This window comes from Eumetopias jubatus, unplaced genomic scaffold (genome assembly GCF_037043125.1).
Source record: "Eumetopias jubatus isolate StellerSeaLion01/CBP00866 unplaced genomic scaffold, mEumJub1_p1.0 scaffold_13, whole genome shotgun sequence".
Lineage (NCBI taxonomy): Eukaryota > Metazoa > Chordata > Mammalia > Carnivora > Otariidae > Eumetopias > Eumetopias jubatus.
In genome coordinates this window covers 12,240,202-12,312,290 of record NW_028274819.1, presented here as the reverse complement: position 1 = coordinate 12,312,290, position 72,089 = coordinate 12,240,202, and the positions used below count along the sequence as shown (strand labels likewise).

The following is a 72,089-nucleotide window of genomic DNA, read 5'->3' as shown; positions in this document are numbered from 1 at the left end:
ATCCCAGGCTCAGTCCACGCCCCACCCTGTCTCACGGCATCTGGGCCATCCTTATTCCAGCGGAGCTCTCCAGGGGACACACATACAATTGCCCCTGCAGATAAGCAGAGGAAGTAGTCCAAATATTTAATGCAGTGCACATTGCAGTCCCAGCCAATCAGAATCCACACTGGCTGGAAATGGCCTTCCTGAGGTTACTAGCTAAATATTGGCCCGCCTGGGGAGGTCTCATTTCATACCTTATCTGTCTCTCAACGCATAGTTAGGAAGGGAAGGAGGGAGAGATGAAGGAAGGAAAGAAGATGCAAAATGGTCTTAAATAAAACCACAGAGGAAGAAAAAAAATGCTTTCAACAGAATCACAATGTTATTAACAGTAGCATTATCTATTATTTTTTAAAATAAGGACAGAGGCAAGGGAAGCAAAAGTAAAAATGAACTATTGGAACTTCATCAAGATAAAAAGCTTTTGCACAGCAAAGGAAACAGTCGACAAAACCAAAAGACAACCGACAGAATGGGAGAAGATATTCACAAATGACATAACTGATAACAGGCTATAATCCAAAATCCATAAAGAACTTATCAAACTCAACACCCAACAAACAAAAAATCCAGTCAAAAAATGGGCAGAAGACATGAACAGACATTTCTCCAAAGAAGACATACTAATGGCCAACAGACACATGAAAAAATGCTCCACATCACTCAGTATCAGGGAAATACACAACAAAAGCACAATGAGATACCACCTCACACCAGTCAGAATGGCTAAAATTAACAGTGCAGGAAACAACATATGTTGGTGAGGATGCTGAGAAAGGGGAACCCTCTTACACAGTTGGTGGGAATGAAAACTGGTGCAGGCACTCTGGAAAACAGTATGGAGGTTCCTCAAGAAGTTAAAAATAGAGCTACCCAATGACCCAGCAATTGCACTTCTAGGTATTTACCCAAAAGATACCAACACTGCACCCCAATGCTTATAGCAGCAATGTCAACAATAGCCAAAACATGGAGAGTCCAGATGTCCCTCAACAGATGAATGGATAAAGAAGATGTGGTGTATATGTACAATGGAAGATTACTCAGCCATCAAAACATGAAATCAGATGGGGATGTAACCAGACAATATTATGCTAAGCAAAATGAATCAATCAGAGAAAGACAATTATGATATGATTTCACTCATTTGTGGAATTTGAGAAACAAAACAGGATCCTAGGGGAAGGGGGGAAAAATAAAATAAGACTAAATCAGAGAGGGAGACAAACCATAAGAGACTCTTAACTATAGGAAACAAATTGAGGGTTGCTGGAGGGGAGCAGGGTGGGGGATGGGGTAAATGGGTGATGGGCATTAAGGAGGGCACGTGATATAATGAGCACTGGGTGTTATAGGCACCTGATGAATCACTGAACTGTACCCCTGAAACTAATATAATATAATATAAACTAGTATAAATAAATAAATAAACTAATATAATACACTATATGTTAATTTATTGAATTGAAACAAAATAAAGTTTAAAAAAATAAGGACAAGGAAATCGTGCTGCTTAAGAGAGGGGAAGATACAACAATGAAAAATGAAATAAATAGGAAGAATTTGGCTGAACTGGATTTGGGGTACAGCTTTGCACTCAGTGGCTCTGTGACCTTGGACTTAATCTTGAACTTCCTTTCTGTAGATGTCTGTGAACGTGAAGAGGGAGGGGAGGAACAAAGAGGAATTGAACCAAGATAACACCAGTTAAAGACTTGAGGGGTCTGGGACACTTTTAGTCTGATGGCCTAGATTCCAGATGGGCGTCTTAAGGTCTTTCTCACCCTGAGTCCAAGCTGATGGGGATTCTGGATTAAACCTCTAAATAAGTTTCATTCTTCGAAGTCGTATGGTTTATTTGGTAGAGGCTGGGGTACCTGTTGAGAGGATATGGAGGTGTAGTTTATAGGGGCAAGTATAAGGGGAAAACGTGAAGGATGGGGTGGCTTTCAACCTCCTCTGTTTATGGAGCAGCCTTTTAACTGAGTTTTTACCCCCCAGCAGCATACTTTCTGCCTGCTTTAAAAGCCATGAGTGACCGTAAAATAAAAGGCTCATGGAGTAGGGAATTTGATTTTACTCTAGAAGCCGAGCGCTCCTCCCTGCATCAGCTTCCCTGACCAGCAGAGGGCAGTGCAGACAGCGACATCACTGGTTTGTGGTTTGTGCCCTGAAGGGACTTTACAATTTTTTTTTAATCCCAATTATGGTAAAAAACAAACAAAAAACAAAACAAAAAATACACACGTAACATAAAATTTACCATTGTAACCATTTCTAATTGTATAGTTCATTAGTGTTAAGTCTATTCACATTGTTGTGCAAACAACCTCCAGAACTTTTTTAACTTAACAGAACCGAAGCTGCATACCCCTTAAGCCACTACTCCCCATTCTCTCCTCTCCACAGCTCCTGGCAAACCACCATTCTCCTTCCTGTCTCTGGGAATTTGACCGCTCTAGGTACCTCGGATAAGTGGCATCATCCAGTGCCTGTCTTGTTGACCGGCTCATTTCACTTAGGATAATATCTTCAAGGTTCATCAACAGTGTGGTGAGTGTTGGGCTTTCCTTCCTTTTTGAAATGATTATTTTTGCCTTTTGCACAGTATGCAAATGTCACAAATCTCCTCTTGCTTGATTTGAACTCTTCCTGGTATGTCACGTATCAGTGTCCCCCTTCAAGTCCTGCCTGTGCCAGCCACGTATGCATGTTCACTGGACAGCTTGGTGCTCCCTGTGTGGGGTTGACTGGAGGAGGGGAAGCCTGGTGCTCCGTGTGTGGGACTGAGTGGAGGAGGAGGTAGGAGCGGGACACCAGTACATTCACTCAGTGAGCTGTCCCTGCAAAGGGCATCTTGGCTGTGTGTATAAGACAGGATATTTCTGCACACTCCCCTTTAACGCGGGGTTTCCACGTCTGGGGATCCATTTGAAAGAAATGATTCAAATAGAAAGACAAATTCACATTCAGTACATTTAGAAAGTCATCCGTGGTGGTGCACAGCTCACAGCTCCCTGCAAGAGGGAGTCTGCTGTGAGGCCTCCAGTTGCTGCCCATTTGGGGTCTGCTCCACATTTGGGCCAAGTGTACACTCTTCTAGGGCATGGGAGGAGATGTCTCTTAGGAAGTGGGCTTTAAGCTAAACCCTGAAGGACACATAGGACTTACTCAGACCAAGAATGGATAGAAGAGTATTTAGCAGAAAAGTTATTTATAGGTCAGGCAATCACAGAATTTCACCCCTCCATCTTGGTTGCCAAGGTCTGTGCTCCCACTGGACCCATCTTGTTCCCACAAATGGCCCCAAACATGCCCTCACCTTGAATCTGCAAATGCTACTTCTAGTTAATGATGCTTAGCCAGCGAGGGACCTCTTGTAAATCCCCTAGGTGTTTAAAGATTTATTTATTTAAGAGAGAGAGAGAGGAAGCGGTGGTGGGGGCAGAGAGAGAATCTCAAACAGACTCCCTGAGCACAGAGTCTGACATGGGGCTCAATCTCACGACCCCGAAATCATGACCCGAGCTGAAATCAAGAGTCAGACACTCAACGGACTGAGCCACCCAGGTGCCCAAATCCCCTGGATGTTTAAAATAGACTTGCTAAGTGTTGGTGTAGTGATCAAGGTCATATGTCATCTCCCAGATGGGTTAGAAAAAGAAACAGAAATAGAATGGACTTGGGAACACTGGGGGAATCTATGCAAACACAAAACGTGTTCTTTTTAGCTCCGGCATAAATATCATAGAGAAATGAGCTCAGTTTCCAATAAAAGAACAGTCACTCCTACCTGCTCTTGTGGGCAGAGGATGACTGTGTTAAACCTAGGCCACCTGTCCACCAGCACCTGAAGCTCAAATGAGTCCCTCAGGTTTACATGGAAGATTGTACCATAAACTTGTAGCAGCCCAAACAAGAGGGAGAGTCAGACATGGGGAGCATCCCATGCCTGTGAATAAAGCTTGAAATAAATTCACACACAGGCTTCTAGGGTTGGAGTCTGTGTACAGCATGTTCACCACTGGAGACCCTTTCCACTTAGGCAAGGCTAGCAAACTGCCTTGGGAGTTCAGCTTCTGGTGTGTCCCCTTGGAGGAGTAGGCTGGGAAGGCTGGAGGGGAGCTATGGTATATAATCTTAACATAGGGACTTGGCTTGTTTACCGCAGGACTTGTCTTTCTCAGGCCTAAATTGCCTGGAATAGGAGCTGCAGGCTTGTAAAACCTGCAAACAGGTGATGCACCTAAACCTTCCTGCCCTTCAAAGACACCCCACGGAGGCAGGAGGAGTGAGGGTGGCTCAGGGCTGCCACACTCCAGAGCATTCACCTTTGACTGTATCAAAGTACAGGAAACCGCCAGGACGTTGGAAGTGGGATGGGATAAATAAAAGAAGAGCTGCATGCCTGGCCCCAGTCCATGCTCAGAGACATACATGCTTCAGGGCTGAGACAGAAGGCGAATTCCATGTGGTTTCCTATCACGGGCAGGCTGGGAGCCTGTCGCTCCACCCTGAGTCACCCCTCCTAGTCAGTGGCATTGTAGTCTGTCAGCCTTAGCCTGAAATCCGGCCACTGGACAAGCACTGGGCAGCTTGAGTTGTTAGTAAAAGGGTTGAAAGCATCTCCTTCCCAACTGATCAAATGTGCTATGGGCAGGGAGTGGGGGAGTGTGTGCTCACGCCCCTGAGCTTCTGGAATGGGGGTTCTTTGATAACACATTTTGAAGTAGGCTGGGAACTTTGGTGTAAGACATCTGCTTTCAGACACAGTGGGGGTGCTAGGAGGAGCCTCTCTCCCTCTCTTTCTCCCTTGTTTGAAACCATTTTTTATAATGTGAACTCTCTGCTGTTTACACTTCCTTATACTCATATTCATATTCTGCCAACCATTCTAGAGACCAACCGCAAACAGGGCTAAAAACCAAGAGAACACAAGAGAATAGTTATGCCAAGTGAGGGCAGGTGTAAAACCAGAAATTGCTGTAAAATAGAGAAGAATAAATTAAAACGATGATATTAAAACAAAAGCTGTAAGCATCCTAAAATAAGAAGAGAAAAAATTTTTCAGGAGTGCAAAATTTTTTTAAAAAGATTTATTTGTTTGTTTCAGAGAGAGAGAGCAAGCGAGAGAGTGAGAGCACAAGCAGGAGGGGCAGAGGGAGAGAGAGAGTCCCAAGCAGATTCTGTGCTGAGCGTGGAACCCGATGCGGGGCTGGATCCCATGACCCTGAGATCATGATCTGAGCAGAAACCAAGAGTCAGTCGCTTAACCGACTGCACCACTCAGGTGCCCCATGAGAGCAAAATTTAAATAAAATTCATCAATAATAAGATTGAAAAAAAGGGAAATCAGGAAAATAATATTTATTCATGACAATAACTATAATTAGCTAAAAATGTCTCAGTCGTTATACATGAGGTACTGTCTGAGCACTCCACGGGTCTCACACACTTCTCACAAGGACTCTGAGTGAATACAAGCAGTTATTCCCACAGAAAGGTTAATGACCTGGAGGCCTGACAGATCAAACAGCTGTTTCAGGGCCAGCTAAGCTAGTGAGTGTCAAAAATGGGATTCCAACCCAGGACGTCTGATTCCAAAGCCTACACTCAAAATTGGATAAAAAGCTTCAGCCGTTTTTATTCACATTACTTCTGACATCAAATGAGAGTGTTTTCCTTTTCCTCCAACACCAACTACGTGGTAGCTTTTCAAATGTCACTTCTCCAACCCTCTGAGGCCAACTAGATGCCCAACAATTAAGTTCCATTCTGACACTGGCAATGAATACAGACCGACAGGTTAGAGGCTCAGTTCCACAGGACGGTCCCATGTCGGTCGTAAGTCCGGGGCACCTGTACTTCTGACAGATTGGCTATAAATCAGAGGATCCCCTGACCCCCTCCTCAGCCTCCATAATTTGCCAGAATGGCTCACAGAGCTCAGGAAAGCACTTTATTTATGTTTACTGATTTCTTATAAAGGATACAAATGAACAGCCAGATGAAAACGCACATAGGGAGCGGCCAGAAGCATCCTGAGCGCACAATCTCCTGTCCCTGAGGCATTGGGGTGAGCCACCCTTTGGGCATGTGGATATGTCAAAGAGGAAATTCTCCAAGTCCTATCACTTAGGGGTTTTTATGGAGGTTCCATTACATAGGCACAATTGATTAAATCATTGAGCATTGGTAACTAAACTCAATCTCCAGTTCCTTTCCCCTCCCCAGAGGTGCAAGAGTGAGGCTGAAAGTTCTGGCCTGCTAATCACATTGCTGGTTCCTCTGGCAACCAGCTACCTTCCCCCTCCTGAAGCTATCTAGGGACCCACCTAGAGTCACCTTATTAGCATAGACTCAGGTATGTTTGAAAGGGGGTTGTTGTGGATAACAATAGATTCTTCTGTTACCCCATTGCTTAAGAAATTCCAAGGGTTTTAGGAGCTCAGTGCCAGGAACTGGGGGGCTCAGTTGGTTAAGCGACTCAGGTCAGGATGGAGTCCCGCATTGGGCTCCTTGCTAAGCAGGGAGTCTGCTTCTCCCTCTGACCTCCCCCTTGCTCATGCTCTCTCTCTCAAATAAATAAAAATAAAATCTTAAAAAAAAAAGCTGAGCAAAATTAAAAGAAGTATTGTGTCTTTGATTTGAACTTCCCTGACGGCTAACGATGATGAACATTTTTTCATGTGTCTGTTAGCCATTTGTATGTCTTCTTTGGAGAAGTGTCTGTTCATGTCTTCTGCCCGTTTTTTGACTTGATCATTTGTTTTTTGGATGTTGAGTTTGAGAAATTCCTTATAGATCTTGAATATCAGCCCTTTGTCTGTAGTGTCATTTGCGAATACCTTCTCCCATTCTGTAGGTTGCCTCTTTGTTTTGTTGACTGTTTTCTTTGCTCTGCAGAAGGTGTTTATCTTGATGAAGTCCCAAAAATTCATTTTTGCTTTTGTTTCACTAGTCTTTGGAGATGTATCTTGAAAGAAGTTGCTGTGGCCAATGTCGAAGAGGTTACTGCCTATGTTCTCCTCTAGGATTTTGATGGATTCCTATCTCACATTGGGTCTTTCAGCCATTTTGGGTTTATCTTTGTGTATGGTGTTAGAGAATGGTCGAGTTTCATTCTTCTGCATGTGGCTGTCCGATCTTCCCAGCACCATTTATTGAAGAGACTGTTTTTTACCCATTGCATATTTTTTCCTGCTTTGTCAAAGATTATTTGATCACAGAGTTGAGGGTCTATATCTGGGCTCTCTATTCTGTTCCACTGGTCTATATGTCTGTTTTTGTGCCAGTACCATGCTGTCTTGGTGATCACTGCTCTGTAATACAGCTTGAAATCAGGCAATGTGATGCCCCCGGCTTTTTTTTTTTCTTTTTCAATATTTCTTTGGCAATTCGGGGTCTTTTCTGATTCCATACAAATTTTAGGATTCTTTGTTCTGGCACTTTGAAAAATGTCATTGGAATTTTGATCAGGATGGCATTGAAGGTATAGATTGCTCTGGGCAGCATAGACATTTTAACAATGTTTATTCTTCCCATCCATGAGCATGGAATGTTTTTCCATCATTTTGTGTCTTCTTCAAATTCTTTTGTGAGTGTTCTGTAGTTCCTAGAGTATAAATCCTTTACCTCTTTGGTTAGGTTTATTCCGAGGTATCTTATGGTTTTTGGTGCTATTGTAAATGGAATCGTTTCTCTAATTTCTCTTTCTACAGTTACATTGTTAGTTTATAAGAAAGCAACTGATTTCTGTGCATTGATTTTGTATCTTGCCACATTACTGAATTGCTGTACGAGTTCTAGTAATTTGGGGGTGGAGTCTTTTGGGTTTTCCACATAAAGTATCATGTCATCTGCAAAGAAAGAGAGTTTGACTTCTTTGCCAATTTGAATACCTTTTATTTCTTTTTGTTGTCTGATTGCTGTTGCTAGGACTTCTAGTACCATGTTGAACAATAGTGGTGAGAGTGGGCATCATTGACATGTTCCTGATCTTAAGGGAAAGGCTCTCCGCTTTTCCCCATTGATGATGATATTCGCTGTGGGTTTTTCATAGATGGATTTTATGAACTTGAGGAATGTTCCCTCTATCCCTACACTCTGAAGAGTTTTAATCAGGAAAGGATGCTGTATTTTGTCAAATGCTTTTTCTGCATCAATTGGGAGGACCATATGGTTCTTCTCTCTCCTCTTCTTAATGTGTTCTATCACATTGATTGATTTGTGAATGTTGACCCACCCTTGCATCCTAGGGATAAATCCCAGTTGGTCGTGGTGGATGATCCTTTTAATGTACTGTTGGATCCTATTAGCTAGGATTTTGTTGAGAATTTTGGAATCCATATTCATCAGGGATATTGGTCTGAAATTCTCTTTTTTGATGGGGTCTTTGCCTGGTTTGGGGACCTTACACTAGTAGAATGGCAAAAATTGACAAGGCAAGAAACAACGAATGTTGGAGAGGATGTGGAGAAAGGGGAACCCTCTTACACTGTTGGTGGGAATGCAAGGTGGTACAGCCACTTTGGAAAACAGTGTGGAAGTTCCTCAGAAAATTAAAAATAGAGCTACCCTATGACCTAGCAATTACACTAATGGGTATTTACCCCAAAGACACAGATGTGGTGAAAAGAAGGGCAATATGCATCACAGTGTTCATAGCAGCAGTGTCTGCAATGGTCAAACTGTGGGAAGAGCCATGATACCCTTCAACAGATGAATGGATAAAGAAGATGTGGTCCATATAGACAATGGAATATTACTCAGCCATCAGAAAGGATGAATACCCAACTTTTACATCAACATGGATGGGACTGGAGGAGATTATGCTGAGTGAAATAAGTCAAGCAGAGAAAGTCAATTATCATACGGTTTCACTTATTTATGGAACATAAGAAATAGCATGGAGGACATTAGGAGAAGGAAGGTGAAAGTGAAGGGGGGAAAATTGGAGGGGGAGACGAATCATGAGAGACTATGGACTCCAAGAAACAAACTGAGGGTTTTAGAGGGGAGGGGGTGGGGGGAAGGGTTAGCCCTGTGATGGGTATTAAGGAGGGCATGTACTGCATGGAGCACTGGGTGTTATACGAAAACAATGAATCATGGATCACTACATCAAAAATTAATGATGTATTGTATGGTGACTAACATAATTGAATTTTAAAAAAGCAATGAACTAACTAAAAAAAAAAACCAATTCCCTTCACAGTACCATCAAAAATAATAAATCACTTAGTAATAAATTTAACCAAGGTGGTGAAAGATCTGTACATCAAAAATAATAAATCACTTAGTAATACATTTAACCAAGGTAGTGAAAGATCTGTACACTGAAAACTACAAGACTTGGATGAAAGAAATTAAAGATACAACCATGTCATTTTCGTCCTTAAATTTCCTTAATTCACCCTGTTTTTTCCGGCCTTATGCTTTGCAATTGCTATTTTCTCTGCTTTGAATTCCATCCTACCCTGCCACCATATAAAAAAATCTTATTTCAACATGCAGCTTTGGTAAAATTTCCACTGGGAAGCATCTCTGAATCTCTCCCTGAAACCTCCAGCACATATAATTTTTTTCTGCCTTGTTTTATTGACCTTATTAATGACAGTAGGTTTCAATAACATGCAGCATCTTAATGGGACGGCAGTATCACAATGAGAAGTTGTGAGTTAATGTGAATGAGTTGGTATGGTTTACAAAAATACTAATTTAAAGGGATACATGCACCCCGATGTTTATAGCAGCATTATCTACAATAGCCAAATTATGGAAACAGCCCAAATGTCCATCGACTTGAGTGGATAAAGAAGTTGTGGTATACACACACACACACACACACACACACACACAATGTGATATTACTCAGCCATAAAAAAGAATCAAAATTGGTGTTTTTAAAGGTAGGAAATATATTTTTCCCTTAGGTTAGGAGTTAAAAATTATTGATTTATTACAATTTGGAAGTATAGCCTGGTATATTAATTATATTAATATTATTATAGCCTGGCATATTAATTATACTAATTTCCTTTAATATCTTTAAAAAAAAGATCAGCCTCTTACCTATGCCATCAACATAATCTTAAGTTAGCACATCCTTCCATTGGTTGCCTCTATTCCCACAAACCAGACGCAAGAAATGACAAAGTGTGTTTGGTCTTTAGCATCAGCAGGATGCTGTTTGGGGGCCTGTTTTGAAAACAAAACAATGAATGAATATGGAAGTGTACCATATGGTTTTAATTAACTTTCTACCTGTGCTGTTTCTTTATCTTGTTCATTCTTCTGTTTCTGCACATTTCATGCCATGTTGTAATTTGTGGACTTATCTATATTCTCCTCTAGGCTGTGGATTTTTTGGGGGATAAGGACTTGTTCACTATCACTATGATTCATTTCTATATCCCTAGAATCGATCACATTGTTAGGCACATGATAGGCACATAGAAAATATGAACACAGAAGCATATTCATTCCACATCTGGCACCTTACCTGCTTCTGAGGGCAAATAACTACTGTGTTAAAATCAGACCTCTTGTCCACTAGGGCCTTTAGCTTGAATGGGTTTCTCTGGTTGCCGCATTCCAAGAAAGGGCGAGAATCAGCTTGTTAGGAAGGGATGGTAAAGTGCCTTGTCTGATCAGGACAAGGATTATTTCCATGAAAGAGTGAAGTTTTATGATTGGAAGTTACCTAATGAGCATTTATGCCAAACAGTTTTTAGGTTCTACTTTTTTGCCTCATAAATATATCTTTTAAAGACTTTTTAAAAATTATTTTAGAGAGAGAGATTGCAAGCAGGGGGAGGAGCAGGGAGAGGGACAAGCAGAGCCTGACATGGGACTTGATATCACAACCCTGAGATCGTGACCTGAGCTGATCAAGAGTCAGATGCTTAACTGACTGAGCCACCCAGGGGCCCCAGTAAATATATCTTTTAAAAAATATTCATATGGTAAAATTTTCAGACCTTATAATTTGTGAATAAAAATCATGAACTCTCCCATTGTAAAATTTAATAAGATCTTTAATGGATTTCCTTCTATTCATGTACAAACATAATACCTAATGAAAATTGAAGTGAAAATTTTCAGATAACATTTGATTTTGAAATGTTTTCCTCTCATTGAATAAATATATTATAGCCATATTTCTTTTACAAAAAATAAAAATGATTTTTAATGACTGCATAGCATTTTATAATATGGATGAACCAACATTAATTTTTTTAAACTTTTTATTCATTCACATGAAGTAGCAAAGATAGTACAAAGAGGTCCCATCTACTCTCACCCAATATTCCCCAATAGTAAATCTTAAGTCACTGTAGTACAATGTCAGAACTAGGAAAATGTCAATTTTGGCACATTGGCACAATGTGTGTGTATGGCATTTTATCCAGTAGATTCATATAAACACCACCACAGTCAGGATACAGAATTACCACCACTCCTAGAGCTACCCCTTCATAGTCAAACCCACCCTCACTTCTCTCAACATTGACATCCTTTTACCCTCCTCCAATTATAGTAGATTCTATATATTACATAATCTTAAATATTCCTTCTACATACACTGATAACCACATCAGTCAGTGTTACAATTTTTATGTCAACAGTTAAATATAATATAGAAAACTCGAGGAAAAGTCTTTTGTATTTATCTATATTTATAATTTCCATTCTATTTTTCTTATGTTCCAAGATTTCTTATTTTGTTGTTTCCTTTCTATTTAGAGAATTTATTTTAGCCATTCTTTTAGGATAGGTCTGCTGGCAACAAATTCTCTTAGTTTTCCTTGATTTTCTCTTTATTCTTGATGGATATTTTTGCTGGGTATAGAATTGGTTGGTTGACAGTTTTTCAGCCCTTGAAATATCTATGACATTTTCTTCTAGCCTCCATGTTTTTTGATGAGACATCTGCTGTCATTCAAATTGGGTTTTTTCCCCTAGAAGTAAGGTATCGTTTCCCTCTTGCTGCTTTAAGCATTTTTTCTTTTGTCTTTAGTTTTCAGAAGTTTGACTATATGTGTTGGCATGGATTTCTTTGGGCTTATCATGTTTGGGTTACACTAAGCTTCTTGAGTCTGTAGGTTCATGTATTTTGCCAACTTTGGGGAGTTTTCAGCCATTACTTTTTCAAATACTTTTTCAGTTCCACTCTGTCTCCTCTGTTTTGGGGGCTATAATACTGCAAGTGTTAGACCTTTCAATATAGTCCTATAGGTCTCTGAAACTCTCTTCTCTTTACTCCCCAGTTTTTCATTTATTGCCGTTGTTTTTGTAATTGTAACATTTAATGATGGATGCTTTAAAATCCTTGTCAGTTAATTCTAAGATCTGTGTATTTTATTGTTAGTATCTGTTGATTTTCTTTTTTCAGTCAAGTTGTGGTTTTTCCTGTTTTTTAAATGATAAGTGATTTTTAAATAGAATCCTGGACATAGTGTTGGACAGTATGCTATGAGACTCTGGCTATTATTTAAATTTTCTGTTTTGGTTGGCTTTCTCTGACACTGCTCTGGCAGGGGAAGAAGTAGGAAGGGGAGGGATATTCCTTACTGCAAGCTGGAGGTAGAAGTCCAGGTTCCCCTTTCAGCCTTCAGTGACACCATAGCGGGATAGAGTCCACCTATTATTATGGTAATGGGAGTTCCAGTTCCTACCAGACCTCCACTGATACCCTGGCTTAGAGGGACCGGGTACTGTTTTACTGCTTTCCATGTACTCTACACTGATGCCATCATAGGAGTGTATGGGTTCTTTATTGCCTGGTGGTAACCAGAGTTCTTGTTTCCTTAAGAATGACCCATTCTCCCCTTTAAGGACTCAGGAAGGTTCTTCCTCAAGGATTTTTCTAGCATCTGAGCATCTGTGAACCCTGCAAGTGGAGCATGTTAATAAGTAATAAGTCTGGAGAGAGGACCAAGAAACAACCAGGAATGGAAAATTATGAATCAATAGTGACTAGACCCACATACCTCTACCTGGACCATAGAAAGTAAGAGGTGAGATAAATTTTCCCACTTCTAAAATAACTGCCTTAGGAGGGGGAAAGAAAGTATAGTCACTCTAGATCTCTAGACTTACTGTGATAGAAATTTGGGGTGGCATAATGAAAATTTTGAGAGGATGACCTCATAGAAGACACCAGGAACACAGGAGAGTAGCAGGTTCTACGCTAATGGGCAAGCTCAGGACCTTCTTCAGTGCTCTTTATTGGTGTCACTCTCATTTAAGTACTCACCACCTCCAAGGGAGGATGAGACTGGCAAAAGCACAGGGTCTCTTTTTGATAATTTACATTTCACTTTCTTACACTACCCTCAATGTCAATCATTAAAGACACATTTATTTTAACAAACACATTCTTTAAATACACAAGTGCATCTTTTGGAATTGAGTTGCTGTCTGTGATTATCTACTGTCACCACTAACAAGCTACGTAATCTTCAAAAGGTTACTTAACTGGGTTCCTGGGTGTCGCCATCAAGTGTCTGCCGTCAGCTCAGGTCATAATCCCGGGGTCCTGGAATCGAATCCCACATCAGGGTCCCTGCTCCACGGGAAATCTGCTTCTCTCTCTGCCTCTCTTTGTCTGTCTCTGTCTCTCTCTGTCTCTCATAAATAAATCAAAAAAACTTTTTTAAAAAAGGGTTACTTAACCAATTTGTACCTTGGTTTCTTCATTAATAAATTCTACTGTAAACAGATCCTAACTCAGAAAATTGTTGTAAGGAGTAAATGAGTTAGTGCACATGATGTGTATAGAAGGGTTTCTAGCATATATTAACTCAAAATGTTATTTTTAATATTGTTATTATTAATATTATCAGTGACAGTTAACTACACAACAGTTTGAATAATCCATTGGATTGTGTTTCTGTGTTGAAGGCATGGAAGGTAACTTTAACTTAGACCACAATGGGAATGCATTGGTGCAAATAGTGCCCTTGGAAAAATACTAGTACATATATATCATAGCGATGGTATGATGATCAAATGGGGTAATCCATGCCCTGGCACCAAGGAAATGAAAAAGTGCATGTAAAACTCTCAGCAGAATGCCTGGCATAAAATAGTATTAATATGCATTTGTTATTATCATTCCATGGAGGAAGCAGGAAAAAGATGGTTTTATGTACTTAGTCCTTTAGTGCTGAAGCACTTTGGCTTCCCAGATCTGTAGCTAGCACATTCTTGTCTTTCTTCTTTTTAGAAACACATGTCCTTTGGGATGATCAGTTAAGATACAGACTTGTAGAGATAAGATTAGTGTTGTTTACTTTCAGTGGGAAAATGTTTCTGCTTCCAAAGATCTCATTAGCTTTTTAGAACCTGCTGCATGAACAGGTTTGAGATTGCTTAAAGGAGTTAATATTCTCGACCTTTCCATGTCCATGTGCCCTATCCCTCAACCCCATTTGCTCCTCATTCCTTTGGGGATACCAACAGGCCATTTCCCCTTCTAAATCTACTTATTTGTTTGAGGAAAGGAGAGTCTTTGTCAGCATCTTTATAGCTGTGGTTGTATCTTTTTAAAGAAACTTTACTGCTGAAAAACTTAAAGAGGTGTGGTTAAATGCATAAGTGTACAGCTCTACAGGTTTGACACATGTATATGCCCATGAAACCATCATCACACTTAAGATCTATAACATTTCCTTCATCCCTAATGTCCCTGAATTTCCCTTTGTAGTTGGTTGCTCCCCCCTGTTAGCCAACTCAAGAATTGATCAGCTTTATTTTTTCTTAATAACATTCTTTTTCTCTAGCTTACTTTATTCTAAGAATACAGTATATTATACATATATAAATTATAGGTGAATTGTTTATGTTATTGGTAAGACTTCCAGCCAACAGTAGGCTATTAGTAGTTAAGTTTTGGGGAGTCAGAAGTTATATGTGGATTTTTGACTATGTGGGGGGGGGGGTCAGTGCCCTTAACCCCTGTGTTGTTCAAGGATCAACTGTACTTCTCTCTCCTGCTTAACATTTATCCAAGGAACAAGCTGCCACCTTTAGAATGTTTCCTAAAGGAGTAAATAGAATATTGCCCTTGTAGTATCCTTATACTACAAGTGTGAAATAAATGTTACTTGGATAAGCATCCTTCCTTACAAATGTTATTACCTCTCCATTCACTCACTGCCTTTCCAAAATCCTTCCATACCATTTATCTTTTCAGACAGGAAACCTGACTTTGTCCTTCCAAGAATATTTTCCACAGTATATCTGCTGGGTACATTGTAGGTACAGATGCATTATTTTTCAAATTGAATAGATTGCCTTTCCTCTGGTGTAAATGTCAGTAAAGAGGGGCGCCTGGCATCAGGGAAATCCAAATCAAAACCTCAATTAGATATCACCTCACACCAGTCAGAATGGCTAAAATTGACAAGTCAGGAGACAACAGATGTTGGCAGGAATGCGGAGAGAGGGGAACCCTCCTACACTGTTGGTGGGAATGCAAGTTGGTGCAGCCACTCTGGAAAACAGTATGGAGGTTCCTCAAAAAGTTGAAAATAGACCTACCCTATGACCCAGCAATTGTACTACTGGGTATTTACCCCAAAGATATGAATGTTGGGATCTGAAGGGGTATGTGCACCCTGATGTTTATAGCAGCAATGTCCACAATAGCCAAACTGTGGAAAGAGCCAAGATGTCCATCGACAGATGAATGGATAAAGAAGAAGTGGTAGATATACACAATGGAATATTATGCAGCCATCAAAAGGAATGAGATCTTACCATTTGCAATGACGTCGATGGAACTGGAGGGTGTTATGCTGAGCGAAATAAGTCAATCAGAGAAAGACATGTATCATATGACCTCATGGATACGAGGAATTTTTAATCTCAGGAAACAAACTGAGGGTTGCTGGAGTGGTGGGGGGTGGGAGGGATGGGGTGGCTGGGTGATAGACACTGCAGATGGTATGTGCTATGGTGAGCGCTGTGAATTGTGCAAGACTGTTGAATCACAGATCTGTACCTCTGAAACAAATAATACAATATAGGTTAAAAAAAAAAAGAAGATACAGGAGGGGCAGAATGAAGGGGGGGAAATCAGAGAGGGAGTTGAAGCATGAGAGACTATGGACTCTGAAAAACAAACTGAGGGTTCTAGAGGGGAGGGGGTTGGGAGGATGGGTTAGCCTCGTGATGGGTAATAAAGACGGCACATTCTGCATGGAGCACTGGGTGTTATACACAAAAAATGAATCATGGAACACTACATCAAAAACTAATGGTGTAATGTATGGTGATTAAAATAACAATAAAAAATTTTAATAAAAGAGGGGTGCTTGGGTGGCTCAGTCATTAAGTATCTGCCTTCGGCTCAGGTCATGGTCCCAGGGTCCTGGGATCGAGCCGTGTATCAGGCTCCCCGTTCAGCGGGAAGCCTGCTTCTCCCTCTCCCACTCCTCCCTGCTTGTGTTCCCTCTCTCGCTATGTCTCTCTCTGTCAAATAAATAAATAAAATCTTAAAAAAAAAAAAAAAAGAAACTCAGCACTTCCTATCCAAAACCAACAAGAGCATTTGCTTTTCCCCACCTTGTTGTAGGAGAATAGGAAGGAGGAGGCATCACAAAGCAGTGATTCTCTCCAGTGAGATGAACACTCACCTGAAAAATTGTCTCCACACAGAGAGGTCCCCAGGAACAAAAGAGAAGCAGCAAGCTTTTCCAGAATATGAAATTCCCTTTGTCCTGGCATGTACAGCTAGGACCTGTAAAATGTGTTTTTTTAATTTAAATTCAATTAGCCAATATATAACACATTGTTAGTTTTAGATGTAGAGTTCAATAATTTATCAGTTGTGTATCACACCCAGTGCTCATCATATCACGTGCCCTCCTTAATGCCCATCACCCAATTAACCCATCCCCCTACCCACATCCCCTCCAGCAACCCTCAGTTTGTTTCCTATAGTTAAGAATCTCTCATGGTTTTTCTCCCTGTCTGATGACTTCCCACTCAGTTTTCCCTCCCTTCCCCTATGATCCTCTGTTTTGTTTCTTAAATTCCACATATGAGTGAAACCATATGATAATTGTCTTTCTCTGATTGACTTATTTTACTCAGCATAATACCCTCCAGTTTCATCCACGTCAATGTAAATGGTAAGTATTCATCCTTTCTGATGGCTGAATAATATTCCATTGTATATACCACATCTTTATCCATTCATCTGGTGATGGACATCTTGGCTCCTTCCACAGTTTGGCTATTGTGGATATTGCTGCTATAAACATTGGGGTGCAGGTGCCCCTTCAGATCACTACATTTCTATCTTTCGGGTAAATCCCTAGTAGTGCAATTGCTAGGTCGTAGGATATCCCTCACACGCACACAACCGTGCAGACATGCAGAAACCCGGGCAGGTGCCCAAACCCCTCACAGATATCAGACACAGATCTCCCCACATCCCAGGTTAGCCGTGTAGATCCAACCCCACGATACCAACGGGCATTTAGACACACATAGGATGGCAGGGGTAGCTCTATTTTTAACTTCTTGGGAACCTCTATACTGTTTTCCAGAGTGGCTGCACCAGCTTGCATTCCCACCAACAGTGTAGGAGGGTTCCCCTTTCTCCGCATCCTCACCAACATTTATTGTTTCCTGTCTTGTTAATTTTAGCCATTCTGACTGGTGTGGGGTGGTATCTCACTGTGGTTTTGATTTGTGTTTCCCTGATGCTGAGGGATGTTGAGCATTTTTTCATGTGTCTGTTGCCATTTGTATGTCTTCTTTAGAGAAATGTCTGTTCATGTCTTCTGCCCATTTCTTGACTGGATTATTTGTTTTTTGGGTGTTGAGTTTGATAAGTTTTTTACAGATCTTGGATACTAGCCTTTATCTGATAAGTCATTTGCAAATATCTTCTCCCATTCCGTAGGTTGCCTTTTAGTTTTGTTGACTGTTTCCTTTGCTGTGCAGAATCTTTTTATGTTGATGAAGTCCCAATAAATTTTCTACAAAAATCACTAAGCTGAAGCTCTTAATGTAGACCTAGACCTTTTAAAAAGCTGGAGGTGTGGATAAGTTTCTATTAGTTGGTATAGGAACCAGAGGCATTCAGTTTCTCCCTCTGGGTCAAGGGTTCAGAGAACTGGTTCTGCAAGTTTGGAATTCTGGTTGTATCCCAGGGTTTGGATCCTGAGGCTACCATTTACCAGTTGTGTGTCTTTGGCCAGTTATCTAATCTCTCTATGCTTTAGTTTCCTCTTATGTAGGTGGAGTTAATAATACTACCCACTGTTACTAATTGTTTTTTTTTAATTAAATAGGTTAACATTAGTGAAATGCTTAGGCAAGTTCCTGATGAATATAAAATATATATTGTGTTTCTTTTCTTTTTTTTTTTTTTGAAGATTTTATTTATTTATTTGACAGAGAGAGAGAGCGAGAGCAGGAATACAAGCAGGGGGAGTGGGAGAGGGAGAGGGAGAAGGAGGCTCTCCGCAGAGCAGGGAGACTGATGTGGGGCTCGATCCCAGGACCCCAGGATCATGACCTGAGCCAAAGGCAGACGCCCAACGACTGAGCCATCCATGCGCCCCTATATTGTGTTTCTTAAGTGAAACAAAACAAAACAAAATTACCCTAATGTAGGTTAGGTTGCCTATGTAAATGTGTCTCTCAAAATACTGAGTGAAATACTTTTCCCTGTGGTTGGAGATCCAGCCCCTTTTTGATATGATTATGCTAATAAAGAGAAAAATGATGCAACGAAGAGAAGAATATAAAAAAGAGATGATATGTTGTCCTACAGCACAGTCGTACACAGTCCAGATAACTGTGTGTGCTTTTCCTGTTAAACGTCCTCATCAAATTCCTCATCAGTGTTGACTCAAGGCGACTATTCCTAACCAGCTCATTATATGTAAGTAGAAATGTTCAAGTCACAAAGTTAGATAAACCTTTGCCTTAATTTGAGATTCCTGGTATTGAAGAAAAGCAAAATCATGTTAAAACATTATCCAAATGTAACCAGATATCTTAGCAGACATGAAGTAACTTGAAAACAGATAAAAGTATTGAAGTTGTCTCCATCTCATAAGGGAACTAACTTAGGAGAGGAAGAAGTCGTTTGAAGTCAGGTAGGATTTTATTTATCTTAGACTAGATTGTTCCAACTCACCTTTGGTGTTAATCCAGTGTGTTTGCAATGGCACAGATTCCCAGCAGCTGGCCAAAGAAAATCCAAGCCTATTGTAGTACCCCTAACCCTGTGGGCTGAAGTACATAAGCTAGTTTGATATTGCTATACGGCTTGACGAGTGTTATTTGTTATGAGAGATAATTGGAAGCACAGTAATAGATGACCACCTTGGGCTGTCCAGTTCCAGTTCTCAAGAGGTGTCTCATCAGCTAGCAGGTATAATTCCAGGTGTACTTGACACTTTCAGACTCTTTGAAATGACGCACGGTCCACTGAGGGAGCTGGGGGAGAGATACACTGGAATGGCCTAAGATTCCCACAGTCCTGGCATGGCATAAAAGAATGTGATTCCCTTAGAGGATAGGAAGACAAGAGACTTTTATGAGGTATGTTTAAATTTGCTAATGCTGTGGGTTTTGTATATCTTGGTTTTACTATGAACAAACAGTTTCTGATTCTCAGGAATATTTTATATGTCCATCTTTACAGCACAAGGACATTTCCTTCTTCTATATATTGTACAAAAAGAGTATAATTATTGGTAAGATTAATGTAACAGTATGGTACCATCTTTAAACTTCTTTCTATGTCTAAGAATTTTGAACCTTGTATTGCTTTGTTAGGATAACTCAAGGTTTCAAATGTTTGAGTCCTTGTGGGGGGTGCCTGGGTGGCTCAGTCAGTTAAGCATCCCACTCTTAGTTTCAGCTCAGGTTGTGATCTCATGGGTCGTGGGATCAAGTCCCACGTGGGGCTCTATGCTCAGGGGGGTGTCTGCTTGCAGATTCTCTCCCTCTGCCACTAACCCCCTACTCACTCGCTCTCTCAAATAAATCTTTTTTTTAAAAAAAAGCAAATGTTTGAGTCTTTGGGATCTGATTTGCAGTATTACTACCAAGAAAATACCTCTGAAAGCTCACAAAAAGCTAGTATGACCGAGTGTTGGAGTGATTCATGTGGTTAAGATTGAGTGATAATATTTGATAAGTTTTATCAAATTTGGTCAATTCTTGTTGACAAAACTTTACAAAAGTGTTGTTCCCGCAAACATTCCATGAATGTTTATCAATAGTATCTTTCTAATCTTCCTAAAGCCTAGTTGTTGACCAGAATATCATTGTTCAAAATTAAATTCAATAGCATCAGTTGAATATATGTTCATTATTTGTGGGGTTTTCCCCAGGAGCGGCCCTGTGTAGAAATTCTTTAAGTTGACTGCATTAGCAATAGCTTGAAAGAAATAAATTATAGAATTAAGATGGAATTGTCCTTAGAACCTAAAGAAGTTGGGGTGCCCAGGTGACTCAGTTGGTTAAGTGTCGGACTCTTGATTTTGATTCAGGTCTCGATCTCGAGCCCTACCTTGGGCTCCAGACTGGGCTGGAGCCTGCTTAAGATTCTCTCTCTCTTTGTTCTTCTGCTCCTCTCCTGCTGTGTTCTCTCTCTCTCTCTCAAAATAAAAAAAGAACCTAAAGAAGTTAATTAGCAGTTAAGGGGAATATTTGACAGAAAATCAGAATTGGATAACTTTAAACTGGAAAAAAGGATAATACAATAAAAAATCAAAACAAGAAAGGATATAAACATGTGAAGGAAAATGGGACTATTAGTAGAATCTTGTTTCTGTGGTCTTTAGTGGAAGCTGAGAAATTTATCTGGATTTCTGGTTTTGTTTTTGTTTTGCTTGTTTTCAGGCAGTCATCTTCTGCATACTATCTGCTTTCAGAGGTTCCCTGGAAAAACTGCCTTTACAACTTTTAATGGGTGAATTCTTCCAATTCTTTTCATCTGGGGATAAGCCTTTGTGTAAGCTTACAGCTATATTGGCTATCAGGAAAACCCGATAGAATCTTTTACAGTGAGGGCCCAGGGCAGTCTTTTTTAGATTTCTTTTTCCAGAATTACCTGCTTTTATTTTTTTTCATTTTTTTAAATTGACTAGAGGTGACACATCCTGTTACATTAGTTTCAGATGTACAGGATAGTGGTTCAACATCTCTATGCTGTTCTCACCACAAACACAGCTACCGCCTGTCACCATTCAGCACTACTACAGTATCATTGACAATATTCCCTAGGATGTACCTTTTATTCCCATGACTTATTCATTCCATACCAGAAGCCTGACTACAAAAGATCCGTCAGGTCAGATTTCCAACAGCCCTGGTAAATGGTCATCCTGGGCAACTCTTAGCACCCAAAGGTCTGTGTTTTTCCATGGAACAGTGTTCAATAGCTGAAGATATTCTTTTCCTTTATTAAAAAATCATTCTCTAGTGAGCAGGTTTTATGGGGAAGTAATGAAAGTATAATGTGGTGTCTGCCTATTGCACTGTTTAATGACAATGTTTTAGAAGCTTTAGCAATTTATTTTTTTAAAATTTTTTTATTATGTTATGTCACCCTACTGTACATCATTAGTTTTTAACGTAGTGTTCCATGACTTATTGTTTGCGTATAACACCCAGTGCGCATTGCAACACGTGCCTTCCTTAATAATGAAATAATATTATCAATTTGAATGTAAATTTACATTATACCTACAGAAGTAAAACAATATGCCTAAGTAGTGTGCAATATGAATTTTCATCTATGGCTTTAGGACATAATATATTCTATTATTTCTCTAAACCAGTGGTTATCAAAGCCTGGTTCGTGGACCAGCAGCATCAGGATCACCTGGAAACTTGTTAGAAATTTAAATTCTGGGGCTCTACCCAAAATCTACTGAATCAGAAATCTAGGAGTTAGGCTACAGCCTGTGTTTTAACAGCCCTGACAGTTAAATCACAGTCTGTGATTCTGATGCAGGCTCAAGTTTGAGAATCCTTTCTCTAGACCAGTGTCTCTCAGTCACAGGTGACTTTGCCTGCAGTGCACACTCAATATCTGGAGACATTTTTAGTTGTCAAAACTAGGATGGAGGATGCTACTGGCATTAGTGGGTAGAGGCCAGGGGTCCTGCTAAGCATTCTACAAAAGCACAGGACAGTCAGAGAATTGTCCAGCCTAAAATGTCCAGTGTGCTAAGGTTGAGAAACACTGACTGGCCAAGAAATTAAACCTCAGTCCATTTCTGTGTGTGTGGGTGGGTGGGGCATTTCATCCCCAATTCCATAGCCTAATGCCAGGCTTAGGTGGACCAGAAGGAAACAGGTTCTTAATCCAGGTGATTTGCTGGGGCAAAGGAACCCTCCCAGCTCACCTGTCCCTACCAGGAAGAATAACCTGCCACACTCCCAACCGGATTCTCCCATGAACTTCATAGAATTCAGGCATCCTGAAATAACGTGCTGAGGACAAGTAGGGCAATACATATCCATACCCTCCCTATCATCTTCTGTCTCTTCTCAACTACTCCCTGGTTGCTCCCACTTCCCTCTCTCCATAAACTCACCCATGCTCTCCCCATCACGAACCACTTCATTTCACCTTATGCAGTAAAACACAAAATCTCTTTATTGTTTTGGGTTCAGGTGGGTTTAGGAAAGTGTGGGAGTGAGGACAGGCTAACATATCTCTTTTTCTTATTAACTCTCTCTGCTATATCATGTGTAACTATGTTTAACCTAACATCTCATATATATATTTGTATGTATTTAACGTACTTCTAAAGCAGCAATCAGAGGATAAGATAATCTCTACAAACCTAATGAGCAGAATACACTCGCTGATAACTAAGGAAACAGCCAAAGAAAGGAAGAGGAATAAATCATAATGCCCAGAAAATATTACCCCTCCCTGAAAAATTTGTCAAAGCTCTACTAATCCATGTCCTAGGAATTCTGGGAGAAGTGATTTGGGGCAACATATAGCTGATGAACGAGTGTCACAGAGATCCCAGAAGTGTGTGTGGGGGGCTCAGTTATGTAGGGGCCACATCGGGAATACCTGGGGCTGTTTCATACTGATAAATCTAAAGAGGCCCACCTGCAATTTGTGTGCAGGGACCAGGGTGGTTGTGTTGACCAATCATGATGCTTCCCCAGAGCCCAAATAGTGGCATTCCTTTAGTGATGGTTACATTTACAATTTCTTATTTCCCTCTGTCCACCCAGGCCCAGGCCCATCTGACATGGTCTTATGTTCAGGGCTGCTTTACAGAGGCACACAGTACCACTGGTTCCAGTCACAGGGCATGGGGACGTAATGCAGCCTGTAACACATCTTCTGCATAATTTTGTTATTCTTGTCTGTGTGAGAATACAGGGGGAAGCCGAGTTTGTCTAGAGCCTGGGTCTGGGAATAGATGATGTGAGAGATAAGGCCTTGGTCCCGGTACTCAGGCACGGTCCCCGCCATCCGCATCTCGCCTGTCTGGTCCATCAGGTCCCAGGACACAGGGGTCCCCTGGGGCCCCAGCAGGCAGAAGGTGGGGAAGGTCCGGATGCAGCGCTCGATGAATCTCTGGCTCCTCTCATTGCCACCGAAATGCCAGAATTTATTCACCAAGGGAGCGTGGGTAACATCCAGGGAGGAGAATTTAAACATCTCTTGGTTGCTATTGGGGGTCCAGGAGAAAAACAAAATCTATGAGAATGGAGGTTTGTGTTTGTTCTTACCTCTATTGTCTCGAGAGACAGAGTAGTCAGGGGAAATAGCAGATGCAAAGTCCCTGAGTATTGGTGAGCTTGCGGTGACAGAAGGACAGAAAAAGGCCACTGTTGTTGGAGCAAGCATGCAGGAAGAACAGGATAGATCAAAGAAGCGGGCAGAAGTTTGATATATTCCAGATGAGAGAGGAAATGGTGGAGTATTTTCAGCAGAGGAAGAACATGGTCTGCGTTACATTTTTTTTTTTTTTTAATTACTCTGGCTGCCTTGAAGAATGTTGATTGCAGATGGGCCAGAGAGGAAGCAGGGAAAGAAAACGGGAGGCTACATCACAGTGGGGTTTGCGAGTAATGCAGAGTGACTTGTAGCAAACTCACATAGCCTTGGGTTTGCCACCGTTGGGTGACAACTTCTTTATGTCCAGCAGGGAAGGAACCAGTTTCTTTACTGCTTTAGCCATCATATAGAGAAAGCACTGTGTTTGCTTGACTTGGACAGATTGAGAGGCTGCAAGATTTTCTATCACCTCATTCAGGCTGGGCTGTGAACCTAGATGGCATTATAAGGAGAGACGGTGGTTTAAGAACATTCTGTGGAGAAGCGTTCCAGTGGAATAGAAAGCATCTGGGATTTACAGAGAACCTAGGCTCAGTGCTGCTGCAGGATTTGTGAAATTTCCCCCATTTTACATACGTGAAAATGGGCCCGGAAATTCATTAAGCCATTAGTGGCAAAGCAAGACTGGAACCAAGTTTTCTGGACTTCATAATCATGTAGTTTTGATAATGAAAGGAGAGAAGTGTTTTAGAAAAATAGTAGTCAGTGTCCATTGTGCACTTACTGTGTTCTCAGCGTAGTACATTGTTGCAGGAATGGCCTACATTTGCCCACATGTCCTTGTATCCATTTCCTGGAGTAGTCCTCTCCTGCACTGCATCTAACCTTGGCCATATGATTTGCTTTTGCCAGTGGGGAAAAATAAATTTGATGCGGGGGAAAAACTTAAAAATGCTTGAACACTGGGGCTAGCCCTCTCCTTGTGGTCTCGATTACCTTGAAACCAATATCATATGAATAGGCCTCGGCTAGCCTGCGGAAGTCACGGGCTCCTAACATGCCATCACCATAGCAGCCAACCCTGATGGCCAGAACCATCATTCCGACATGTGACTGAGGCTATGCTGCAGCAATCAGCCCATAGTCCACCCACCAATTGACTGCAACTGCATGAGCAAACTCAAGTGAGACCAGCCCACACTTGATTCACAGAATTATGCGGTTTGCTACACATCAAAAGTTAACAGACCCATCCAGGTATTGTAATAAGAGATTCATATTTAAGATTTCATTTAATCTTTCCAATGCCCCTGTGTTCTAGAAACTATCACTATCCTCATTTTTGTATATGAAAGTCATAGTCTCAGAGAGGTTAAGTCATGTGACTAGAATCACATAGCAAGTAACAGGCAGATGCCGTTCTAGGGAGTCTGACTCTGGGGGCATGTCCACAACCATGACAGTTGCCCTTCATGATCTGGGAGGAGCTTTATGGCACAAGTTGTCATTCTTATTCCAGGAATGGAAGGCCCTAGGGGAAGCTCTGCTTTGGTATCCAGTCATTCAAAGGGATCCTGGATATGTCTGCAAAATATGCCATAAATCCTTGGCTATCAAGAAATTATACTGTGGTTCCTTATAAAACCCATTCTTTGCAAGCTTTGAGGGTATTTTTTCCTCCCTTTACAAGTGAGTTAAAAATTTGGCAGTAGGCTGAGGGTCTGGAGCTCCGGGGGTAGGAGATATGACTCATAGGGAAAATTGTTCAGGACAGAGAAGTGAGTCTGCACACATCCCATTTCTCTTACTTTGGATCTGCAAATGCTGTTTCCAGTTGATGACTTCTGGTGAGCCAAGGAATTCCTGACAGTTCTTGAGGTCCTTGGAGTAGATTTGGTAAGTATTGGTGTAATGATCAAAATCATCTATCATCTCCTATTGTCATTGGGAAAAGGGGAATAAAATAAATTCTTCATGTTTCATGGTTGCAATACTTTTTTCTAAATTCCACTCTACTGTGAATTTTTAAAATTGAAGTGTAGTTGACACACAATGTTACATTAGTTTCAGGTGTACAACATAGGGATCCAACAAGTCTGTAGTCTATGCTGTGCTCACCACAAGTAGAGCTACCGTCTCTCACATACAAGGCTCTTCCACGCCCACTGACTGAGTTCCCTATGCTGTAGCTTGTATCCGCATGACTTATTCATGCCCTAACAGGAAGCCTGTCCCTCCCACTCCCCTTCACCCATTTTGCCCATCCCTCCACCCTCTTCCCTTTCGGGAATCATCGGTTTGTTCTCCGTATTTATGGATTTGTTCCTGATTTTTTTTTAAAGATTTTTATTTATTTTTGACAGAGAGTGTGTATAAGCAGGGAAAGCAGCAGGCAGAGGGAGAGGGAGAAGCAGGCTCCCCACTCAGCAGGGAGCCTGATGCGGGGCTCGATCGCAGGCCCCTGGGATCATGACCTGAGCCCAAGACAGGTGCTTAACTGAGTGAGCCACTCAGGCGCCCCTTGTTTCTGATTTTTGTTTTTTGCTTGTTTGTTTTTTAGATTCCACATATGAGGGAAATCATATGGCATTTGTCTTTCTCTGTCTGACTTATTTCACTTAGCATTATACCCTTTAGGTCCATCCATGTTGTCACAAATGGCAAGATATCATTCTTTTTATGGCTGAGTAATACTCCACAAACACTAAATTTTTTTATCCATTCTTCTATCGATGGACACTTGGGTTACTTCCCTATCTTGGCTATTATAAATAATGCTGCTATAGACATCAGGGTGCATCTGTCTTTTCATATTTGTGTTTTCCTTTTCTTTGGGTAAATATCCAGTAATGCAATTATTGGATTATATGGTATTTCTATTTTTAGTTTTTTGAGGAATGTCCTTACTGTTTTCCACAGTGGCTGTACCAGTTTAAATTCCACATATGAGTGAAACCATATGGTACTTGTCTTTCTCTAACTGACTTATTTTGCTGAGCATAATATCCTCCAGTTCCATCCATGTCATTGCAAGTGGCAAGATTTCATTCTTTTTGATGACTGAGTAATATTCCATTGTACATATACACCACATCTTCATTATCCATTCATCTGTCAGTGGACATCTGGGCTCTTCCCATATTTTGGCTACTGTAGACATTGCTGCTATAAACATTGGGGTGCAGGTGCCCCATCGAATCACTGTTTGTATCCTTCGGATAAATACCTAGGAGTGCAATTGCGGGGTGGCAGGGTAACACTATATTTAACTCTTTTTAAGAACTTCCATACTGTTTTCCAGAGTGGCTGCACCAGTTTGCATTCCCACCAACAGTGTAAGAGGGTTCCCCTTTCTCAGCATCCTCACCAACATATGTTGTTTCCTGCATTGTTAAGTTTAGCCATTCTGACTGGTGTGAGGTGGTATCTCATTGAGGTTTTGATTTGTATTTCCCTGATACTGAGTGAGGTGGAACATTTTTTCATGTGTCTGTTGGCCATTTGTATGTGTTCTGTGGAGAAATGTCTGTTCATGTCTTCTGCCCATTTCTTTCTTTCTTTTTTTTTTAAGATTTTATTTATTTGACAGAGAGAGAGAAAGAGGGCACAAGCAGGGGGAGGGGCAGAGGGAGAAGCAGGCTCCCTGCTGAGCAGGAATTCTGCCCATTTCTTGACTGGATTTTTTGTTTTTTAGGTGTTGAGTTTGTGCTTAGTTCTTTATAGATTTTGGATACTAGCCTGTTATCAGATATGTCATTTGTGAATATCTTCTCCCATTCTGTAGGTTGCCTTTTAGTTTTATTGATTGTTTCCTTTGCTGTGCAAAAGTTTTTTATCCTGATGAAGTCCCAATGGTTCATTTTTGCTTTTGTTTCCCTTGCCTTTGGAGATGTGTCTAGCCAGAAGTTGATGTGGCAGAGGTCAGAGAGGTTGCTGCCTGTGTTCTCCTCTAGGATTTGGATGGATTCCTGTCTCACATTGAGGTTTTTCATCCATTTTAAGTTTATTTTTGTGTATGGTGTAAGAAATTGGTCCAGTTTCATTCTTCTCCATGTGACTGTCCAATTATCCCAGCACAATTTATTGAAGAGACTGTCTTTTTTCCATCAGATATTCTTTCCTGCTTTGCTGAAGTTTACTTGACCATAGAGTTGAGGGTCCATTTCTGGGCTCTCTATTCTGTTCCATTGGTCTATGTGTCTGTTTTTGTGCCAGTACCATACTGTCTTGATGATGACAGCTTTCTAATATAGTTTGAAGTCCAGGATTGGGATGCCTCCAGTTTTCGTTTTCTTTTTCAACATTCCTCTGGCTATTCGGGATCTTTTCTGGTTCCATACAAATTTTGGATTGTTTGTTGCAGGGGTCTTTTTTTTTATACATTATGATACCCTATATCTTTTGATTGGAGCATTTAGTCCATTTACATTCAGAGTAATTATTGAAAGATATGAATTTAGTGCCATTGTAGTACGTGTAAAGTCACTGTTCCTGTAGATTGTCTCTGTTCCTTTCTAGTCTTTATTACTTTTGGTCTCTTTCTGCTCAAAGGGTTCCCTTAAATATTCCTTGCGGGGCTCGTTTAGTGTTCATGAATTCCTTTAGTTTTTGTTTGTCTTGGAAACTCTTTATCTCTCCTTCTATTCTGAGTGACAGCCTTGCTGGATATAGTATTCTTGGCTGCATATTTTTCCCATTTAGCACATTGAATATATCATGCCAGGCCTTTCTGGCCTGCCAGGTCTCTGTGGACAGGTCTGCTGCCAGCCTTATGTATCTACCCTTGTAGGTTAAGGACCTCTTGTCCCCAGCTGCTTTCAGAATTTTCTCTTTATCTTTGTAATATGCAAGTTTCACTATAATATGTCAACGTGTTGACTTATTTTTGTTGATTTTGAAAGGAGTTCTCTGTGCTTCTTGTACTTAGATGCCTGTTTCCTTTCCCAAGTTAGGAAAATTCTCAGCTATAATTTGTTCAAATTAACCTCCTGCCCCCTTCCCCCTCGCTTCTTCTTCTGGGACCACTATAATACAGATACTGTTTTGTTCTGTGGAATTGCTGAGTTCCCTAAGTCTGTCTTCATGATCTAATGCTTTTCTTTCTCTCTCTTTTCAGCTTCCTTATTTTCCATCATTTCATCTTCTGTATTACTGATTCTTTCTTTTGCTTCATTCGTACTCATTTTTATGGCCTGTACTTGGGGCTTCATCTCAGTAATAGCAGTTTTTAATTTTGGCCTGACTGGATTTTAGTTCTTTTATGTCTGTAGTAAGGGATTCTCCAGTGTCTTCTATGCTTTTTTCAAGCCCAGGTAGTGTCTTTATAATCGTTGTTTTAAATTCTAGCTTGGACATCTTACTTATATCCATATTGATTAAATCCCTGGCTGTTGAGTACTATCTCCTGTTCTTTATTTTGGGGTGAATTTTTCTGTCTTATCATTTTGTCCAGAAAAGAAAAGAAGAAAGAAACAACAACAACAACAACAACAATGAAAAGACCCCCTAGGTCCTGGGTGTGTTTCGGTATGCTTGTTAAAAAAACTAGATCCCAAAATAAGAAAGAAAGAAAATATATATGTATATAATATATATACATATATGTGTATATATATAAAACACAGTACAATGATATATACATATATATAATATGTATATATATAAAATACAATACAATGAAAGGAAACAAAAAATGAAACAATAAAGACATAAAGTATGTATAAAAATAAAAAAAGAATAAAAAATAATTGAAAAAATAATACTAAATGACTAAAGGATAAAAATACAAAGAATGCTATATACTGTTTTCCCCAATAGCTGAAGCTTTGCAGGCCTCTATGATCAGTTAACTTGATGTGAGCGAGTTGTTTGTGCTGGTGGGAGGCACCACTTGAGCTGCTTCTTAGGAGGACTTGTCCTAGTGGAAATGCACCTCCAGCGTGCAGAGGCAGAGCTCAGTGTAAGCAGCTCCAGACTCCACTAGGTGGTGCTGTTTTGCTCCGGGAAGGCTTTCAGCACTGAAGCGGGGGGATGAAAATGGGGGAGCCAGGCTCTCTAGCCCTGGAGCTGAAAAGTCTTGGCGCCCACTCAGCCGTGAGCCCTCAGAGAAAAGCAATCAATCACTGTTGTCTCCTTGGCTTTTGTCAGGATTCTGTGTTCACCCTACACGTATCCAAGCATTTTTATCTCAGGCACATGGCTGAGTTTCAAAACTCCGCAAATTTTAGGGACTCCTGTGGTGGAGACCTGCGCTGTTCCTCCCAGGGAGGGTCTCAATATGCTTCTGCTTTTTGCTGGACCTGTTTGCAAGAAAGCTTCACACAACCACGCAGCCATTTGCAGTTTATAGCAACACAGAGCAGAAAGCCAGCACCTACACTCACTGTTCTCAGCTGTTTTCCCCGTTCCTACACCTGGAAACTCTGCCGCACTTAGGCACCAGCCTCTCTTCTTGCAACCCAGGGGATCCTGAGACCATGCTGTCACACCTGGGATTCTGCCCCAATTCGCCACCTGAGCCGCTTCACCAACTGAGCACCGTTAAGCCAGGCACATCCCCCACTGTAGCCGACTACTAAAAGTTCCAATGCTGCACTCCACTGCTTATAATACTTTGCAATAGTCTCCTTAAGCAGGCTCTCTCCCTGCCTCTGTATCCTCACCTGTATCACCCCAGATTCAAGTCTCTGTACCTCTTACCTTCCAAACAGTGGTTGCTTTTCTACTTGTAGACTTGTATTTGTTTTTTCAGATCTTGGATTGTTTTCTTGGGTGTTTAGAATGATTTGATAAGTATCTAGTTGTATTCGAGGGATGAGAGAAACTTAGGGTCCCCCTACTCTTCCATCATCTTAACTCCTTCTGATAACCGATGGGATTACTGGGCAAAGGGAGGCATAGGAAAATATCACCACAGCTCAGTGCAGAATTAGAAAGCTTCTTAAAAAATAATTGGAAAATGTGCCCAAAAATACACTGACAAGTAAGCAAGGATACCCACTAATACATTTTGTTCCTTAAGATCACGTTTAACATAAAAGATTAAATAATTTTATCTCAGTTCAGTTTTTATTACTAATACAAATTTCTTTATATATTATTTAATTTAGTGGTTTTCAAATAATTTTATTTCTATGAAAGATATAATATTTGTATTTTTATAAATTTATGATTTTACTGGGTGTTTAAAGATAAGCTTAGGAATTTTTGTCTGGAATGTATTAACTGTTTAGTTTCTCTAGTTTTTAAGTGTTTCCCCAAAATGTGGGCATCTGGGTGGTACAGTTGGTTAAGTGTCCAACTCTTGGTTTTGGCTCAGGTCATGATCTCAGGGTTGTAAAATCTAGCCCTGCATCAGGTTCCACGCTTAGTGCGGAGTCGGCTCGAGATTCTCTCCCTCTCCCTCTGCTCCTCCCCTGACTTATGCTCTCTCTCTATCTCTAAAATAGAAATAAATCTTTAAATGTTTCCCCAAAATGCATATGAAATTATAGTTTTATAAATTTACTTTTAATAATCGTTCTACTTCATCGTTCTGTCTCACACCTTCCTATCTTGACCCTTGGCGTTTTCTCTGGTTAGAATGGCCTCTTTTTCTTGTCAGCCTAACACTATCTACAAAATATGCACAAAATCCAGTGCAGATGAAACCTCCCAACAGGAAGTATCTCTGACCTTATCCTGTAACCTCCATCTCCAACCTCCATAGTTGAATCAGCTTTCACCTGGGCTACTTCTGTGTTGTACATCTTCTGTTCTTGCACACTTCACACCGTGTTGTTTTATTTGCTTATTGATTTTTTCTTCTAGGCTGCGAGCTCCTTGAAGACAGAGACTTGCCCACCATCACACAATTCATGTCTATATCCCCTGGGGCTGCCACACTACCAGCTCCATGGTAGGCACACAGCAAAAATGAACACAGAGGCATATTCATTTCACATCTGGCACCTTACCTCCTCCTGAGGGCGGATAACCACTGTTGTAAAATCAGGCCACTTGTCCACCAGGGCCTTCAGCTTGAATGGATTTCCCTGGTTTATGTGGAAGACAGTCCCATAAACCTACAGCATCCCAAGTAAGGGAGAGAGAGTTGGCTTGTTAGGAAGGGATGGTAAAGTGCCTTCTTTGATCCAGACAAGGATTATTTCTATGAAATCATGGAATTTTATGTTGGAATAAGGCCAAATAGGCATCTAGGTCAAACAATCTCCATGTACTACATTTTTTTTTTTTACCCTCTAATGAGGAGAGCTTTTTCTCCCCATCCAATATAAATCACTCCCGCATACAGTAAAATGTTTGGACAGATAAAATTTGATGATTTTAAGAATACCACTCTTCATTTTAGGATTTAAATATATCTCTTCCAAGACTTTCTTCTATTCATACACATAGAAATACACAATTTTGCAAACATAAAATGATCTGCTATATTGTGTTTTTCCCCACTGAATGCATTGTGGGCATATTTCTTTGTTCATAAACAGCAAATTTTTCAATTATTTTATGATGGCTGCATAGGATTCTATCATATGGCTGTATCACAATTCAATTTATTTGCATATTGGTGGTAATTTTAGCAATATCCAACTTTTCACTTTGACAAATAATTCTTCATAGAACATGCTTGCACAGAAATCTTTGTGCAGACACCTATTTTCTTAGAATATCCAGAAGAGTAGTTGCTGGCTCAAAGATTATGCACATGTTTAAAACTCCTTAACATAAATGACCACATTATTCTCTGGAAAGATTAAATGAACCTCCACCAACAAGCAGAGGCTACAGCAAAGTGCTCAAGAGAATAGGCTGTGAGGTCCCATGGATTGGGGTCCAGTCTTGGATCCCCACCCTCATCCTGTTATACGAGCTGTTGAGAGAGTAGGAGGAGGGGGAGAGAATGAATGAGACCTAGCCTGTGGACACTGTGTTTTTGTGGTTTGGGGATTGGGGAATACAGCCGTGGATACCAGCATGGGCCTCATGGCAACTGTAAACATGAAGCCTCTGCAGATACCAGCATGGAAATATGCAAGTGCCCGAGGTCAAAAAGATGGTGTATACTTTAATAATTTCCACCATGGATAGATGATGACCAAGGACTATACCAGCATAATTCCCCCCTGCTCTCCACCCCACATAAATTATTGATGTTAGACCAGGGAGAAAGAGAAGGGAAAAAAACTCAGTTGAGGAGTGCCTGGGTGGCTCAGTCGGTTAAGCATCTGACTCTTGGTTTTGGCTCAGGTCATGATCTTAGGGTCATGGGATCAAGCCCTGCATCAGGGTCTGCACTCAGTGGGGAGTCTGCTTCTCTCTCTCTCTCTCTCTCTCCCTCTCCCTCTCCCTCTGTTCCTACCCTTGCTTGAGCATGCTCTCTCTCTCTCTAAAATAAATAAATAAATCTTTTTAAAAAATCTCAGTTGACTGAGTTTATCTAAATTTATTTTGCTTTCAACCATAAGTGGAGTCTTGATATAGAAATTCAGTATAGTTTGGCAAAATATAGATGTTATCTTTTTACACATTTGCAGTTGGGGCCTGTAAAGTTAATTTGCACTACAAAATTATCCATTATGGGACCTGAAAACATGTAGAACTCTTACTCTTTGTTATTCCCATGGCCTAATTAAATAAAAATTTTTTTTCTTTTTTCCTGCTGAATTCAGAACATACCAGGCAGCTACTCTAAGTTGACTCAACTGGAGTTGACACAAGCACTACAACATATTTATTTATTTATTTATTTATTTATTTTTTAGATTTTATTTATTTATTTGAGAGAAAGAGCACATGAGAGGGGGGAGGGTCAGAGGGAGAAGCAGACTCCTTGCCGAGCAGGGAGCCCGATGCGGGACTCGATCCCGGGACTCCAGGATCATGACCTGAGCCGAAGGCAGTGGCCTAACCAACTGAGCCACCCAGGCGCCCAAAGAATTTTTTTTTTTTAAGGATTTTATTTATTTGAAAGAGAGAGAGAATGAGAGATAGAGAGCACGAGAGGGAAGAGGGTCAGAGGGAGAAGCAGACTCCCTGCCGAGCAGGGAGCCCGATGTGGGACTCGATCCCGGGACTCCAGGATCATGATCTGAGCCGAAGGCAGTCGCTTAACCAACTGAGCCACCCAGGCGCCCCGCACTACAACATATTGAATATCTAACACTTAGAGGAATGGCTGGACTTTTTCTCAACTGAGACTCAAGTAAGTTTTGAGTTTTAGGTTATACATCCATTAAAAGTACCTGGCATACAACTATTTTAGATTTCAATTGGGGGGAAATGTATATCTTTAATATGCAACCAAAGGAGAATGCTAATCCTTCATGAAAATTGAGGCACTAAGAGGGCCACCTTATCCTACCACAGAGATATTCCAAGAAAGGACACTTGGGATGTACCAAGAGTTTTCTCAAAATATTTGGGGTCCAATTAACAGAAGAGGTAAAGAGAAATTTAAATGACAAAATTCTACACTAAAGCACAAAGAAAAACTTGTGACCTGAAGAATTTATAAAATAGCTACTCACCATAAAAATATCTTAGGCAACTGTTGGTAGAGTGTCTGACTAATGCAACCTCCTCCCCCAAAATTGACTGTCTCTCTGCAAGGTTGCCTGGATCTTAAGGATTACCAAGGGAAAGGAGTTAAATATTAGGTAAAGAGATTAATGTTAGTGAGAAACTATGAAAGTGGGTGACTTTAGTTTTGGATCACAGTTAGTCCTTGAACAACATGGGGGTTAGGGACACTGATTCCCCGCATGGTGGAAATCTGTGTATAACTTTTAATTTCCCCCAAACTTAACTATGAGTAACCTACAATTGACCACAAGCCCTACCAATGATATGAACAGTCGATTAAGATGCACTTTGTATGTTATATATTGTATTGTTACAGTAAAGTAAGTTAGAAGAAAATGTTATTAATAAAATTACAAGGAAGAGAAAATACATTTACAGTAGTGTACTGTATTTATTGAAAAAATCCACATATAAGTGAACTCATATAGTTCAAACCCATGTTCTTCAAGGGTCAGCTGTGGCTCAAAGTCATTTTTTTCATAGTAATTAAAGAATAGTGAAACTTGTTTCTAATAATTAAAAATTAAGCCATGTGATCTTCAAATAAAGTAATGCTAATATTTTTCTCCTTTATACTGAAAGAAGGGAGTAACAGACCCGTGAGGAAGTGAGGGAGTGAGGGAGGCAAATGCATTTATCTTATCTAAAATGTATGCATCTTATAGGGATGTCTTATAACAGTAAAAATCTAATTTCTATGTCTACAGAAATTTCTTTTTCAGGGAAAAGCAATTGTCCTCTAAACACACATACACAATACACAAAAACACACAGTTGTATTTTGGTTCCACTGGAGTGCACCCTATCCCTTTGGTGCTACTGAAAAACACAAGCTGGGGCACCTGGGTGGCTCAGTCATTAAGTGTCTGCTTTCAGCTCAGGTCATGATCCCAGGGTCCTGGGATCGAGCCCCAAGTTGGGCTCCCTGCTCAGTGGGAAGCCTGCTTCTCCCTCTCCCACTCCCCCTGCTTGTGTTCCTGCTCTTGCTATCTCTCTTCAAATAAATAAATAAAATCTTTAAATGAAGGGGAGGAAATCAGAGGGAGAGACGAACCATGAGAGACTATGGACTCCGAGAAACAAACTGAGGGTTTTAGAGGGGAGGGGGGTGGGGGGATGGGTTAGCCTGGTGATGGGTATTGAGGGCACGTACTGCATGGAGCACTGGGTGTTATACGAAAACAATGAATCGTGGAACACTACATCAAAAACTAATGATGTATTGTATGGTGACTAACATAACAAAATAAAATTAAAAAAGAAAAAAAAGATTAGTAGAAAAAAAATCTTAAAAAAAAAAAAGAGTCCAGAGCACCAACCGAGCATGTCATTAGAGTTGCTCTTGCACAGTTCTGGATGTAGGTATTTATGTGTACATCTTACTTAATCCTGAGATTTCTGATCAGTTGTACTAGGTTAAGGAAGATACCGGGAGTCAGTCACAAAATAGCCTGATGTGCAGTCATTCAGTGAAGCTAAGAATTTTAATTCAAAATAGGAACTGACTTCTTATGAATTTTAGAGAGGACATGATGGTTAACCTCTCACCTAGGAACTGAGAAGTGTTCTTCTCAGGAGAATAATTTAAACATTAATATGTAGTCTCAGTGAACTTTGGAAGAGAACTCTGGACAAAATTCCAATGTTATTACAGAATGTTTTTTTTGGAAAGGAGTAAGGGAGCACTTTATTTTTTTCACATCTGTTTATCTGAGAGAGAGAGTGAGAGAGAACATGAGCAGGGGGAGGGGCAGAGGGAGAAGCAGATTCCCCACTGAGCAGGGAGCCCAACGTGGGCCCCGATCCCAGGACCCTGGGATCATGACCCGAGCCGAAGGCAGATGCTTAACCGATTGAGCCACCCAGGAGCCCTGGGGAACACTTTTGTAACTACAGAGCACAAAGCAAAAGGCAGTTAGGTTCCAAGCATACCTATGTTCATAACATAGCACTGAACTTACTATTTATGTGGTATTAGGTAAATCACCTGAGCTCCATCTTCTCATCATTGACACAGACATGATAGCAAATATCTTGTTGAGAGGTAATGCAAACTCAGTGAGAGAAAACACCACTACCACCTGTCACAGACCAGATGCTCTTTTCTTGTTTCACAGGAAGTGTCTATTCTTTACCTCCCCCCGCCCCACAGAATTTTCCACTATCACCTTTAAAGATTCAGGAAGGCTCTTTCTCAGGGCTTTCTCCAGTGTCTGCAGCATCTGGGCACCTTGCAATGGGAACATTGTGGAAGATACTTTAACCTAGAGGGAGAACCAAGAAACAGCAGGAATGAGAAGAAGCTGGAGGCAATTCAGAAAGATGAGTAGTAAGTTCTCTTCCAATGGCCAGGTCCCCCCTTAGTGTCTCTTCATCCGTGGGACCTTCACTAAAATCTTCACCAACTCCAAGGAAGGATCAGACTGGTAGAAAGCACAGGACGTGCTTTCTACATTTTTTAGTTCGCTTGCTTACACTTCAGTGTATTCCAGCTATTAGTTTCACTTTAGATTAACAAGCACATTTTTAAGTATAAATAATATCTTTTGAAATTCATTTGCCATTAGTGATTCTCCTGACTCCACCAGGAAAAAGCTGTGTAACACTGGGGAAGTTACTTACTCTTTCTGGGCCTTTGTTTCCTCTGTTAACCTAAAAAATAAAACTCATTTATTTTACCATCAAAAATGGCTTACTTGCGAATAGCAAGGAATTGCAATCCAGGATAAGGAAGCTATAGAAAATTGTAGGCAGGTCTGGAGAACAAAGGAGAGAAACACTCTTTTATAGAAGGAACAAAGAAGTTGGGAAGGCTGTTCTAAACAAAAAGCCCATTGGAGGAAAGGAAGGGTTTCAAGTCTGGAGGCTTTTTATTGGCTGAGTTGTGACCCTTGCTCATTGGCTGGGCTGTTGCTAAGGGGAGGAGGAAACCTTTCTTCCTGCTGCATGTCCAGGTAGGAGCTAGAGTAAGATGGACTTAGAAGGTGCTTACTTTTTTTTAAAATTTAATTTAATTATGTTATGTTAGTCACCATACAATACATCATTAGTTTTTGATGTAGTGATCCAGGATCCATTGTTTTCATATAACACCCAGTGCTCCACGCCGGACATGCCCTCCTTAATACCCATCACGGGGCTAACCCATCCCCCCACCACCCTCCCCTCTAAAACCCTGTTTGTTTCTTGGAGTCCCTATTCTCTCATGGTTCAACTCTTCCTCCGATTCCCCCCCCCTTCATTTTTCCCTTCCTTCTCCTAATGTCCTCCCTGCTATTCCTTATGTTCCACAAATAAGTGAAACCATATGATAATTGACTTTCTCTGCTTGACTTATTTCACTTAGCATAATCGCCTCCAGTCCCATCCATGCTGATGTAAAAGTTGGGTATTCATCCTTTCTGATGGCTGAGTAATATTCCATTGTCTATATGGACCACATCTTCTTTATCCATTCATCTGTTGAAGGGCATCTCGGCTCTTTCCACAGTTTGGCTATTGTGGACATTGCTGCTATGAACATTGGGGTGCATATGGCCCTTCTTTTCACTACGTCTGTGTCTTTGTGGTAAGTACCCAGGAGTGCACTTGCTGGATCATAGGGTAGCTCTATTTTTAATTTTTTGAGCAACCTCCACACTGTTTTCCAAAGTGGTTGTACCACCTTGCATTTCTACCAACAGTGTAAGAGGGTTCCCCTTTCTCCACAGCCTCTCCAACATTTGTTGTTTCTTGCCCTGTCTATTTTTGCCATTCTAACTGATGTAAGGTGGTATCTCAATGTGGTTTTGATTTGAATTTCCCTGACGGCTAACGATGATGAACATTTTTTCATGTGTCTGTTAGCCACTTGTATGTCTTCTTTGGAGAAGTGTCTGTTCATGTCTTCTACCCATTTTTTGATTTGATTATTTGTTTTTTGGGTGTTGAGTTTGAGAAGTTCTTTACAGATTTTGGATATCAGCCCTTTGTCTGTAGTGTCATTTGCAAATATCTTCTCCCATTCTGTGGTTTGCCTCTTTGTTTTGTTGACTGTTTCCTTTGCTGTGCAGAAGGTTTTTATCTTGATGAAGTCCCAAAAGCTCATTTTCGCTTTTGTTTCACTAGCTTTTGGAGATGTATCTTGAAAGAAGTTGCTGTGGCCGATGTCAAAGAGGTTACTGCCTATGTTCTCCTCTAGGATTTTGATGGATTCCTGTCTCAGATTAAGGTCTTTCATCCATTTTGAGTTTATCTTTGTGTATGGTGTTAGAGAATGGTCGAGTTTCATTTTGCATGTGGCTGTACAATTTTCCCAGCACTGTTTATTGAAGAGACTGTCTTTTCTCCATTGCATATCTTTTCCTGCTTTGTTGAAGATTATTTGACCATAGAGTTGAAGGTCCATATCTGGGCTCTCTATTCTGTTCCATTGGTCTATATGTGTGTTGCCCTGTCCCCCTGTTGCAGGGGATGGGCTCAGTGGGAACTGGTTTTTTGGGGCTTTTGTTCTCTGGCGGCTTTCCCTGGCAGGTTTTTGTGTCTCTTCCAAGACTCAGAGCAGAAGAGACTGTTTCCAACCCTCTGCCTCAAAGCAGAGAGATTGCAGTCTGTTATTCAGTGAGCTCTCCAGGCCACAGTCTCTCTGTTTCTGTCTATGCTGCTATAAACTGCAGTCCTGGGTTGTGCGCCCCTCCACAGTGTTCTCAGTCCTGCCTCCAGGTTGGGGCACATCTCTGCCCTTTGTGCTTCTAAAACTGCCAGCCACCCCCAGTTTGCACGCATGGCCACACCGCTCCGGTTTCCGTCTAAAGTCCTTTCCCTGCCACTACCGGTCTGCAAGTCTGTGCCCTATCCCCAGAGCAGGAGGCTGTCACTCACCAGTGGTGTAGGATCCCCGCCACCAGGCTCCCTCCCGCTGCCGTTTATCCTCTGATATCTGCCCGCTGAATCAGGGCTCCCCGCTTTGTACCTCGAAACCAACCGCTGGCGATCTTCTGTTTGTAGAGATCCAGATCTAGCTTCTTACATCTCAGGCTGATTTCGTGGGTCCTCAGAGTCTGGTAGATATCCAGCTCAATTTCCTGGGACCAGTTGGAATAGGGTCCCCTACTCCTCCGCCATCTTTTCCCTGCCGCATGTGATGCTGTTTGACAGCATTTTACCCATAGTAGAACTTTTTTTTCAAAATTGGAGTCAATCCTCACAAACCCCACCTCGTTTCTATCAGTGAAGCTTATGTAACATTCTAAAAATCGGGCAAGGAGCCTGATGCGGGACTCCATCCCAGGCCCCAGGAATCATGACTGAGATGAAGGCAAACGCTTAACTGACTGAGCCATCCAGGCATCCCAAAGATTTTATTTATTTATTTGTCAGAGAGAGAGAGCGTGAGGATGTTAGAGCACAAGCAGGGGGAGCAGCAGGCAGAGGGAGAAGCAAGTTCCCCGCTGAGCAAGGAGCCTGCTATGGGGCTTGGTCCCAGGATCCTGGGATCGTGACCTGATCTGAAGGCAGATGCTTAACTGACTGAGCCACCCAGACCTCCCAATTTACCATAATTCTTAAGGGCCCTAGGATTTTCAGAATGTAAATGAACACTGGCTTTAACTTAAAGTCACCAGCTACATTAATCCCTAACAGGAGAGTCAGCCTGTCCTTTGAAGCTTTGAAGCCAGACATTGACTTCTCTCTAGCCATGAAATACCTAGACGGCAACTTTCAATAGAAGGCTGTTTCATCTACATTGAAAATCTATTGTTTAGTGAGGCCACCGTCATTAACATCACAGCTAGATCTTGTGGATAACTTGCTGCAGATTCTCTCTCAGCACTTGCTGCTTCACCCTGCACTTTGATGTTATGGAGACATCTTCTTTCCTCAAACCTCATTAACCAGCCTCTGCTAGCTTCAGACTTTTCTTCTGAAGCTTCTTCACCTCTATCAGCCTTCATAGAATTGAAGAGAGGCCTTGCTCTGGATTAGACTTTGGTTTAAGGGGATGTTGTGGCTGGTTTAATCTTCTATCCGGACAACTAAAATTTTCTATATCAGCAATGAGGTTGTTTTGCTTTCTTATTATTCTTATTGTTGTGTCTCAGGGAATAGAGAGGCCCAAGGAGAAGGAGAGAGACATCAGAAGGGCAGTCAGAACACACAGCATTTAGTGATGAAGTTCATCATCTTATATGTGCACAGTTCATGGCGTCCCCAAAAAATTACAAATGTAACACCGAATATCACTGATCACAGAGCACTGTAACAAATATAATAATGAAAAAGTTTGAAATACTGTAAGAATTACCAAAATGTGACACAGAGACACAAAGGAAACAAATGCTGTTGGAAAATGGTGCCCATAGACTTGCTTGATGTGGGTCACCTCAAACCTTCAATTTGAAAAAACACACTATCTGCAAAGCACAACATAGTGAAGCTCAATCAGACAAGACACGCTTGTATTCATCTACTTCTTGCTTTTCTGACTTTAAGTATCGCAACCTTCTTAACAGTCACATGCAGGGAAAAAAAACTACCTCCCTTGTAATATAACCAGAAGGATTAAATATGATATTATGTGCAGTCCCCACACATTAAGGGCTCCATTCACCCCCTGCTTCCAGAAAGTGTCCAATCTCTCCTCATTCATTTATTCGTTCAGATCAGAGACCTGCAAGAATTTTTCATATTATATAACAAGTTACCCTTCACAAACTAAGTGCCAGATACATGTTTCTTAAATTATTCCTTTTCCTTAAGTATATTTGCCCTCATAGTCTGATCACATTTTGATTTGTCTCACTTAAGTGGAGATGAGGTCATAAAGCAATGGTTATCTTTTTTTTTTAAAATATGAGTCCCCACCTGGAAAGTTGTCTCCACACCAATCCTTGCAGGTGTCCCCAGGAACAAATGAAGAAGAGCAGACTCCTAGAGGATGAAATTTCCCTCTGATGCTGTCAGTTCGGCAGGGTTTTGCAGACTGCGTTTAGGTTTGTCTCCTTCAGAAATTACTGAGCAGACCTTGCATGTAAGCAAAAAAGTCTGAGTGTCAGCTCTTGTGAGATGCAGCCCTTCTTCTCTGTAACTCTTGTTGAGGGAGCTAGCTCTGATAGGGTGAGAGGCTGGCCATGTGCCACCTGAACTTATTTTTCCAAAACACCAGATTGCTCTTTGCTCCAACCAGCCCTGCCAAAATTCTGCAATCCTAAAGCTGTGTGATACCAAAAGACCGGGTCCCAGGAGGGGCATGTTGCATTCCCATTCTCAAGTACCTGCAATGAGGGCAAGGTGATAGGAAAGATAGGGAGGTGGTCTGATTTGCAGAATCTGGTGTCTTTTCTTACATGTACGCAGAAAAGAAAATATTTGCATGGAGTGACTAGAGTTGTTAGGATCCTCTTTTTTAAGGATAAGCTGTGCCCTCTCCCTTGCCCATTTTGAAGCTGTGGTTAAACACACCAGTGACTCAGTGTGGGCATTTCTTAGTCTCACTATTATGGAGGAGGACACTGGGGCTCAGTGTGGCTGAATTAGATAGAATTTAAACCCAGAGCCTTTTCACTCTGAAGTGCCCACTACCCCAACATTATCACAGTCTTAGCACTTGCTCTCCCATTCTCAGGAAAGAAAGGATGGTTCAGAGGAAAGATATTTTGAGTCTCCTCTCCTCTGTGTAAAACAACCAAGAAGGGAAGTTTGACACTCTCTGGGTCCTTCTCCTCATCACCTTCATCCTTATTCACTGGGTTAGTGGTTGGTTTCATTCTAATGGGAAGAAGAGTCCTTCCCATCAGAAGAGCAGGGACAGAAGTGACGAGTGTCGAGAGAGAAAGTTGAAAAAGCTTGTGTGCTCCTTCAGTCCATGGACCAGCAGAGCACAGGTCTGCACATATTTCTCTCTGTCCTTTCTAGGAGTCTTGATTCCCAGAATACTAATTCTCAGTTTTATCTCCTATGGTTGAAGTCATTATAATCATTCCTTACTCTTTCTCCAAGGCCAAAGGCCACTGAAACTGCTCTGTCCCTATCAGCAGAGTGGGCGCCTTGGTCCCTGTAAGAGTCCACATCTCACAAAGGCTGACTATAACAAAAGAGTAATGTCCCCTGTGCCCCATCCCCCGACACCAGAACCCTGAGCCTCTGTCTCTTTCAGCCTTAACACTCAGTCAGTCAAGATTTGGGTCTCTACGACCTGTATCTTAAACTAGTCTTTTAACCTCTCTGGGTGGTTTCCTCAGCTGACAAAAATGTTGTATCAGGTAACCAAGAATTTTTCATGTTCTTCCTTGACTCTGTGGTTATTATCCTTGCTCTGTTATATGAAATAAGAGTTATAAATCTTCTCACACACTTTGGGGTCAAATACAAGGTGAAAGGTTCAGGAGCAGTGACATTAGTTCTATCTATGTGTTTTCCTCTGGGTGCTGGGTGCAGGGCCAGGTAATGATGATAGAAGCCACATCACATAGTGGCTCAGAGGGAAGATGATGGGGCCAAACCAACAAGGTTGAGATCCTGACTGCACCACTTTCCTGCTAGATGACCTGGGACAAATTATTTCCTCTTTCCATGGTTCTGTTCTTGTATCTAGAGAGAGGAGTAAAGAATGGCACTTACTCTGCAGGGTTTTGAGGAAATATTAAGTCCTTCCCCTGTTCTGCCATAAGTGAGTCTGTGTGTCCTTTCTTACTGAAGAGGGGCCCTTCCTTAACTGGGATTCCATCTGGTGGGTTGCCTTGTGCCTGCAGATCCTTAATGAGTTCCAGAAGAAGTATGATTTGTAGTTTATCCAGCCTTCTCTTATCATTAGTGTGGGAACAATGCTTTTTCCAGCTTCCCAAACCCTACATATAAGCAGAAATGAGATTACATCTTTTCTTCATTTAGATATACATAATTATAATGGCATAGACAATAATTGCTCAAAGAAGTTCCTGATACATGGTAAGCATACATAAATGTTTTATTAAATAAAGAAAGGATAATTGAATATAATGCATTATGCATGTACAAATATTTAGTGGAAATAATTCTTTTCTGGTGTTCTAGGTTTAGTCCTTTTCCATAAGGCTCATATTCATGAAATGACAGAAACAGTTCTTTAAAAGTTTTCACTGCTGGGGGGGGAAGCAATATGGCGGAGGAGTAGGAGACCTAAATTTCGTCTGGTCCCAGGAATTCAGCTAGATGGGGATCAAACCATTCTGAACACCTACTAACTCAACAGGAGATCAAAGAAAAGAATAGCAGCAACTCCCTGAACAGAAAAGCAACAACTATCTGGAAGTAGGACGTGCAGAGAAGTGAATCCGAGGCGATATTTGGGAAGATAGACGGCGGGGGAGGGGCCCTCCGTCTGCAGCTTCTGGCAAGTGATAGAGCAGCAGAGCACAAAATTGGAACTTTTGGAAGTCAGCTCTGCTGAGGGACGTCGCTCCAGTGGCTAAGCCAGTGTTGGAACACTCGCTGGGACAGTGTGGTCTCAGGACCCTGGGTGTCACGGAAAAGCTGGGGGTGCCTGAGTGGGCAGAGCTCCCAGGTATCAGAACGGGGAAGCCGGCTGCAGAGACGGAGCTGAGGCGCGGGCTCTCAGCTCGGGGTTGCCATAAACCGTGATTCGTGGCACACTCGGGCCACTGCTCCTCCAGCAGGGACCCAACAAGCAGCAGATCCGGGGAGACTCCCCTTCCTTGCCCAGGAGGAGCAGCGCGGGAGCACACCACAGGGATCTGCTGGGTTTGGAGACTCCACACAGGGTCATGAGCCAGAGATAGAAATGCTCAGTCACAGGCCAGGTGAGCACGGAGTGAGGCTGGAGACTGGGAGACGGGAGTGATTGACTTTTTTTCTCTGGGGGAGCACTGAGGAGTGGGGCCCCAAGTTCTCAGCTCCTCTGGGGCAGAGATTGGGAGGCCGCCATTTTCACTCTTGTCCTCCAAAGCTGTGCAGAAAGCTTGCAGGGAACAAAAGTTCCCAAGAGCAACCCCGAGCAGATTAGTTAGCCTGGACCTGGCAAGGGTGGGGCAATTCTGACTCTGGCAAAGACATTTGGTAACCACGGCAACAGGCCCCTCCCCCAGAAGATCAGCAAGACCAGCCAAGACCAAGTTTACCGATCAATGAGAACGGCAGAACTCCAGCGCTAGGAGAATACAGCACATAGAATTCATGGCTTTTCCCCCCATGATTCTTTAGTCTTTCAAAGTTAATTTTTTTTAACTTTCTTTTTCGTTTCTTTTTTTTTGAATTTTTCTTTTTTCCCTTTTTCAACCAACATCTTATCAATCCGTTTTTTAAAATTCTTTTCATTTTTCATTTTTAGAGTCATATTCTATCCCTTCATATTAGTTAACCTTATTTTTGGTATATATATATATATATAAGTTGTTCTCTCTTTAAAATTTTGGGATACAGTTTCTTCTAAGAGACCAAAATACACCCTAAATCTCTAGTGTATGGCTTTGTTCTAGTCGCCTGCCTGATCACATTCTCTCCATTTTTTTTTAAATCATCTTCTTTCTTTTTACAACCAACTTCTTATCTTATAAATTCCTTTTATAAAATCTTTTATAATTTTCATCTTTAAGGTCATATTCCATCCCTTCATCGTATTAACCCTTATTTTTATACATATATAAGTTTTTTTTCTTTAAAATTTTGAGAAGCACTTTCTTCTAACAGACCAAAATACGCCCAAAATCTAGTGTGTGACACTCATCTATGCACCAGCCTGATCATATTTGATCATATTCTGTTTTTTGTTTTTCTTTGTTTCTTTGTTTTTATATTTTTCTTTTTCTTTCTTTTCTTTCTTTCCCTTACTTTTCCCCCGGTTTCAGGTCTCTTCTGATTTGTTTAGTGTATATTTCGTTGGGGTCATTGTTACCCTGTTAGCATTTTGTTCTCTCATTCATCTATTCTCCTCTTGACAAAATAAAAAGATGGAAAAAATCACCTCAAAAAAAAAAAAAAGAACAAGACGCAGTACCGAATGCCAGGGACCTTTTAAATATGGACATTAGTAAGATTCAGAACTAGAGTTCAGAATGATGATTTTAAAGATACTAGCTGGGTTTGAAAAAAGCATGGAAGACATTAGAGAAACCCTTTCTGGAGAAATAAAAAAACTAAAATCTAACCAAGTTGATATCAAAAAGGCTATTAATGAGGTGCAATAAAAAATGGAGGCTCTAACTGCTAGGATAAATGAGGCAGAAGAGAGAATTAGTGATATAGAAGACCAAATGATGGAGAATAAAGAAGCTGAGAAAAAGAGAGATAAACAACTACTGGATATTTAGGGCAGAATTCGAGAGATAAGCGATACCATAAGATGAAACGACATTAGAATAATTGGGATCCCAGAAGAAGAAAGAGAAAGGCAGAAGGTATATTGGAGCAAATTATAGCAGAGAACTTCCCTAATTTGGGGAAAGAAACAGGCATCAAAAACCAGGAGGCACAGAGAACCCACCTCAAAATCAGTAAAAATAAGTCAACATCCCAACATCTTAATAGTAAAACTTACGAGTCTCAGAGACAAAGAGAAAATCCTGAAAGCAGCTCCAGACAAGAGGTCTCTAACCTACAATGGTAGAAATATTAGATTGGCAACAGACCTATCCACAGAGACCTGGCAGGCCAGAAAGGACTGGCATGATATCTTCAGAGCACTAAACGAGAAAAATATACAGCCAAGAATACTATATCCAGCTAGGCTGCCATTGAAAATAAAAGGAGAAATAAAAAATCTTCCAGGACAAACAAAAACGAAAGGGATTTCCAAACACGAAACCAGCCCTACAAGAAATATTGAAAGGGGTCCTCTAAGCAAAGAGAAAACCTAAAAGTAACGTAGACCAGAAAGGAACACAGACAATATACAGTAACAGTCACCTTACAGGCAATACAATGGCACTAAATTCCTATCTTTCAATAGTTACCCTGAATGTAAATGGGTTAAAAGCCCCAATCAAAAGACACAGGCTATCAGATTGGATTAAAAAAAGCAAGACACATCATTATGCTGTCTGCAAGAGACTGATTTTAGACCCAAAGACACGCCCAGATTGAAAGTGGGGGGGGTGGAAAACCATTTACCATGCTAATGGACACCAAAAGAAAGCTGGGGTGGCAATCCTTATATCAGACGAATTAGATTTTTAAACCAAAGACTTTAATAAAAGATGAGGAAGGACACTATATCCTACTTAAAGGGTCTATCCAACAAGAAGATCTAACAATTGTAAATATCTATGCCCCTAACATGGGAGCAGCCAATTAATAACAAAAGCAAAGAAACACATCGACAACAATACAATAATGGTGAGGGACTTTGACACCCCCCTGACTGAAATGGACAGATCATCTAAGCAAAAGATAAACAAGGAAATAAAGACTTTAAATGAAACACTGGACCAAATGGACTTCACAGATATATTCAGAACATTCCATCTCAAAGCAACAGAATACACATTCTTCTCTAGTGCCCATGGAACATTCTTGAGAATAGATCATATCCTAGGTCACAAATCAGGTCTCAACTGGTACCAAAAGACTGGCATCATTCCCTGCATATTTTCAGTCCACAATGCTTTGAAACTAGAACTCAATCACAAGAGGAAAGTCAGAAAGAACTCAAATACATGGAGGATAAAGAATGAATGGGTCAACCAGGAAATCAAAGAAGAATTAAAAAAATTCATGGAAACAAATGAAAATGAAAACACAACTGTTCAAAATCTTTGGGATGCAGCAAAGGCAGCCCTAAGAGGAAAGTATATAGCAATACAAGCATTTCCCAAGAAACAAGAAAGGTCTCAAATACACAGCCTAATCCTAAACCCAAAGGAGCTAGAGAAAGAACACCAAATAAAGCCTAAACGCAGCAGGAGAAGAGAAATAATAAAGATCAGAGCAGAAATCAATGAAATAGAAACCCCCAAAAAACAGTAGAACAGATCAACGAAACTAGGAGCTGGTTCTTTGAAAGAATTAACTAGATTGATAAACCCCTGGCCAGACTTATCAAAAAGAAAAGAGAAATGACCCAAATAAATAAAATCATGAATGAAAGAGGAGAGATCACAACCAACACCAAAGAAATACAAACAATTATAAGAACATACTATGAGCAACTATATGCCAGCAAATTGGATAATCTGGAAGAAATGGATGCATTCCTAGAGATCTATCAACTACCAAAACTGAACCAGGAAGAAATAGAAAACCTGAACAGACCTATAACCCTAAGGAAATTGAAGCAGTCATCAAAAATCTCCCATCAAACAAAAGCCCAGGGCCAGATGGCTTCCCAGGGGAATTCTTTTTTTTTTTTTTTAAGATTTTATTTATTTATTTGACAGAGACACAGCAAGAGAGGGAACACAAGCAGGGGGAGTGGGAGAGGGAGAAGCAGGCTCTCCACTGAGCAGGGAGCCTGATGTGGGACTCGATCCCAGGACCCTGGGATCATGACCTGAGCCGAAGGCAGATGCTTAAAGACTGAGCCACCAAGGCGCCCCTTCCCAGGGGAATTCTACCAAACATTTTTTTTTTTAAGTCAAGAAGGATTTATTGCAAAATGACTACGTATGGAATGTTGTGAAAAGTATCGAGTTGGATAAGAATATAATTATTTCATTATCTGCCTCTCCAGACTTCTGTTTTTTACCCCAAAAAAAGACATTACCATATCCTTTTGGTTTTTTTTGTTAAATTTTTTTATTGCTATGTTAATCACCATACATTACATCATTACTTTTTGATGTAGTGTTCCATGAATCATTGTTTGTGCATAACACCCAGTGCTCTATGCAGAACGTGCCCTCTTTAATACCCATCACCAGGCTAACCCATCCCCACAGGCCTCTCCCCTCTAGAGCCCTCAGTTTGTTTTTCAGAGTCCATTGTCTCTCATGGTTCGTCTCCCCCTCCGATTTACCGCCCTTCATTCTTCCTCTCCTGCTATCTTCTTCTTCATCTTTTTTCTTATCATTTTTTCATATATAGCATTATTTGTTTCAGAGGTACACATCTGTGATTCCATAGTCTTGCACAATTCACAGCGCTCACCATAGCACATACCCTCCCCAATGTCTATCACCCAGCCACCCCATCCCTCCCACCCCCCACCACTCCAGCAAACGTCAGTTTGTTTCCCGAGATTAAGAATTCCTCATATCCGTGAGGTCATATGATACATGTCTTTCTCTAATTGACTTATTTCGCTCAGCATAACACCCTTCAGTTCCATCCACGTCGTTGCAAATGGCAAGATCTCATTCCTTTTGATGGCTGCATAATATTCCATTGTGTATATATACCACTTCTTTATCCATTCATCTGTCGATGGACATCTTGGCTCTTTCCACAGTTTGGCTATTGTGGACATTGCTGCTATAAACATCGGGGTGCACGTACCCCTTTGGATCCCTACATTTGTATCTTTGTGGTATATACCCAGTAGTACAATTGCTGGATCGTATGGTAGCTCTATTTTCAACTGTTTGAGGAACCTCCATACTGTTTTCCAGAGTGGTTGCACCAGCTTGCATTCCCACCAACAGTGTAGGAGGGTTCCCCTTTCTCCGCATCCCCGCCAACATCTGTCATTTCCTGACTTCTTAATTTTAGCCATTCTGACGGGTGTGAGGTGTTATCTCATTGAGGTTTTGATTTGAATTTCCCTGATCTTGAGCGATGTTGAGCACTTTTTCATGTGTCTGTTGGCTATTTGGATGTCTTCTTTGGGAAAATGTCTATTCATGTCTTCTGCCCATTTCTTGATTGGATTATTTGTTCTTTGGGTGTTGAGTTGAATAAGTTCTTTATAGATTTTGGATACTAGCCCTTTATCTGATATGTCATTTGCAAATATTTTCTCCCATTCTGTCGGTTGTCTTTTGGTTTTGTGGACTGTTTCTTTTGCTGTGCAAAAGCTTTTTATCTTGATATGTGTCTGTCTTTGTGCCAGTACCTTACTGTCTGGATGAAGACAGCTTTGTAATAGAGGTGGAAGTCCGGAATTGTGATGCTGCCAGCTTTGCTTTTCTTTATCAACATTCCTCTGGCTATTCAGGGTCTTTCCTGGTTCCATACAAATTTTAGGATTATTTGTTCCATTTCTTTGAAAAAAGGAGATGGTATATTGATGGGGATTGCTTTAAATGTGTAGATTGCTCTAGGTAGCATTGACATCTTCACAATGTTTGTTCTTCCAATCCATGAGCATGGAACGTTTTTCCATTTTGTGTCTTCCTCAATTTCATCCATGAGTATTTTATACTTTTCTGAGTACAGATCTTATGCCTCTTTGGTTAGATTTATTCCTAGGTATCTTATGGTTTTGGGTGCAATTGTAAATGGGATCAACTCCTTAATTTGTCTCTCTTCTGTCTTGTTGTTGGTGTATAGGAATGCCACTGATTTCTGTGCATTGATTTTATATCCTGCCACTTTACTGAATTCCTGTATGAGTTCTAGCAGTTTTGAGGTGGAGTCTTTTGGATTTTCCACATAAAGTATCATATCATCTGCAAAGAGTGAGAGTTTGCCTTCCTCTCTGCCGATTTGGATGCCTTTGATTCCTTTTGTTGTCTGATTGCTGTGGCTAGGACTTCTAATACTATGTTGAATAGCAGTGGTGAGAGTGGACATCCCTGCCGCGTTCCTGACCTTAGGGGAAAAGCTCTCAGCTTTTCCCCATTGAGAATGATATTTGCTATAGGTTTTTCATAGATGGCTTTTATGAAATTGAGGTATGTACCCTCTATCCCTATACTCTGAAGAGTTTTGATCAAGGAAGAATGCTGTACTTTGTCAAATGCTTTTTCTGCATCTATTGAGAGGATCATATGATTCTTGTTCTTTCTTTTTTTAATGTATTGTATTACGTTGATTGATTTGCGGATGTTGAACCAGCCTCGCAGCCCAGGGATAAATCCCACTTGTTCATGGTGAATAATCCTTTTAATGTACTGTTGGATCCTATTGGCTAGTATTTTGGTGAGAATTTTTGCATCCATGTTCATCAAGGATATTGGTCTGTAATTCTCCTTTTTGATGGGGTCTTTGTCTGGTTTTAGGGTCAAGGTAATGATGGCCTTATGAAACGAGTTTGGAAGTTTTCCTTCCATTTCTATTTTTTGGAACAGTTTCAGAAGAATAGATATTAATTCTTTAAATGTTTTGTAGAATTCGCCTGGGAAGCCATCTGGCCCTGGGCTTTTGTTTGTTGAGAGATTTTTGATGACTACTTCAATTTCCTTCGTGGTTATAGGTCTGTTCAGGTTTTCTATTTCTTCCTGGTTCAGTTTTGGTAGTCGATAGATCTCTAGGAATGCATCCTTTTCTTCCAGATTATCTAATTTGCTGGCATAGAGTTGCTCATAGTATGTTCTTATAATTGTTTGTATTTCTTTGGTGTTGGTTGTGATCTCTCCTCTTTCATTCATGATTTTGTTGATTTGGGTGATTTCTCTTTTCTTTTTGATAAGTCTGGCCAGGGGTTTATCAATCTTGTTAATTCTTTCAAAGAACCAGCTCCTAGTTTCATTGATCTGTTCTACTGTTTTTTGGGGGTTTCTATTTCATTGATTTCTGCTCTGATCTTTATTATTTCTCTTCTCCTGCTGCGTTTAGGCTTTATTTGGTGTTCTTTCTCTAGCTCCTTTGGGTTTAGGATTAGGCTGTGTATTTGAGACCTTTCTTGTTTCTTGGGAAATGCCTGTATTGCTATATACTTTCCTCTTAGGGCTGCCTTTGCTGCATCCCAAAGATTTTGAACAGTTGTGTTTTCATTTTCATTTGTTTCCATGAATTTTTTTAATTCTTCTTTGATTTCCTGGTTGACCCATTCATTCTTTATCCTCCATGTATTTGAGTTCTTTCTGACTTTCCTCTTGTGATTGAGTTCTAGTTTCAAAGCATTGTGGACTGAAAATATGCAGGGAATGATGCCAGTCTTTTGGTACTAGTTGAGACCTGATTTGTGACCTAGGATGTGATCTATTCTCAAGAATGTTCCATGGGCACTAGAGAAGAATGTGTATTCTGTTGCTTTGAGATGGAATGTTCTGAATATATCTGTGAAGTCCATTTGGTCCAGTGTTTCATTTAAAGTCTTTATTTCCTTGTTTATCTTTTGCTTAGATGATCTGTCCATTTCAGTCAGAGGGGTGTTAAAGTCCCTCACCATTATTGTATTGTTGTCGATGAGTTTCTTTGCTTTTGTTATTAATTGGCTGCTCCCATGTTAGGGGCATAGATATTTACAATTGTTAGATCTTCTTGTTGGATAGTCCCTTTAAGTAGGATATAGTGTCCTTCCTCATCTCTTATTAAAGTCTTTGGTTTAAAAATCTAATTCGTCTGATATAAGGATTGCCACCCCAGCTTTCTTTTGGTGTCCATTAGCATGGTAAATGGTTTTCTACCCCCCCACTTTCAATCCTGGGGTGTCTTTGGGTCTAAAATCAGTCTCTTGCAGACAGCATAATGATGTGTCTTGCTTTTTTAAATCCAATCTGATAGGCTGTGTCTTTTGATTGGGGCTTTTAGCCCATTTACATTCAGGGTAACTATTGAAAGATAGGAATTTAGTGCCATTGTATTGCCTGTAAGGTGACTGTTACTGTATATTGTCTGTGTTCCTTTCTGGTCTACGTTGCTTTTAGGCTCACTCTTTTTTAGGCCTCTACGTTGCTTAGAGGACCCCTTTCAATATTTCTTGTAGGGCTGGTTTCGTGTTTGGAAATCCCTTTAGTTTTTGTTTGTCCTGGAAGCTTTTATCTCTCCTTCTATTTTCAATGACAGCCTAGCTGGATATACTATTCTTGGCAGAATATTTTTCTCGTTTAGTGCTCTAAAGATATCATGCCAGTCCTTTTGGCCTGCCAGGTCTCTGTGGATAGATCTGTTGCCAATCTAATATTTCTTCCATTATAGGTTACATATCTCTTGTCCTGAGCTGCTTTCTGGATTTTCTCTTTGTGTCTGAGCCTCGTAAGTTTTACTATTAGATGTCGGAGTGTTGACCTATTTTTCTTAATTTTGAGAGGGTTTCTCTGTGCCTCCTGGATTTTGATGCCTGTTTCCTTCCCCACATTAGGGAAGTTCTCTTCTATAATATGCTCCAATACACCTTCTGACCCTCTCTCTCTTTCTTCTTCTTCTGGGATCCCAATTATTCTAATGTTGTTTTGTCTTATCATATCACTTATCTCTCGAAATCTGCCCTCGTGATCCAGTAGTTGTTTATCTCTCTTTTTCTCAGCTTCTTTATTTTCCATCATTTGGTCTTCTATATTGCTGATTCTCTCTTCTGCTTCATTTATCCTAGCAGTTAGTGCCCCCATTTTTGATTGCACCTCATTAATAGCCTTTTTGATTTCGACTTGGTTAGATTTTAGTCCTTTATTTCTCCAGAAAGGGTTTCTCTCATAACTTCCATGCTTTTTTTAAGCCCAGCTAATATCTTTAAAGTCATGATTCTGAACTCTATGTCCCACATCACACTCATGTCCATATTGAGTAGGTCCCTGGCAGACGGTACTATCTCTTGTTCTTTTTGTTGAGGTGATTTTTTTCATCTTGTCATTCTGTCCACAGGAGAATAGATGAATGAGAGAACAAAATGCTAACAGGTGTAACAACATCCCCAGAAAATATACTCTAATCAAATCAGAAAAGTCCTGAAACCAGGGGGAAAGAAAGGGAAAGAAAGAAAAAAGAAAGAGAAAAAAAGAAAAAGAAAAAGATAAAAACAAACAAAAACAGAACAAAACAAAACAAAAAACAGAATATGATCAAATATGATCAGGCTGGTGCCTAGATCAGTGCCACACACTAGATTTTGGGTGTATTTTGGTCTGTTAGAAGAAAGTGCCTCCTTAAATTTTAAAGAAATAAAGACTTATATATGTACAAAATAAGGATTGATACGATGAAGGGATGGAATATGATTGTAAAGATGAAAATTATAAAAAAACTTTAAAAAGAAATTGATAAGATGTTTGAAAAAAGAAAGAAGAGGATTAAAAAAAAGGAAAGAAAAAAAAAGGGGGAGAGAATGTGATCAGGCAGGAGACTAGAACAAAGCCATACACTAGAGAATTAGGGTATATTTTGATATGTTAGAAGAAACTGTATTTCAAAATTTTAAAGAGAGAACAACATATATATATATATGCCAAAAATAAGGGTAACTACTATGAAGGGATAGGATATGACTCTAAAAATGAAAAATAAAAATGTTTTTTTAGAAAAAGGGATTGAAAAGATGTTGGTTGAAAAAGGGAAAAAGAAAAATTCAAAAAAAAGTTAAAAAAATTAACTTTGAAAGACTAATGAATTATGGTAAAAAAGCCATGAATTCTATGTGCAGTATTCCCCTAGCGCTGGAGTTCTGCTCTTTTCATTGATCGCTAAACTTGGTCTTGGCTGGTGTTCGTGATGATCTTCTGGGGGATGGCCTTGTTGCCATGGTTCCCAAATGTCTTTGCTGGAGGCGGAATTGCCCCGCCCTTGCTGGTCCAGGCTAAGCAATCTGCTTGTGTTTGCTCTCGGGAGCTTTGGTTCCCTGCAAGCTTTCTGTACAGCGTTGGAGGACGAGAGTGAAAATGGCGGCCTCCCAATCTCTGCCCCGGAGGAGCTGAGAACTCTGGGCCCCCGCTCCTCAGTGCGCCCCCAGAGAAAAGCAGTCACTCCCGTCTCCCCGGTTTCCGGCCACACTCCGTGCTCACCCGGCCTGTGACCGAGCGTTTCTATCTCTGGCACCCGATCCCGTGTGGAGTCTCCAAACCCAGCAGATCCCTGCGGTGCGCTCCTGCGCCGCTCCTCCCAGGGGAGGAAGGGGAGTCTCCCCGGATCTGCCGCTTGTTGGGTCCCTGCTGGAGGAGCCGTGGCCCGACTGGGCCGCGGATCACAGTTTATGGCAACCCCGAGCTGAGAGCCCCCGCCTCGGCTCCGTCTCTGCAGCCGGCTTCCCCGCTCCGATACCTGGGAGCTCTGCCGCACTCAGGCACCCCCTGGTCTTTCTGTGACCCCGACGGTCCTGAGACCACACTGTCCCGTGAGGGTTCCACCCCCCCGCTTAGCCACTGCAGCGACGTCCCTCAGCGGAGCCGACTTCTAAAAGTTCCGATTTTGTGCTCCGCGGCTCTAGCACTTGCCAGAAGCGGCGGACAGAGGCCCCCTCCCCCACCATCCATCCTCCCGAATATCGCCTCGGATGCACTTCTCCGCACGTCCTACCTTCCAGAAAGCGGTCGCTTCTCTGTTCAGAGAGTTGTTGCAATTCTTTTCTTTGATCTCCTGTTGAGTTCATAGGTGTTCAAAATGGTTTGATCCCTATCCAGCTGAATTCCTGAGACCAGACGAAATCCAGGTCTCCTACTCCTCCGCCATCTTGCTCCGCCCCCTGACCTCCAGTCTTAAGCAGGACCTCGACACCTATATGCCTGAGAGGGGAGTTCCTCAGCATGCTTTCCCCTCCTCCTCATGGCAACCAACCTCAGCCTTGTCTCTATGCAGGAACTGCATGGAATAGTATTTCCTACCACTCCCCCAGTGGTAGCCTACATTTACTAGTGTTTAAATAGGATCCTGGGCTCAGGACAATTTCCTGTCCCTCTCCAGGAACAGTGGGCTTTTATTTATTTTACTCTTCTCCAGCAACAGTGCGTCTTTGCTTATGCCTTGAGGGTGGCAGGAGTTGTTAACTCTCTTCCAGCAATCTAACCGTTTTGCTACATAAGAGAAGAGAGCCCAGATAGGGGCTGCATTGTATGCCTTTCCCAGAGAGACATTCCCTGCAAAACCAAGGGAGGCACTTTCTGGTCCTCAACCTGTCCCCATTCTTTAATATTAGCACCCGGGGAAGGCCCATGGAGAAGAATCTGTGAGTAGATAGGACTCTTGTGTCTGGGGCTCCAGGTGCTTCCTACTGTCACACTAGCTCACGTTCAGTCTTAAGCAATTTAATAAAATTCTAACTAATTTCTTACCTGTTGTTATGGAAGCCACCTTGTTCTTCTTGTGCTCTGCCACAGGTAAGACAGTCTATGTGTCATTTCTTCTTTTCCTTGGTATTCAGCCTACTCGGTTGTCCTGTGCCCTCGGTTCTCTAGTGAGTTCCAAAAAATTATGATTTTGTAGTTTTTATCCAGCTTTTTCTCATCATTAGGGTGAGACCAGTGTTCTTTAAATCCCAGTCAGAAGCAGAATTAAGGTTATCTTTTCTTAATTTAGATATGCATTATTCTACCTTACCTTTGGTACCAATCTAGAAACTACATGAAGGGTTGGCAATGGCAAAAAACAAAAAATCCAAAGCTATTCCTTTACTCATATCTAGTTGGACTATAAAATTTTATTTGATTCTCTTGGTCAGGGTATGTGTTATGGTCTGAGATATTTATTTTGCCAGCTAAATTGAAGGATACATGTAACCATCCAATATGTTCATCTCCTATGGGTAAGATCACCCATTATCAAGAATCCATTCTACCAGTTATAATGTGCACCCTCAGGAAGGTTTTTTTCCACTTCAAATTCTTTGTAAGGAGAAGTAGTCCACTAAGAATACTTGTAGTCAAACACTTGGAATGGCCTAAGATCCCCAGAGGACAAGGAGTCTTTATCCTTGACTGGCACAGAAAAGCCAGAGGCCCATAAGTGCAAAGAAGCCAGACACTCCTCAAGAAAGTAATCAACTTTAGTGGAGCTGTAAGTTTATTTTCTCTGGGTTTTGACATGACAGACCATCTCAGGTACATCCAAGAATATTTCTACCTCCTCTTTCAGCACAAGACCATTTACTTCACTTAGATGTTGCTTGTAAAAGTTGCATTATCAAAAAGGTTAGTGTAATATCCTATTATTCCATCCCCAGCTTTTTCTATACCCAAACGTCCCAACTTATTTCTTTTTTAGGAATTATTATTCATGGTTTCAAATGTTGAGTCTCTTTGTTATTTAACTTTTAGTATCTATAAAAAGAAAATATGGGAAATTGACAAATGGAGGATCGTCTGGGTGGCTTAGTCGATTAAGCAGTGGACTCTTGATTTGGCTCAAGTTGATATCTCAGGGTCGTGGGGTGGAGCTCTGCATCAGGCTTCACACTCAGCATGGAGTCTGCTGGAGATTCTCTTTCCCTCTCTCTCTGCCCCTCCCTCTGCTCTCACCCTCTCTAAATAAATAAGTAAATAAAATCTTTTTTTTAAAAAATATTGACAAAGGGAAATCTCTTTTGGAATTGAACTGATTCATATGATTAAATCAAGTAATGATATTTACATAAGTAGAGTTGTAGCAATCCTACCTTAGATATTTATTTATAGTTATTTTATTTTTGTAAAGATTTGTTTATTTACTGGAGAGAGAGAGAACAGGAGTTGGGGGAGGGGCAGAGGGAGAGAATTGTCAAGCAGACTTCTCGCTGAGCACAGAGCCTGACTTGGGGCCTGATCCCACCACCCATTAGATCATGACCTGAGCCAAAACCAAGAGTCGGCCACTTAACCAACTGAGCCATTCAGGTGCCCCTATTTATAGTTATTTTAAGATAATTTTTATTAGAATTTTTTTTTAGTTTTTATTTAAATTCCAGTTAGTTGACATAGAGTGTAATATTAGTTTCAGGTATATACTTTAGTGATTTAGCACTTACATAAGACACCTGGTGCTCATCACAAGTGCCCTCCTTAATCCCCATCACCTATTTAACCCATTCCCCCATCCACCTCCCCTCTGGTAGCCATGCATCTGTTCTCTATAGTTCAGAGTCTGTTTCTTGGTTTGCCTCTCTTTTTTTTTCCCTATGTTCATTTGTTTTGGTTCTTAAATTCCACATATGAGTGAAATCATATGGCATTTGTCTTTCTCTGACTGACTTATTTCACTTAGCATAATACTCTCTAGCTCCATCCATGTTGTTGCAAATGGCAAGACTTCATTCTTTTTTATGGCCGAGTAATATTCCATTGTATATTAGAATATTCTTTTTTTGCATATTAGAATATTCTTGATCAAAATTCATTTTAAAAACATCAATTGGAGGTATGGCTATTAACTGGGTTTTTACAGTTGTCATATCCCATAATTCAGTAAATTAATTCTACTAGCAATAGCTTGGGTTATCTAAAATATAGACTGACCCTGTCTAGGTCATTAATAACAGTAAGTGCAACATTTATGCTATGAAAAACCCTATGAAGTGTTCCTCTAAAGATTAAAAAATAGAACTACCATATAACCCAACTACCATATATACTTCTGGGTATATAATCAAAGGAATTGAAAATAAGATTTTGAATAGCTATTGCATTCCATGTTCACTGCAGCATTATTCACAGTAGCCTAGATGTGGAAGCAACCTAAGTATCCACTGACAGGTAAAGAAAATGGATAAAGAATGGATAAAGAAAATGTGGTATAACATAAAACAATATAATTCAGCCTTAAAAGAGAAGGAAGTCCTACGTGGATAATAACTCAAGGACATTATGGTAAGTGAAATAAGCCAATCACAAAAAGACAAATACTGCATGCCACCCACTCATGAGGTGTCTAAAATAATCAAACTCATAGAAGTAGAAGGTAAAGTGGTGGTTACCAGGAGCTGGGGAAATAGAAAAATGATGAGCTTCTGTTGAATGGATATAACATGTCTATATGCAAGATGAGAAAGTTCTAGAATTCTGCTGTACAATATTGTGCTTACAGATAACAATAAGGTACAATAATATACACTTAAATATTTGTGAAGGGTTCATATTATTTTTTAACCAGAAATAAATGAACAAACAAATAAATATTAAAAGTGGGGGACAAAGCCATCAGAGACAAAAAAAAAAAACAGCCCACATTTCATACAGGGAGCAATGATAAGAATTGTGGTTGGGCAGTTAGAATGGCAAAAATGGACAGGGAAAGAAACAACACATGTTGGAGAGGTTGTGGAGAAAGGGGAACCCTCTTACACTGTTGGTCGGAATGCAAGTTGGTAGAGCCACTTTGGAAAACAGTGTGGAGGTGCCTCAAAAAATTAAAAATAGAGCTACCCTATGACCCAGCAAGTGCACTCCTGGGTATTTACCACAAAGACACAGACATAGTGAAAAGAAGGGCCATATGCACCCCAATGTTCATAGCAGCAATGTCCACAATAGCCAAACCATGGAAAGAGCCGAGATGCCCTTCAACAGATGAATGGATAAAGAAGATGTGGTCCATATAGACAATGGAATACTACTCAGCCATCAGAAAGGATGAATACCCAACTTTTACATCAACATGGATGGGACTGGAGGAGCTTATGCTAAGTGAAATAAGTCAAGCAGAGAAAGTCAATTATCATACGGTTTCACTTATTTGTGGAACATAAGGAACAGCATGGAGGACATTAGGAGAAGGAAGGGAAAATGAAGGTGGGGAAATTGGAGGGAGAGATGAACCATGAGAGCCTATGGACTCTGAGAAACAGGTTTTTAGAGGGGAGGGTGGTGGGATGGGTTAGCCCAGTGATACAATATTAAGTAGGGCACGTACTGCATGGAGCACTGGGTGTTATATGAAAACAATGGATCGTGGATCACCACATCAAAAACTAATGATGTATTGTATGGTGACTAACATAACATAATTAAAAAAAAAAAGAATTGTGGTTGGCTTCTCATCATTACAATTCAAGTTACAGTGCATTGGAACAACATCATAAATAGTGCTTCAGAAAAAAAAATATAATTCTATACTCAGTAAAAATATCCTTCAAAAATGTAGGTAGAATAAAGTCATTTTCAGATCATGATAGTCAGCTACTCTGACATTACCAGGATCCGTGCTGTTTTATGTTTTCAGTCGCCAGAAAATCCCAATGTTGTGATGACAATCACAGATGTCACATAAAAATGCTGCCTTAGATGAGCAGAATTTCATGTCATCTTGCTTCTTGCTGGATGCATCAACTTGGAGAATTCTATAGTTTTTTTCTACCATTAGTACATCCGCTGTGTCTATCTTTTCTGATAACAGTATCTATGTTACACTAATTCATTACAGATGTTTGAATTTTGTTGTTGTATAATTTATTGAGATGTGAGAATGTTGTTTTGGAAAATTCCTATACCGTGGAGGGAAATATATATTTATATATATAGAGAGCACACACACTGTATGTTAGTGCATTCATAAATTAATGATGCAGTATTCTATTCTCAAATTCCTTTTTAAGGGAGACAAAAAATTCATTACCTTAAAAGTATATTTGGTGACAATGCAAAATTCTTTCTGCTTACTTTCTAAACTTTAGAATGGGGATTTTATTACAAGAGACAGTTAACTGTAAAGTCATCCTCTTGAACATTTTTGAAACTTTAATTTTGTGAAACTGCACAAAACATTAGTGCATAGCAGGCAGTGTTATGCTTTATTAAATTATATAAAAGTTCCACATTTGGTATAAGAATAATGGCTGGTATTAACTATAAAACTCCTCACACACAATAGAACATGACATTTGAAGTAGCTCTCTCTATCCAGAATGATCTTGTCTTCATACAAATGATTTGCATGCATATTGCAACTTGAAACAAGTTAATAACATGCTAAATTTTCTTTTATCTTGTCAATTTAGGAAAAAAGTCATATTCATCATTTATAATTTTAGTCTAGTTTATAGAATGTTATGTGTGATAAAATTTCACAAATTAGATACAGTCTTGTAGATTTTTTTTCCTGATTTACCTTAAATTTGAACCATTTTTGCTATATAGACTTTCACAGATGTTGCATAATTTTCTTTTTGCATGTGTATTGTTTTCTGGGTATCAAGATGTTCAGTTGTACTATTGGGACATGACAGGGTACTGAATTCTTTTGCTCTGTCCTCCATGTACACACTCCAAATAAGGATTAATAGAATGCTGCTGGAGAGTAGAATAAATGGCACTACTCGAATAGTATCAAAACAGTGATTATAGATATTCTCCTCACTAGCCAGATGCATGAAAAGATAATCAGAAACCAGCAAAATAAGCCAGACAGAGGAACACAAATACTGCACAGTATCCCGTATATGCGGAAGTTTTAAAAATAAAAAAGAAGTGAAACTCATAGAAGCAGAGAATAGAAAAGTGGTTGCCAGGAGCTGTGGGGTGGGGGAACTAGGGAGACGTTGGTAAAAGGACACAAACATTCAGCTATCAGATGAGTAAGATCTGAGGAACTAATGTAAAACATGGTGACTGTAGTTAACAGTATTATGTAATTGAAATTTGCTGAGGGAGTAGAACTTAAATGTTCACACACACACGATAAATATGTGAGGTGTTAGGTGTGTTCATTAACTAGATGGTAGGAGCCCTTTCACAGTGTGGATATCAAGTCACCATTATATACACTTTAAATATCTTAAAACTTTGTCAATTATACTTCAATAGAGCTGAAAAAAAAAGAAAATTACAAACCTACAGAAAAATTGCAAGATGATATCATTAGAACTTGTCTATTCTTCACCTGGATTTATCTATTAAGATTTGGACACATTTGCTTTATATACAATTACATGTATAATTACTTTTAATATTTTTTGTTATATCTTTTTAAAAATATTTTATTTATTTATTTGACAGAGAGAGAGACAGCGAGAGCAGGAACACAGCAGGGGGAGTGGGAGAGGGAGAAACAGGCCTCCCGCCAAGCCAGGAGCCCGATGCGGGGCTTGATCCCAGGACCCCAGGATCATGACCCGAGCCCAAGGCAGACGCCTAATGACTGAGCCACCCAGGCGCCCCTTTTTGCTATATCTTTTAAAAGTAATACATTTCACAACTTTTTTCCCTTAAATATTTCAGGGTGGTCAAATAAATAAAATCTTTAAAAAAATATTTCAGGGTGTATCTTTTATTTGTTTTTATTTATTTTTTAAGAAGATTTTTACTTATTTATTAGAGAGAGAGAGAGAGCACAAGCAGGGGGGAGCAGCAGGCAGAGGGAGAGGGAGAAGCAGGCTTCCCGCAGAGCAGGGAGCCTGATGTGGGGCTCGATCCCAGGACCCTGGGATCATGACCTGAGCTGAAGGCAGATGCTTAACGACTGAGCCACCCAGGCGCCCCTCTAAATAACTTTTAAGTGAAACAGTAAAATTCACAAGGAGACTAAGTAAATAAAGAATGTCAATAAATGCCAGAAGAACTGCATTAAGGTGAGGACAGAAAACCCCGGGGTTTGTGGTTTAGATTGCAAAAACCATCAAGCTATTATATAGAGTAGGAGAACCTTCTCTTTCCTCTCCGGACCATGTCCATCTCCCTTAAGTGTTTTCTACAGTGATGGTGAGCAAGACCATCTCCACAAAAACATAGGATAGCCTAATGAATAATATGGAAGAATAAATGTGTAAATTATATATCTACAGAGGGAACATTATAAGGAAACCAACCTCTATAATAAAACAGTGCTGCATGTCATGGTTAAAGAAAAAAGACTCAGTAAAATTGAGGAAGAACTTAACATTACTTTTAAATAGCCTTTGTAAAGTTCGGTAACTTATGACGACAGCATCCATATTCCCCTTCTTGCTGCACACTAGGAGCCAGTGTCTCAATCTCACGCATGACATGTAATCTTGTCTTTCCAACTGGGATCATGAGGAATCTTCTCTCTCTGAGTGTCATGAGGTCTCCTATAACTACTTTAGTGACACAGTATCCCTCCTCCCTTCTTGACCACAGGATGTCTTAGAGAGGGACCTTAGCTTGTACACCTATGGATGTGATGGCTTGTTACTTTGGTGTGTTAAGGAAATAGACTGTGATGGTCTACAACCTTGGTATGGAGAGCTCTTCCCCTCTTCCTTCTGGCAATTCAGGTATACTAAAAAGTCTTAAATTCTGAGTCTCTTGTTTTTTCATGCCTTCCCAAAACAGTATCTTTGGGTATCTGGATTCAGCTAGATAGTAGGTCCAGAAAAAGGATATAAAACACAATCTTTTCTATTGTTGTTGCAGGCATCATAAATGAGAGAAAGAGGAAGAAAGAAAACTTGGGCCCCCAGTTTGGTTCTCAGAGGTTTCTAATATTTAAGGACAGGCTAGGACACATGTCCTCTCACTGTGGAACATCTAGCCATCTCTAACATTTGATAACAGGACCAAGATTGCAGAATTGGTTAATGTCGATGTTAATTTCAGGGACTTTGGGGTGCCTTAAAAATGGCTCAAGATGAGAAGCGCAGCAACTGTGCTATTGCTGAGTGGTGGAGATGGAGGATGTGATTCTAAATATGGGGACACAGAGGACAGAAGGTAGGTGGCAGTGTGGGGAAAATGATCCTTCAAGTAGAATTTCAAATAACTCTGGTGAATGTCCTTGCCAGGCATTTCTTGGAATTCAAAGGTTTATGTCTTTCTGTGTTATTACATATCCTAGCTGAAAATATTCTTTCCTTTGCTATAAACCAATTCGGCTTTCAATAGTCAGCATGTTTAATGGGGATCATGAAAAGGGGTAATTTGTGTCTGCCTAGTAATTCAACTGGTGTCCATACTGGAACTCTAGCCAATAAAAATGTGTATTTCCTTTTCCTGCCACTGACATTTCTGGCACAAGGACTACTGAACTTATATACATGGTACGTGCTAGATTGGTACCCAATTATTTTGAATCCAATTTATAAATTATACTCTGGACATCTTATAGCCTGGTTCCACCCAATTTGCTAACCATTCCCTGCCCGCCCCTCCCCCCCACCTTATAAAGATAATCTTCAGTCCATATTGCACCTATCCTGGTGCTTAATACTAAAACTTACAACTTATGTTTTTGGAGTGCTTAATATGTGCCAGACATTTTTCCAATTTGTTTATATTTTCTCATTCATTTGATTTGTGCAATACACCTATAATTTGGGAACTGTCATTTTCCCTCATTTTAAAGATGAGAATTCAGTGACACAGAGATATTAAATAATTTCCCCCACTTTATAGAGCCAACAAAAGGCAGATCTGTGATCTTCATTCAGAGTCCAGCTCCATAGTATGTACTTTTAATCACTACACTACACTGCTCCACCCGCAGTGTTTATATAATATTATTGATGTGTTTTGTTTTATATTAATAGGTGATTACTAGAATGTAACCTCCTCAAGGGATCTGTTTCATTCAGTATGTGTCCAAATTCCTAGAATAGTCCCTGGCACACAATAGGAACTTTAGCATTCCATATTAAGTAAAGGTTGTGTAAATGTGATATATTAGTACAATTGAATATTTGTCATTTGATATATATTGATCTCTTTATATATTGATCTATAAATATACACACACATATATATAAGAGAGAGATCTATAAACATATTCACAAATATATATGTAGATTCATCTATTATCTATAGACCTATAGACAGACTGTGCCCACTATCCCCTCTCAATGTCTTCCAACTGATGGACCCTCTAGTTTAACTTCCACAATCAAACACAAAATTTGCTTATAGCAGGGTGATTATCAGGATGGAAATTGACCCTTTTCAAGAAAGATAACACTGTTCTCACTCTCTTGGGGTTTCTGTGAGGAAAATGTTACCACTAGTCAGTCTTTCTCTTAAGAACACCCTGAGGATCATATACACCTGATATCATATATTTATGTGCATAATATGTTAACATGATTATTCAACAGAGATCAAAGGGCTACTAGTGAAAGTTGCACTTCACAACACCTACTGAGGAGATAGGACACACTTTGGTCAGTAAATAAAGGGGGTCAGGAGTGATGTCACCAAGATGGTGGGATGTGAGGCTCTTGACCTTCTCTCCTCCCAGGGACACACTCAGAGGGGGCAGTTCCCTCTGAGAGAAATCCAGAAACTTGCAGAGCAACTTCTACACATTAGGTGAATGAGAAGAGTCACAATGAAATGGATAGGAAGGGCTAAGCTATGCTTGCCATAAACCCCACCCCAGCACAGAACCTTACAATCAGGAGGGAACCCCCAACTCCCAGTTTCTTCCTGAGAAGCAAAGGCTAGACCACATATCTAGTACCCAGTTTTAAGGCTACCACACAAGGGATAGGCCCCCAAATCACCTTTCTCTGAGAGCCAGTGTGGCTTGGCATACATGAATCTCACAGGGCCACATCAAACAAAGAAGCAGTTTTAAAATGGGTGCGTGAGCATTTTTTTTTGCAGCTATCCCTTCCAGGCTCAGCATAGAAGGAGCAGGCAAAATGCCATCTCCCAGTTTCTCCCTGGAAAGGATTTGACCATATACTTTCCCAGCTGCTGCCTTAGGTTCTGGCTTCTAAACAACTTACATGTGGGAGCTCACTGGGATATTCCCAGCAACCTAAAAGAGCTGGTGGATATATCTTCTGCTTTCTCTCCTCGGATAACTGCAGTAATAAAACAAAGGCTCCAGCTTCTTCCTGAAAGGAGTTTGTCTACAGATCTACCACCTCATCACCTTATCTCTATCCTTTTTTTTTTTAGTACCTCATCTTCTAAGGCTGCCCTTTGAGGGACTGACTTCTAAATTACCTAGCTTTGGGAACCAAAGAGGTTCAGCATTCATGAATCCCTCAGGAACACACAAAATAAAGAGGTAGCTCTTACAAAAGCATTCCCAGAGGCTATCCCCTCTGGCTTAGCACAGAGTAAGTAGGCAAAAACAGCCAGTTCCCAGTTTCTCTCTGATAGGGGCTAGATTGTAATATCTTGACTTTTCCAGGTGCTGCCTGGAGGTTGGGCTTCTAATTAGCTTGCATTGGAAGCTGAAGGGGCTGGCACATAATAGTTCTCTGGGAGCCTAAACAGGCATGTGGGCAATTCCCTAATCTCCTGGAAACCACAAAAAGCAAAGACAGGGGTTTGCACAAACACAGAGGCTTGAGGAAAATAAAGGCTCAGGTCAAGCTTATTGACAAAGATTATTTCCTACATGAGGCAAGTCTGTCAAGACTGGGAGACATGGCTGTTTTAGCTAATGTGCAAAAACCAGTACAGAGAGTTAAGGAAAATAAAGAATAGAGGAATATGTTCCAAACAAACAAACAAACAAAGATAAATGTCCAGAAACCAATCTTAATGAAACATAGATAAGTAATTTACCTGACAGAGAGTTTCAAATAATGGTTATAAAGATGCTCACCAAGGTCAGGAAAGCAATGCATGAACAAAGTGAACATTTCAATAAAAAGACAGAATATATTTTAAAAGTACCAAACAAATCACAATAACTAAACTGAAAAATTCAATAGAGTGATTCAACAATAGCCAAGATCAGATGGAGAAAAGGATCAGCAAACTCAAAGATCGGTCAGTGGAAATAATCTAATCAGAGGAGCAAAAATAAAAAAATAACTAAAAAGAGTGAAAATAGCTTAACCAATTTATGGAACACAATCAAATGGACCAATATGCCTATTATAGGTATCCCAGAAGGAGAAAAGAGAGAGAATAGCACAGAAATGTGTTCAAAATAATAATGGCTAAAAACTTCCCAAACTTGGGGAAAGAAACAAACACTAAAATCCGGGAAACCCAAAGAGAACCAAAAAAATAAATAAGTAAAAATAATCCAAAGAGATCCACACCAAGACACATTATAATTTAATTGTTAAAAAGTAAAAACAAAGAGTTTTAAACACAGCAAAAGAAAAGTGACTTTTACATAGAAGAAAACCCTAATAAGACTACAAGCAGATTTTTTTCAGCAGAAACCTTGCATGCTTGAAGGGAGTGGAATGATATATTCAAAGTGCTGAAAGAAAAACAACTGCCAGCTAAAAACTGCTTTACCCATGAAAGTTTCCTTCAGAACTTGAGGGGAGATGGATTTTCCCAGGCAAACAAAAGCTGAAGGAATTCATTACCACTAGAGCAGCCTTACAACAAATGTTAAAAGAATTTCTTCAAGCTGAAAGATATTCAGTACAAATGGAAACCGAAAGAGAGCAGGAATAGCTTTACTTATATCAGGCCAAATAGACTTTATGTCAAAATATATAAGGAACTCATATGGCTCAAGAGCAAACTAAAACAAAACCCCATATAATCCAACCAAAAAATGAGCAGAGGACCTGAAAAGACATTTTTTCTGAAGAAGACACACAAATGGCCAACAGGTACATGAAAAGATGCTCATCACTAATCATCAGGTTAGGCAAATCAAAACCACAGTGAGATATTACCTTCATCTGTCAGGTTTTGTGTTACCAAAATGACAAGAGATAAGGAGGCTAGCAAGGATGTGGAGAAAAGGGAACACTTGTGCACTGTTGGTAGGAATGTAAATCATTACAGCCACTATAGAAAACAGTGTGGAGGTTCCTCAAGAAATTAAAAATAGAACTTCAATATGATTCAGCAATCCTCCTTCTGGGTATATAGATCCAAAGGAAATGAAATCACTACCTAGGAAAGTTTTCTGCATTCCCATGTTCACCACATTGTTCACAACAGCCAACTTATGGAAACAAGCTAAGTGTCCATTGACAGATTAATGGATAAAAATGATGTGATGCACACACACACACACTGGAATATTATTCAGCCATAAAATAACAAGGAAATCCTGCCATTTGTGTCAACATGGATGAATCTGGAGGGCATTATATTAGTGAAATGAGTCAGACAGATAAAGACAAATACTATGGTATCACTTATATGTGGAATCTTAAAAAAAAAAAAAAAGTCGAGCTCATAGAAACATGAGTGGTTTCTATGAGTTTGAAAAATGGTGGTTGCCAGGGGCTGGGATGTGGATGGCATAGGGAGAGGCTTGTAAAAGCGTTCAAACTTTCAGTCTTAAGATGAGTTAAGTGCTAAGGACCTAATATATAGCATGGTGATTATTGTTGGTAATTCTGTAATGTGTCACTAAAATTTGCTAAGAGATTAGATCTTTTTAAAAAATTTTTATTGTTATGTTAATCACCATACATTACATCATTAGTTTTTGATGTAGTGTTCCATGATTCATTGTTTGTGTATAACACCCAGTGCTCCACACAGAATGTGCCTTCTTTAATACCCATCATCAGGCTAACCCATCCTCCTACCCCCCTCCCCTCTAGAACCCTCAGTTTGTTTTTCAGAGTCCATCATCGCTAAGAGATTAGATCTTAAGTGTTCTCTCACACACACACAAAAGTAAGTATATGAAATAATGAAAGTATTAACTTGGTTGCAGGAGGCCTTTCACAATGTATATTTGTATATATGTATATATTACCACGTTTTGTACTTTAAATATATTACAATTTTATTTGTCAGTTATACCTCAGTGAACCTGGTTGAGGGTGGGGGGGCCGGGAGAGGGAGGGTAAAGAAAAGAGAGAGGATAATTACACTATACCCTTAAGATAATGCCACATCTTGGCAAAAGTGTCAGGATATGCTCATTAGCAATACTCTGCTTGTAAGATAGGAGTTCCAGGAGAAGCATTAGGGCAGAATGCAGCTGAATAGTGTCACTGTAGGAAACTGAACAAGACCAGGGTCCACTACAGGAAGGTCTGGCCATGCCAGGTCTGCTGGACCCAAAGGGGAGTCCATGAGTGGTTTAAGAGCAGGGACTGTGGTGGTTCTGTTGACCATTTGTACTGCTTCCCAGAGCCCAGACAACACACACCACTTCACTGCTAATTACAATTTATTCTTTCTCTCTGCCCACCATCCACTCTTCCTGCCACATCAGCCCACCAAACACTGTTTTGTGTTCAGGACTGCTTCACAGAGGCACACAGTACCACTGGTTCCAGTCACAGGGCAAGGTGATATGATTCAGACTGTGACTCATTTTCTGTATGATTTTGTTGGTTACAAATGTATGGTAATAGGTAGGGTAGTCAAGTTTGTCCAGAGCATGGATGTGAACATCCATGAGATAGGAGATGAGACCCTTGTCCCGGTACTCAGGCAGAGTACCCCCCATCCGTATCTCGCTTGTCTGGTCCATCAGGCTCCAAGACACAGGGGTCCCCTGGGGCCCCAGAAGGCAGAAGGTGGGGAAGTTCTGGATACAGCGCTCAATGAATCTCTGGCTCCTGTCATTGCCCCCAAAATGCCAGAATTTATTCACCAAGGCAGCGTGAGTAACGTCCATGGAGGAGAGTTTAAACATCTCTTGGTTGCTGTTGAGAACAAGGTAAAAGAGCACCCCATAATATCACACATACTGTGGAGTATTATATTTGTTTTCCCCAAAATTGTCTTCAGACAATGCAAATTGGAACACAGTAAAGGCATAAATTCTGCAGCCAGGTTGCATGAATTCATAATCTTTTTATAAAATGGAGATATTAACACAGTGGTGATATTAGCAGCACCTCTGTTAAATAGTATAAGAGCTATCACATGATAAGTACCTAGGACTTGTGCCACACAAAAAATAAGAATTACACAAAAATAAAGCATTATTTTTGTCAACATTGCTGTTACTCTCCACTTATTGATGGGAGAATTGATAACATTCCTGTTCTACACATAAGAATAGGTAAGCAGAAAATAAGCAAGTGCCTCAAAGCATATGCTAGCAAGCTATGAAGCCAGAACTTGGAATCTTGTAATCCTGGAATCTTTGGATTCTCCTTGGCCACTGTGGGAGAGCTGAAGTCCAGGGAGAGGCAGGGATGTGGAGTGCAGGCAGCCCCCGTCTTACAGAACATTGAAGTCTGAAGGCTACTGCAGTGGTGGAGAAGTGTTGGGGAGGTGTCCTGGAAAGAGCCCACAATGTGGAAGCAGGAAATGTAGACATGAGCCCCAGTTATGCCCTTAACCATCCATGTGACCTGAACAAGCTGTTTCATCAACTGGACCTGTTTTCCATCAGGAAAATGGGGATAATGTCTCCTACCTTCTCTATCTCATGGGATGGGCAAGACAATCAAATGAGATTATAGATTTGGATGTGTCTTTCAGATGTAAGGTGCAATACAGTGTGAATAAGGCTTTTCCAGGCATATTAACACACAAGAGGGCCATAGGATTGGACATCTCCAGATCAAATCCCTGTATCAGTTTTAATTCTATTCAGGCATAAGTGGAGGGAAATATATAATATGTTTAAATTCTTTTTATTGGAAAACTTTTGCTCTGAGAAGTAAATTCATTGCATATTTATGAGGCATCTACTTTGTTTTCTGTTCTGGCTACTGAAAACTTATTGGTGAACAATATAAAGAGTGTCCCCTGATCTTGTGGAGTTTGAATTGTTGCAAGGGAAGAATCAAACAACAAATAGGTCAATAAATACACAAATAAGCTGATTTCAGATAGTGATAAGTGCACTGAGGAAAATAAAAATTGGGTTTTGTGATGAAGAATTATGGGAAGGGGTGATTTTAGGTTGCTCTGCGGAGAACTCTCTAAGGAAATGACATTTGAGAGAACGAATGGCAAGAAAGAAGCAACTATGCAAAGATCAGAGGGAAGGACATTTTAGGGAAAGAACAGATGCAATGGTCCAAAAGTATGTGTGAGTGTGTGAAATCAAGTCACAGAAAAAAGACCAAAGCTGGCTGGTAGGAGGAAGCAAGAGGGACAAGATGAAGTCCAAGAGATGGTGGATTGCAGGTCTCATAGGACCCTAAATGTCTGTAATGGGCATGTGAGCTGAAAAAAAAGAAAAAACACTGATGACTTTTAAGTGGATGAATTGACATAATCCATGTACAAAAGGATCACCCTGGAAATGGATTATAAGGAGGCAAGAGTGAACATAGGGAAAGAAGTTGGGAGGCCACTTCCATACAGAAAGATGAGAGTAATGCAGAGCATCTTTTTTCAAACTCACATGACTTTGCGTCTGCCAGATTTAAGAGGTAAGTTCTTTGCCTCCAGCAAGGAAGGGAGCAGTTTACTTGCTGTCTCGGGCAACATATACATAATGCCTTGTTTTTGCTTGACCTTGACCAATTTAACAGCTGCAAGATTTTGTATCACTTCGTTCAGGCTGGACTGAGAACCTAGACAGGGGTAAGGTAAGGTGAGAAATAATTGCCCATGTAGATGCTACAGAAGCTTGCTGGTGGAAATATACAGAATTTAAAGTCAGGCAGTGTTGCTTCTGATGTTGCCATTAACCATGTGACCATTCCTAAGTCACTCGTATGCAAGCAGATAATACTAGACATCCTGACTATATCACTGTGAAATCAATGAGAAATGGTATCTTAAAAATAGTAACCAACCTTGAGTGTGCACATAATTCATGCCCACATATTGGTCTAATACTACATTTAATTCTTCCATTGACCCTATGTTTTAGGTACTTTTACTACCCTCATTATTTTTACATATGAGGAAACTGAATAATAGATAAGTTACATCACTTGCTCAAATCACAAAGCAAGTAACAGGAAGAGCAAGGATGCCACCCTAGAGAATCTGACTCTGGAGGGCATGTTCACACCCAGGGTTGTTCTTGTGACCTGGAGGTGCTCCCTGGCACAACTGTCATTCTTATTCTAAGAATGGAAAGCCAGAGGGAGAGCTCTGCTCTCACACCTTATCACCCTAAGGGACCCTGAATATGTCTGCAAAATATATCATGAATCCTCAGCTAACAAGAAATTCCATTACTCACAGTTCCTTGTGTCAAGTCTATAGTTTGCAATGTTTGAATTGGGATAGCAGCTGGTGCAAAGAATGAACATCAAGCTGAGTGGGGTTTGGTAGAGCTTCCTACCCCTACAAAGGCTGTAGGGGAGTGTTCTCAGGATGAAAAGTGACCCTGCAGGTGTAGCCATGAACAGTCACAGAAGCCAGCACACATCCCAGATCCCTTACTTACTTTGGATTTGCAAATGTTGTTTCCAGTTGATGATACCTGATGCACCAAGGAATTCTTGACAGTTTTGGGGATTCTTAGAATAGACTTGGTAGGTGTTGGTGTAGTGATCAAAATCATCTGTCATTTCCTGTTTGGTTAGGTAATGTGGAATAAATAAAATTGAATATACCTAGTGATTAGAATACTTGGCCTTTGTATTTCATTATACTGTGCTATTTTATAAACTTATAAATATTGATATTTTTCTTGATGTATTATCATTATTCCTGAATCATTTAAATCATGAGAGCAAGTCAGGGATTTAATCAATTATTCAATTTATGGTTAAGAAAAACTTGCTAAACTAGGTATTTATATGTTGTGTTACAACTTCAAATCAACCAAATGTACACCGGTTTAGAAAGCATTCTTCTATAATTCTGTAATCCTCAGGAGAAAGAAATTACTGTGAAAGGCAAGCTTCCATTGCAAGAGTAAATCTTATTCTATCTAAAAGAGTCTCAAAAAAAAAAAAGAGTCTCAGAACATACGGATTATAAACATAACAATATTGAAACTGACACAGGTAACCTTGTATTGGAATTTTCACTTACATGTGATATAGCTACACAAAAGAAAGGCACATGATGTCCTTATTTTTTATTTTAAATTTTTTATTTAAGTGTAATGAATATACAACATTTTATCAGTTTCAGGTGTACAATACAATGATTCAACAATTCTGTACATTACTCGGTGCTCATCACGATAAATGCACTCTTAATCCTCTTCACCTTCACTCATCCCCCACCCCAACCCCGCCGCCTCTGGCAACCACCAGTTTTTTTCTCTGTATTTTAGAATCTATTTTTTGTCTCTTTTTTCTCTGTTCGTTCATTTGTTT

General features: G+C 40.4%; 2 protein-coding genes across 3 annotated transcripts in view; both read right to left on the bottom strand.

Annotated features, from left to right (window-relative positions):
- Nucleotides 1-22,667: 22,667 nt before the first annotated feature.
- Nucleotides 22,668-41,483, bottom strand: LOC114215371 (glycine N-acyltransferase-like). Of its 2 annotated transcripts, none has more exons than XM_028111341.2 (6): nucleotides 41,273-41,483; nucleotides 36,598-36,693; nucleotides 31,801-31,908; nucleotides 25,654-25,780; nucleotides 24,166-24,337; nucleotides 22,668-23,735 (listed from the first exon to the last, which is right to left on the bottom strand). In XM_028111341.2, exons 2-6 carry the CDS (start codon nucleotides 36,673-36,675, stop codon nucleotides 23,333-23,335), a joined length of 888 nt encoding a protein of 295 aa, XP_027967142.1. In that variant the 5' UTR covers nucleotides 36,676-36,693; nucleotides 41,273-41,483; the 3' UTR covers nucleotides 22,668-23,332. The 2 variants fall into 2 exon arrangements, with proteins under 2 accessions (XP_027967142.1, XP_087873818.1); XM_088017692.1 differs by lacking the exon at nucleotides 41,273-41,483 and adding an exon at nucleotides 39,290-39,376.
- A 26,660-nt stretch (nucleotides 41,484-68,143) lies between these two features.
- LOC114215402 (glycine N-phenylacetyltransferase-like) overlaps nucleotides 68,144-72,089 on the bottom strand; it is a 9,500-nt gene continuing 5,554 nt past the window's right edge. Inside the window, exons 3-5 of the mRNA XM_028111387.1 lie at nucleotides 71,207-71,333; nucleotides 70,208-70,379; nucleotides 68,144-68,546 (exon numbers count right to left, since the gene is read on the bottom strand). Of these exons, the coding sequence (XP_027967188.1) occupies nucleotides 68,144-68,546; nucleotides 70,208-70,379; nucleotides 71,207-71,333 (702 nt within the window). The remainder of the gene's footprint in view (nucleotides 68,547-70,207; nucleotides 70,380-71,206; nucleotides 71,334-72,089) is intronic.

Excerpts from the sequence above, each read along its gene's own strand:
- LOC114215371 (XM_028111341.2), bottom strand. The coding sequence starts at position 36,675 with ATGTTCCCATTGCAAGGTGCCCAGATGCTGCAGACACTGGAGAAAGCC. Across the intron at positions 24,338-25,653 it reads ACAGCATTTGCAGATCCAAA|GTTCACAGCCCAGCCTGAAT; the intron begins GTAAGAGAAATG and ends AATGCCATCTAG. Across the intron at positions 23,736-24,165 it reads GGTGGCAAACCCAAGGCTAT|CAACCAAGAGATGTTTAAAT; the intron begins GTGAGTTTGCTA and ends GACCCCCAATAG.